The following is a 70,180-nucleotide window of genomic DNA, read 5'->3' as shown; positions in this document are numbered from 1 at the left end:
GCGTGCTTATCAGTGTAAGTGTATGTGTGTGCGTGTCCAGAGTTCAGCTGAGACAGTGTCCTTCGCTCTATCAGGCTAAGTAAACAGTCTGCCAGCCAACCCAGGTGGCCTTGCATGGGATGGGAAGAATAGTCATCACACAGTCGTTATCAGGGAGTCGTTGATCGGCTCCAGCCTTGGGCCTGAGCAGCTGGCGCCGTGGTGTCCATATGTTGAATATTGTTGATTTCTCCTTTATGCGAGCAGCTCTGAATTTAGCACTCTGACACTGGTCTCTCGATCTCCTGTTGGAGAGCCGCGAGCCTCCCCATGATGGTATCAAACTTCTGTTCCGTGGTGTTGTCATTCTTTTGGTTCTGAGACCCCACAACTGCAGTGATCCGTTCTGCGATGTGATCCAACTTTCGCTCAAGGGTGTCATTTTGAGCAGGCCCCTCTCTGATGTATCCCATCATACGCTCAATGCTGTTACTTTGAGTTTTCATGGCAGCCGTAAGCGTCTCCAAGGTGTTAACCATGCTGCGTTCGTTGTGAGAGATCGCGCCTCGTTCCATCACTTCAATTCCAGCGGTCAGCCTTGGGAGGGGGGGGGGGTTTGAACAGCTGGTTTCGCTCTCTTATTTCTCCAATAAGTCAGGGCCAAGCCAGCTCCGATCAGCAAGAACCCTGTTATCATGGTTCCGAATAGGTAGATATCTTCGACAGTTCCGCCAGGCACATGACCCTCCAGTTCTGCCACCCGTCCATCGTGTATCCGGCAGGGAAAGTCCCTCCAGGGCACTCAGGCTCTCCCGAGCCCAGACTTCTCGTTGAGAAAAGGGTGTCAATAGCATTCAGAGACCAGTTGATCAAATCCATAATTCTCTTTAGGTTTTAGAGAACGACAGTGAGAGACTGTTCGAGGGAAAGTAATACACACGAGACAAGACAAGGACACAAGAGGCTAAGCAGGGAAGATAAGGGGAAGGAGGAGAGGAGAAAAAGTGCGACCGCCTTCGCATTGCATTAACAATATAACAGATAGCTTTGAGAGGGCCTTAAGATGTTTAAACATGCAGGCACCATATTAACCTTTATTCCAGGTGCAGTTATAACTATTTTTATACACACCTTGCAGTTTGTGCTTTTAAAGAGTTGAAGCTCAGTTAATTGAGGGTCAGAAGCTTCGTCTGGCACTATGTCCAGACGAGCTATTGTAGCGAAGCCGCTGCTCCTGCACTGACTGTTGTGATATTTTGATACCATGGTAGCATTTACAGGATATTGCTTTGTAGTGAAAACTGTTACTCAATAAGGCCCATTTACTAGTTGTTTTTCTCTTTCTCTCTGACCCAAGAATTGATGTGTAAGAATCACAGGCTGGTACCCCAAGGTCGAAAATACCACAGAGACGAGACCACTTCCTTACTCCCATCCTCCCTTTTTCTTTATCTCTTAGAAAAAGGCTCGTTAAAGGCCAGGTGGTTTGTTTCAGAATTCACTAATGAAAGAACTCTGTATTCTATGTCTAGGAGTGTATTTTGCTGGGATGATCATAAATTGTAGCTGAACTGATAAACTACACACAGGATACTTCTTTGCTCACAAGGCAGGAAGACGTTTCCTTATTTGGTCTTTACCGGTTTGAACTGAGAACTTGCTGACACATGAACCTTTTTTTCCTCTATATAAGCTGTTATGTACTAAATAAACCTTTGAGTCGATTGGGAAGGCAACCTAAAGCAGTCTCTGTTTTCTTGTTCTCCCAAGCTGCTCCCGAGCTCGTACTAACACGCTGAATGGCATACCTGAGTGTTACTTTAAATAATTAGGAATCTTAGAAGGAAAGGACAGAACTCTGCTTATCGCTCGTGCCTTGGAGGGAAAACCGGGATGGACATTTTTTTTCCTTCAATTTGGTGTCAGAAGTGGGATTGACTGACAGAAGGTAAATATGCGTCTTTCATATTTATATAAAGACCGTATTATACCTCCCTCAGTGATCGATCCATAAAAAAACGGGATATGCTGACGAAGTTTCACTTAGTGATCCAGAGAGATACACTGACGACTTCCTCAGTCCCCGAATAAAGTAAATTAACCCTTGTGTGGTGTTGGTGGACCCGCTAGAGTTGTGGCTTTCCAAATTAACACTATCAAACAATTTTATGTTAAATTACTATGAATTAATGTGCTTCTCGTTTTTCTTTTATATAAAATGTTATAAATAAATCAGTTATAATCAAGTGGAGTGAGTGGAAAGACACAACACATTTATACGTAAAAAAAAAAAATAATAATAATTAATTGTTTAATTTTTCTTTTGAAAAAAAAAACCAAAAAAAAACACGGGTCTCAAGGGTTAAAAGCAGTAAATTAAAAGCAGAAAGACACAGGAAGTTGCCTGTTGTTTTGCGAGAAGTTGCTCGTTAAGCGAGAAGTTGCTCGTTAAGTGAGAGTTGCTCACCCAAACAAAAAATTGCTAGCAATAAATTTAAAGTGACCTCAGCTGTGCCGCAGCGAAAATACTAACCTAAATCCTCCTAGCGTGTAAACCCCTCTGGAAATCACTGAACATGGGTCAGAATTATTCAAAGACCACAGACAGGTCCGATAAAAAATCTAAAGTACCTGTAAAACCAAAAATTAATAAAATACAAAATGAAGTCTCAAATAACGGCTCAGTACAACTCCCATTTCCGGTTACGTGTAACCTACGTCCGCGAATCGGTGAAGACGTCCATGATCACGTATCCAGAACATGCGGAAGTGCTTACGTGACTGACTTTGTTTACAACTTACGGACTGTAAGTTCAATGCATTCTAATTTATTTCCGGAGCCCTATCCCGAACGATTATCGCCAGAAAACAGGTCAGTAAAACTGAAGGCCAGTGCAGATACTACCACGAAAGCTAAAAGTGTTAAGATAAAGTTGAATTTTGATGTAGAAGGCTCAGAGGAAAGTGAGAAACTAATGTATGCAGGATTACCCGCTCCAGCACAGCAAGGAAGTTTCAGAGGACGGAAGGATAAAAGTAGAGATATGTGTTTTTATTGTGGCTCAGTTTTCCAGCAGCCGCAGACACCCAGAGCAAAAATGAATTTGTGTATTTCATTTAACATAAAGGGTGAAATGTTTGCTGACACTGATAACAGCTTATGTTTTCTCTGCCCTATGTACCGACATGATGGAGAAGGAACATCCTCTGTGTCAGCTGGACCCTCAGCAGAGAATGAACTCAACATCCTTTTTGTCCGGTACTCTATGTCACACACTGTGCCAAAAAAACGTGTACAGACGCCACTACCAGGTAATCCCATGACTGGGAGCCACACTTTTGTTTCTCTAAGGCCAAACAGACATAACTCAGACATAGGTTACGAAATATGTCGACACATAGATGTAACCTACCTTATATTGACTTTATACCTTAAATACAACAAGCCAGTATATGTCAAGCAACATCCCATTTCTGCCGAAAAAGCCGCAGCCCTAGATGTCATGATAGGAGATTTATTGACTACAGGAGTAATAAAGCCCACACTCCTGTCAATCCTGTGCCAAAGCCTAACAAACCTGGCGTATGGCGTTTCATACAAGACTTAAGGCAAATTAATGCAGTCAACATTCCTCTGCCACCTCTCGTTTCAGATGTTCACAGCATATTGACATGCATTGCATACACATTTTACCGTGGTGGATTTATGCTCCGCTCCTTTTTCTCAGTACCTGTGCATGAAGACACACAGCCGTTATTTGCATTCACACATAGAAATAAGCAGTACACTTGGACTCGTTTGCCCCAAGGCATGGTAGACAGCCCTGCTGCTTTCTCAATGGTGGTCCGTGCTACCCTGGACAGCTTCACTCCTCCAGGGCTGTACTGGATGACCTCCTCCTCTGTGCTGAAAGTGAAAAACTATGTCAAACTGCTACACACATGCTTCTCCAGCACCTCCAACAGACTGGCCACAAAGCATCGGCAAAGAAAATGCAGTACTGTCAGACTTCTGTCCAATATTTGGGATTCACACTGTCTCACGGAAAACGTTCCATGACTGCAGACAGGGTCAAAGCTGTGACCTCCGTCCCTCGTCCCACTACACAGAAGGAAATGTTGTCCTTCCTGGGCATGGTGAACTATTGCAGACAGTGGATACCAGACTGTTCTTTTCATGACCACATTCTGCGTGACTGTTGTAAAAAAGAGAAGCCTCCTCGAATACTGTGATCCACAGAAATGACTGCCTCTTTCAATGCATTAAAGGGAGTGCTGACCTCCACCACTCAAAGGTGCTGCCTGAATTGTTCAGGGAATGCCGGCCTGCCTGAGGGCAGTAGCAGCTTGCTCTATCATGATAAGGGACTGCGAGAAGCTCACACTCTCACATGACACTATTCTACACACCAATCACCAGGTCACGACCATTCTAGCAAACATAACTACACAACATATGCAAATCTCACTATAAAAGAGATGCAGCACACCTGATTCGCCAGCACATTTATTGATCCTATGCTGTGTTCTTCTGACCGACAGGATGGCTCAGACAGGCTTGATGATCATGACTGCATGACACGTATACAGGAATCCACAGCACCACGTCCAGATTTAGAGCAAACACCTATCCCAGACTCAGCCACGGTTTATGTGGACGGGTCCTGTTCAAGGCCGAGTGACAACTCATTTCTTTGTGGCTATTCAGTGGTAACAGTGCCTGACATCATACTAGAGGCTCACTCATTACCATTTCACTCAGCACAAAAAGCAGAGCTCATGGCTTTAATACGCGCCTGTGAGCTCCATTTGGATAAGCATGTGACGATTTACACAGACAGCCGCTATGCATTTGGCGTTGTGCATGACTTTGGCACATTGTGGAGACAGAGAGGATTTAGATCTGCTGATGGAAAATAAATTGCTAAATTCTGATCTTGTGCAAAGACTTTTTCAGGCTATACAGCTGCCATCGGCCGTTGCAGTTGTAAAAACGAAAGGACACAGTACAGCTGACACAGACGAAGCAACAGGTAATGCCTTAGCAGACGTGACAGCCAAGGCTGCAGCTCCCACCTCCGCAGGAAGTATTATCTGTGCCCCTACAGCTGCCACTTGTTACACTCCCAGACTATTTAGAAACAAATGTTGATTTAAAATTTATACAAGAGCAAGCCTCTGCATGTGATTACACCTGTTGGGAGAATAATGACTGTACCTTAGATGACAGAGATGGCTTATACAAAATCTTAAGGGTTTGATTGCCCTCCCATATTCCCTGATGCCAGTCCTTGCCCGACATTTTCACTGTGTGAGTCATGTCGGACAAGGAGGGGTAATAGGGGCAATAAAATCAAGATTTGTAATTGAGAAAACATCACATGCAGTAAAAAGCATATTAGCAACCTGTCTAACATGTGCGCGAACTAATGTAGGTAGCTCAAAAGCAAAACATCAGCATTTACCACAACCAGATTTTCCATTTCATACATTATGACTCCATCTGCAGTAACCAAATTATTTCCATTTGAAATAAGACTATTTCCAACACCATGGTCAGCTTCCAGAGGGGCACCGCTAGTAGAAGGTGATGTATATTGCATTGTCCACTGATGTTCACAACCTGGTAGAAAAACTGAATAATAACTATCAGAAAGTTTGTCTCTCTTAGCCTTTCCCCTCCCCAGTTCCACCAGTGGAGACAAGGAGATGCGTGTTGGTGAAGTCGCTAAAACCAAGGATACTTTGGGAGGCCGCGCGTGTTCCAGCCCCAGACTGTACTGGCAGTGACGAAGAACCAGCATCCTCACAGACGGACAACCTCAGTGGATTCATGCCAGCAGGGTTAAGACCAGCCCAATCGGACCATCTCAGGCGTCGGATCAAGCAGATGACATCTCCGGCGGGCCAACGCCCGGAACCAGAGCAAATAAACACACGGGTAGACGACATCTCCGGCGAGCCAGCGCCAGGATCCAATGTACATACACACACACAATCACTGATTAACACACAACGCCTGAAAGAACAACAACAAGGTACTCAAACATCCAGCAGGAACAGAAAGCCAAAAGTACCACATGATGTCTAACCTGATAAAGCTAGACTCATTCCATCCTGATAATGGAGAAAATAAAATGCCCATTGTCATCATACGACGTTTATTCTGTGTCTCTCGAACCTGGGACCAGGCCAGGAGACGACTGAAGAACTGTTTTTCTTATATATTTAGGTTATTTATCATATCTATCGCATTAACCTTAGGATTTTTCTTTGCTATTTTGTATTGTAAACTGCAACCATGTTCACATTTCTGCAGGTCATATTTTGCTGACTATACCTCATGCTCTATTTTGCAAGACACCTACTTAATGCACTCCTTACGTTCCCTAAAATCAGTAAATAGCAACATAGACGCAACTAATAAACCATCTTATGCGCCCTCTAGAGCAGGAGTCAACTCCTGGTATGAAAATGCCAGAACAGCCGCTCGTGATTTAGGAAACAGTAACTGTTATGTCTGTTCAAAGGCTAATCCAGAACAGGTAATAGTAGGATACCCCATATCCGGTTTCCCCCTCACTGAGGGACTAGAGGAAATCGGCGGAGATAATGCTCTCCTTAAAGACGCTTTACAGTTGACTCTGAGCCCTCTCGACTGCTTACTTAGACACACACACACACCAACTAACCCTGAGACTCCATTAGGCGAATTATTGAAGTTATCTAATGACACCGCAGGGACCTGCGCCCCAATGAAACGCCCCAAGAATAGGTTAAAGCCCTCACTGCCCTTAGGACAGATCCCTTTCCATTTTAATACTAGTATGATATGTCTGCGCAGACTAAAGTTAACTGGCCCAGACACACACACAGATTATACAAAGGATAACTATACATTCTTCTCTGACTCCCCAGGTGCACGCTGTAATGAGACATGGCTAGCTGTCTCTGTGGCTGAAGTTGTATCATATCTGGAGGAACACACACACAGTTCAAGTTCGAGCGGAGAATCGATCATTGTTCCCCCAGAGGGTGTATTAAATGATACTGACTGGGGGGAGTTAGTTAAATCACACATGGTCACGCGCCTAACTAGAGCAATCTCTAACGGTTATTGGATGTGCAATAATACTCTTAGATTAGCTCTACCTGTTAATTGGACCGGTACCTGTGGTCTAGTGACCGTTGATGTATGCTGTACTTTCATTCCCAATAATACCGCTCCTAACGGTTCATTCACACAAGCTATGAATAGACTTGAAGCATTGAAGATAGAACTAATTGCCAATACAGGTCACGGTCAGTGGCTAGATAAGTGGCTACAGGACACGTTTGGAAGATGGAAGGAACTAATTGTAGCCTTTGTCACCATTGTAGCATGTATTATTTGTTTTTGATAATTATTGTCTGTTGTGTGATACCATGTATACGCTCTCAGAATTTTTGATATTAAGCTTACTCGAAGGACTAGTTACATTTATGATTTGTTTTAAGTTTATGATTTGTCTTTATATTATGTTACTACATTCTGTCTTTATACTATGTTATCATTTCATGATAAAAGGGGGGAACTGTTGTGATATTTTGATACCATGGTAGCATTTACAGGATATTGCTTTGTAGTGAAAACTGTTACTCAATAAGGCCCATTTACTAGTTGTTTTTCTCTTTCTCTCTGACCCAAGAATTGATGTGTAAGACTCACAGGCTGGTACCCCAAGGTCGAAAATACCACAGAGACGAGACCACTTCCTTACTCCCATCCTCCCTTTTTCTTTATCTCTTAGAAAAAGGCTCGTTAAAGGCCAGGTGGTTTGTTTCAGAATTCACTAATGAAAGAACTCTGTATTCTATGTCTAGGAGTGTATTTTGCTGGGATGATCATAAATTGTAGCTGAACTGATAAACTACACACAGGATACTTCTTTGCTCACAAGGCAGGAAGACGTTTCCTTATTTGGTCTGTACCGGTTTGAACTGAGAACTTGCTGACACACGAACCTTTTTTTCCTCTATATAAGCTGTTATGTACTAAATAAACCTTTGAGTCGATTGGGAAGGCAACCTAAAGCAGTCTCTGTTTTCTTGTTCTCCCAAGCTGCTCCCGAGCTCGTACTAACACGCTGAATGGCATACCTGAGTGTTACTTTAAATAATTAGGAATCTTAGAAGGAAAGGACAGAACTCTGCTTATCGCTCGTGCCTTGGAGGGAAAACCGGGATGGACATTTTTTTCCTTCACTGACTGTAACGCAGTCAGTTCTTCTTTTACTGTTATGCTGTTTTGTGGTTTAGTAGTTTTAAACCTTGTGATCTCGTGGCTCAAGAGTTGGGAGTGCGCCTTGTAATTGGAAGGTGGTTCGAGCCCCGGCTTGGACAGTCTCGGTCGTTGTGTCCTTGGGCAAGACACTTCACCCATTGCCTACTGGTAGTGGTAAGAGGGCCCGGTGGCGCCAGTGTTCGGCACCCTCGCCTCTGTCAGTGCGCCCCATGTACACTCAACAAAAATATAAACGCAACACCTTTGTTACTGCTCCCATTCCCCATGGGATGGACGTAGAGACCTAAAATTCATTCCAGATACACAATATAACCATCCCTCCCAAACAGTGGTCACAAATCAGTCCAAATGTGTGGTAGTGGGCACATCTGCTATATTGAGATAATCCATCCCACCTCACAGGTGTGCCACATCAGGATGCTGATCTGACATCATGAGTAGTGCACAGGTGTACCTCAGACTGCCCACAACAAAAGGCCACCCTGGAATGTGCAGTTTTGTCTCACAGCAAAATGCCACAGATGCCACAAGCAATGAGGGAGCGTGCAATTGGCATGCTGACAGCAGGAATGTCAACCAGATCTGTCGCCCGTGCATTGAATGTTCATTTCTCAACCATAAGCCGTCTCCACAGGCGTTTCAGAGAATATGGCAGCACATCCAACCGGCCTCACAACCGCAGACCTCGTGTAACCACACCAGCCCAGGACCTCCACATCCAGCAGGTTCACCTCCAAGATCGTCTGAGACCAGCCACCCAGACAGCTGCTGGAACAATTGGTTTGCACAACCAAACAATTTCTGCACAAACTGTCAGAAACCGTCTCAGGGACGCTCAACTGCATGCCCGTCGTCCTCATCGGGGTCTTGACCTGACTCCAGCTCGTCGCCGTAACAGACTTGTGTGGGCAAATGCTCACATTCGATGGCGTCTGGCACGTTGGAGAGGTGTGCGCTTCACGGATGAATCATGGTTCACATTGTTCAGGGCAGATGGCAGCTGAGAATGTCCCAGTTCTTGCATGGCCAGCATACTCACCGGACATGTCACCCATTGAGCATGTTCGGGATGTGCTTGACCGGCGTATACGACAGCGTGTACCAGTTCCCACGAATATCCAACAACCTCGCACAGCCATTGAAGTGGAGTGGACCAACATTCCACAGGCCACAATTGACAATCTGATAGACTCCATGCGACGATGTGTTGCACTGCATGAGGCAAATGGTGGTCACACCAGATACTGACCAGTTCTGGGTCCCCAGACCCCCAATAGCGCAAAAAACTGCACATTCCAGGGTGGCCTTTTGTTGTGGGCAGTCTGAGGTACACCTGTGCACTACTCATGATGTCAGATCAGCATCCTGATGTGGCACACCTGTGAGGTGGGATGGATTATCTCAATATAGCAGATGTGCCCACTACCACACATTTGGACTGATTTGTGACCACTGTTTGGGAGGGATGGTTATATTGTGTATCTGGAATGAATTTTAGGTCTCTACGTCCATCCCATGGGGAATGGGAGCAGTAACAAAGGTGTTGCGTTTATATTTTTGTTGAGTGTAGCTTGCCACCACCAGTGTGTGAATGTGTGTGGGAATGGGTGGATGACTGGATGTGTAAAGCGCTTTAGGGTCCTTAGGGACTAGTAAAGCGCTATACAAATATAGGCCATTACTAATAAACACACACACAAAGTAACTCCACCAGAGTGCCTATTTCAGGTCACTTTTGCCAGTGCAAGCCTGGGTAAAGGAGCAGGGTTGGAATTGTGACATTAAAAAACAATAATTGCTAAAAGAAATTTAATTTATAGTTCTAAATAAATTCTAAATGCATTTAAGATGTTTTTTTTTTTTTTTTTACTCACTTTATGTGTCTTCCATGATGTTATTTCTCTCTCCAACAACTTAGGTTACAATTACATTAGCATGACCAATTATGCAAATTAGGCGATGACATCATTTAGCGACTTCTAGCGATTTTTAGGACAGCCAATAGCGATTTTCCTAACTGAGGAGCTGGCAACACTGGAGCACTCAAAGTGCTTTACACAACTTGTGCATTCACACCCAGTCGCACAAGCACATTCAACACACCCGTTCATTCTCAGATGGATGCATCGGAGAGTAATTTGGGGTTAGTATCTTGCCCAAGGATATTTGGCATGCAGACTGGGGGAAGCCAGGAATCAAACCTCTAACCTTCCGATCAGTAGATGACCTGCTCTAACATTGTTGCAACACATTTAAATAACCCCCCTGACTGTACTGCCACAGAGTCAATATTTCTGTTAAGTACAATTACAACACATAAGTAAACAATTGAGCAATACTTCACCTAAACTGGGCTGAGTCTCGAATGTCCAGAACACACTTCAGAGTCTGAAGCCACACTATCAGCAGATGAGCCATGATGGAGTTTGTTCACGTTGCTGTAGCTGTGCTCGGTCTTCTGTCTCTTGGACACTCAGCTCCTGTGACAAGCTGTGAGAATCTAATCCAGCCTCTTGAAATCTACAGAAGTCAGGTCAGACTCTCTCTTACATCATTTCTCACTTGTTTATTTGTTTTTTTATTTTCGATATGAAATGTTTGTTGTCTTATACAACTAATACCATCTGTTTCAGCTGCTGGGCAAATGGGTACTACAAGGAGAGAGCACAAGCATACCTGGATCCAAAATTCTGGTACAGATGGTTATGGAAAATACCTGGGTGAAGATCACCGCTGCCAGTGAAGCCGATACATTTAACAACCTCCAAATTCAAAAAATGTAATAAAAAGGATGTTTTTCCTGAACTGACCCTGTTTTCAAATAATATTAATGTAAAAATCTCAATAATTGTATCTTCTAAAAGGATGGGCAAGTGCTTCACACGGAAAACCAACATGACTTTGGTTAACAACACTCTCACTGTGGGTGAGTATTACTGAGGGAACAAACATTTGATTTAGACTTTGTGCCTAGCATTGCCATAACACTTTCAGTATATATCGATTGGTGTGTATTTGCACACTGCAGCTTTACCCTTACCAATGCTAAAAGAATATGAAGTATGGCCATCATCTGTCATCTGTCCACAGAGCTCCCTTTCCAAAATTCTGCTGTCCTGCTGAATACTGGCTGCCCTGACTGCCTTGTTATCTTTGCAAATAACACCGTTGGAAGAACCACAGTTAAAGATCTCCAGCTCCTGAGTAAGAACAATGACACACCTAAATAATGTAATGTCAAAGTACTTATTTTAAGTATTTTTTATGAGACGCCGGCCACTAATTTCCAAAATAAAACAATGACTAATAATTGAACAGTGGTTTCCACTGTTCTACGGCTTAATAAATCGGAACACTGCCCTTTGAAATACCAGTTACAAATAACACTTGCCAGTTAAAGGCATATTTAGAAATATTTCTTTAAAAAAAAAAAAAAAAAAAAAAAGAATAAAACATCTAAAAACATGCAGTGCTGTGAGAATGTATTTGCACCCTTCCTGGTTTCTCTCTATTTTACATATTAGTCACACTTAGATATTTCAGATCATCAAATACAATTTTAGATTAGACAAAAATAACCCAAGCAAATAGAAAACACAGTTCTTAAAGGAATATTTCCTTTACATGGCACTGTGTGAAAAGGAAATTGTCCCTAAACCTAATAATTGGTTATCAAGAACTGAAATCAAGCATTTGCAATCATTAGCAATGAGTCTTTCACATCGCTGTGGAAGAATTTTTCAAAACTCTACTATGTAGAGTCCGTTCAATTCAGCCGCACTGGATTGGATTTTCAAGCATGAACAGATTTTGAAAGCCATTCAGAGGTGGCCTTGCTCATGTGCTCATGGCCACAAATTCTCCTTCAATATCATGGTTCCTTCAATTGCAGCAAGTGGTCCAGGTCCTGAAATAGCAGCAGCAGTTGTTTCTTTGTGTTTTAATCTCTTTACTTACTTGGTGCCGTGCTAACACTTTTTCTGTTTCTCAGGTAGGAGAACTAAAGTGTCTGCTGCTGAGCTGGAAGAGTTTACAAAGCAGGCAGAGTGTCTGAACCTACAACCACCTGCTATCATGGACTTAGAAAAGGGTATGAACTTCTACTTAATATGAAAGTCTTAAAGCCACGTCTGTATGTGCCCTGAAAAATAAACAAAACGCAATAGACAGTAGCAGATTACAATTTTTCAAATGAGTTCAGTTACACAAAGAAACTGCAGCTGAACTAAATGTTACACCTTCAGTTTAATGTTGTCATTATTTGTATACCACCATGGTTTGAACAACTGTAGATTCAATTAATTTCTCCTCTCATAAATTAAAGGCATTCACAAATGTCATCTTCACAGGTTTGTGCCCAGATCCATCTCTTACCCCAGAAACAAATTTCACTGATGTAACCACACACACCATAAGCTCTGATGAGCTCAGCCTTCTAGAAGAACTTCTCAGTAGTGAAGATGGAGTGAAGACCCTTTTCGATATGATCCAAAGAAGTATGGCTTCAGTCAAGCAAGACTGACGGCTATGCCTGTGAAGAATATTGCCACTTAAAATAAAGATGCGTGACTGTTTTTTCCTCTGTGGCAATTTGTTCTGTGTCATCAGTGTAATTTAGATTTAGTTTCATTGAACTGACATAAAAATGACAATGTGAACCTGCTTTAAGAAGAAAAGATTACTTAGTTTTGTCACTTTAATGCACCATGTACTAAAAACAATCAACAAACCATGATAAAGTTTGTTCATGTTGCTCCGGTTGGGCTCAGTCTGCTGATGGTTGGACAAAGCATTATGGACACTGTAAAACTATAAAGTCCAGCTCTTGTGACTACTAATCATCTTGTTTGATCCTTTTTACACTCAACAAAAATATAAACGCAACACCTTTGTTACTGCTCCCATTCCCCATGGGATGGACGTAGAGACCTAAAATTCATTCCAGATACACAATATAACCATCCCTCCCAAACAGTGGTCACAAATCAGTCCAATTGTGTGGTAGTGGGCACATCTGCTATATTGAGATAATCCATCCCACCTCACAGGTGTGCCACATCAGGATGCTGATCTGACATCATGAGTAGTGCACAGGTGTACCTCAGACTGCCCACAACAAAAGGCCACCCTGGAATGTGCAGTTTTTTGCACTATTGGGGGTCTGGGGACCCAGAACCGGTCAGTATCTGGTGTGACCACCATTTGCCTCATGCAGTGCAACACATCGTCGCATGGAGTCTATCAGATTGTCAATTGTGGCCTGTGGAATGTTGGTCCACTCCACTTCAATGGCTGTGCGAGGTTGTTGGATATTCGTGGGAACTGGTACACGCTGTTGTATACGCCGGTCAAGCACATCCCGAACATGCTCAATGGGTGACATGTCCGGTGAGTATGCTGGCCATGCAAGAACTGGGACATTCTCAGCTGCCATCTGCCCTGAACAATGTGAACCATGATTCATCCGTGAAGCGCACACCTCTCCAACGTGCCAGACGCCATCGAATGTGAGCATTTGCCCACACAAGTCTGTCACGGCGACGAGCTGGAGTCAGGTCAAGACCCCGATGAGGACGACGGGCATGCAGTTGAGCGTCCCTGAGACGGTTTCTGACAGTTTGTGCAGAAATTGTTTGGTTGTGCAAACCAATTGTTCCAGCAGCTGTCTGGGTGGCTGGTCTCAGACGATCTTGGAGGTGAACCTGCTGGATGTGGAGGTCCTGGGCCTCACAACGAGGTCTGCGGTTGTGAGGCCGGTTGGATGTGCTGCCATATTCTCTGAAACGCCTGTGGAGACGGCTTATGGTTGAGAAATGAACATTCAATGCACGGGCGACAGATCTGGTTGACATTCCTGCTGTCAGCATGCCAATTGCACGCTCCCTCATTGCTTGTGGCATCTGTGGCATTTTGCTGTGAGACAAAACTGCACATTCCAGGGTGGCCTTTTGTTGTGGGCAGTCTGAGGTACACCTGTGCACTACTCATGATGTCAGATCAGCATCCTGATGTGGCACACCTGTGAGGTGGGATGGATTATCTCAATATAGCAGATGTGCCCACTACCACACATTTGGACTGATTTGTGACCACTGTTTGGGAGGGATGGTTATATTGTGTATCTGGAATGAATTTTAGGTCTCTACGTCCATCCCATGGGGAATGGGAGCAGTAACAAAGGTGTTGCGTTTATATTTTTGTTGAGTGTAGTTGCTGGATTTGACTACAGAAGATCGAGCCAGTGGCAGTGTGGCCTTTCTGGTTGTGGCCCTGCTTTTTCACACTTCTTTTATTGACCAGCACTCTGGGTTTGAAGTGACTTATTGTGTCTGTATTTCTTTTCATTCCCTTTTGTTTGAGCCTCTAGCTACCAAGTCCATCCCAACATCTATTATTTTTCTTCATTGGTACTCCCAAAAGGTAGAGTCTGTTCATCTGGATTTAGCGCTTTCAGTGGGAGAAACGTTTCGTCACTCATCCAAGTGACTTCTTCAGTCTCAGCTGACTGCAGGTTTGCATGAAACTAGCCCACTGAATGAACAGTAGGCTGTGAGGTCAGTTCCTTGATCATTAAAAATGCTACGTCCAGATGAACAGGATCAACCTTGGTGGCACTTGGTGTTCGCTCGCTCTGTGGTAGAGTATCACTTCCTGTTCCTGCTCAAACACAGTGGTGTTTCTGAGTAGCTTATTTGCTTAGCAATTTAATTAACAACTTTTAAATACATTCTTTTTCATAGTATAATCTTCACGTGCTTCATCCGAAGCACACTTTCTGTGTACTCACTACCTAATTTATAGCCAAAGTATTCACTCACTGTCTCTGTACTGTCTCGCTAGCTTAGCTTAGCTCGTAGCCGACTCGTTAGCACCATGGCTACTTCACCTGTTCCTCCTGCACTTTCTTGCTCATTGTGTCAGATGTTTAGTTACTCCTCGGCCACCTTTAGCAGTAATGATATCTGTAACAAATGTAGCATATTTGCAGCGCTGGAGGCCAGGATTACTGAATTGGAGACTCTGCTTCGCACCCTTCATTCACCCGTAGCTAGCCAGGCCCCTGTAGCTGGTGCAGCCGAAGATAGCGTAGGCCCCGCTAGCTGTTCCCCGGCAGACCCCAAGCAGCTGGGGAAAGAGGGCGGCTGGGTCACGGTGAGGAGGAAGCATAGTCCTAAACAGAAGCCCCAGGTACACCATCAACCCGTTCATGTGTCTAACCGTTTTTCCCCACTCGGCGACACACCCGCCGGGGGTCAAACTCTGGTAATTGGCGATTCTGTTCTCAGACATGTGAAGCTAGAGACACCGGCAACCATAGTCAATTGTCTCCCAGGGGCCAGAGCAGGCGACATTGAAGGAAATTTAAAACTGCTGGCTAAGGGTAAACGTAAATTCAGTAAAATCATAATTCACGTTGGCAGTAATGACACCCGGTTACGCCAATCGGAGGTCACTAAAATCAATATTGAATCGGTGTGCAACTTTGCTAAAACAATGTCGGACTCTGTAGTTTTCTCTGGTCCCCTCCCCAATCAGACCAGGAGTGACATGTTTAGCCGCATGTTCTCCTTAAATTGCTGGCTGTCTGAGTGGCGTCCCAGAAACGATGTGGGCTTCATAGATAATTGGCAAACCTTCTGGAGGAAACCTGGTCTTGTTAGGAGAGACGGCATCCATCCCACTTTGGATGGAGCAGCTCTCATTTCTAGAAATATGGACAAATTTATTAAACCCCCCAAAATATGACTATCCAGAGTTGGGACCAGGAAGCAGAGTTGCAGTCTTACACGCCTCTCTGCAGCTTCTCTCCTCCTGCTACCCCCCCAAAAACCCATCTCCATAGAGACTGTGTCAGCTTCCAAAAAGACAAAACAAACTAAAAACCAGCAACAAACAACTTAAACATAAACAATCACAAAGAAAGAACAATACAGTATCCACATCTGAACCAAAGAGTAAAACAGTGAAATGTGGATTATTAAATATTAGGTCTCTCTCCTCCAAGTCTCTGTTAGTACATGACTTAATAATTGATCAACAAATCGATTTACTCTGCCTTACAGAAACCTGGTTGCAGCAGGATGATTATGTTAGTTTAAATGAATCAACACCCCCGAGTCATTCTAACTACCAGAAATCTCGAAGCACAGGCCGAGGGGGCGGTGTGGCAGCAATTTTTCACACCAGCCTATTAATTAATGAAAGACTAAGACAGACTTTTAATTCATTTGAAAGCCTGATGCTTAACATTGTCCACCCCAGCTGTGAAACTCAGAAACCAGTCTTACTTGTTATCATCTATCGTCCACCTGGGCCTTACACAGAGTTTCTGTCTGATTTCTCAGACTTTATATCTAATTTAGTTCTGAGCTCAGATAAAATAATTATTGTGGGTGATTTTAACATCCATGTAGATGCTAAAAATGACAGCCTCAACATGGCATTTAATCTGTTATTAGACTCAATTGGTTTCTCTCAAAATGTAAAAGAACCCACCCACCACTTTAATCACACTAGATCTTGTTTTAACATATGGCATAGAAACTGAACATTTAACAGTGTTTCCTGAAAACTCTCTCCTGTCTGATCATTTCCTGATAACATTTACATTTACAATAATTGATTACACAGCGGTGGAGAGTAGACTTTATCAAAGTAGATGTCTTTCTGAAAGTGCTGTAACTAAGTTTAAGAATATAATCCACCCACTGTTATCATCTCCAATGCCCTGTACCAACACAGAGCAGAGCAGCTATCTGAACGCTACCCCAACAGAGGTCGATTATCTTGTTAATAATTTCACCTCCTCACTACGTACGACTCTGGATACTGTAGCTCCAGTGAAAACTAAGGTCTCTAATCAGAAGTACCTGACTCCGTGGTATAATTCTCAAACATGTACCCTAAAGCAGATGACTCGTAATCTGGAGAGGAAATGGCGTGTCACAAATCTAGAGGATCATCATTTAGCCTGGAGAAATAGTTTGCTGCTTTATAAGAAAGCCCTCCGCAAAGCCAGAACATCTTACTATTCATCACTGATTGAAGAAAATAAGAACAACCCCAGGTTTCTCTTCAGCACTGTAGCCAGGCTGACAAAAAGTCAGAGCTCTTTTGAGCCAACCATCCCTTTAACGTTAACTAGTAATGACTTCATGAACTTCTTCACAAATAAAATTTTTATCATTAGAGAAAAAATTACCAATAATCATCCCACAGATGTAATATTATCTACAGCTACTCTTAGTACCATTGATGTTAAGTTAGACTCTTTTTCTCCAATTGATCTTTCTGAGTTAACTTCAATAATTACTTCCTCCAAACCATTAACGTGTCTTTTAGACCCCATTCCTACAAAACTGCTCAAAGAAGTCCTGCCATTAATTAATTCTTCGATCTTAAATATGATCAACCTATCTCTAATAATCGGCTATGTACCACAGGCCTTCAAGCTGGCTGTAGTTAAACCTTTACTCAAAAAGCCATCTCTAGACCCAGCAGTCTTAGCTAATTACAGGCCAATCTCCAACCTTCCTTTCATATCAAAAATCCTTGAAAGAGTAGTTGTCAAACAGCTAACAGATCATCTGCAGAGGAATGGTTTATTTGAAGAGTTTCAGTCAGGTTTCAGAGCTCATCACAGCACAGAAACAGCTTTAGTGAAGGTTACAAATGATCTTCTTATGGCCTCTGACAGTGGACTCATCTCTGTGCTTGTCCTGCTAGACCTTAGCGCAGCATTCGATACTGTTGACCATAATATCCTATTAGAGCGATTAGAACATGCTGTAGGTATTACAGGTACTGCACTGCAGTGGTTTGTATCATATCTATCTAATAGACTCCAATTTGTGCATGTAAATGGAGAGTCCTCTTCACACACTGAGGTTAATTATGGAGTTCCACAGGGTTCAGTGCTAGGACCAATTCTGTTTACATTATACATGCTTCCCTTAGGCAGTATCATTAGAAGACATAGCATACATTTTCACTGCTATGCTGATGACACCCAGCTCTATCTGTCCATGAAGCCAGATAACACACACCAATTAGTTAAACTGCAGGAATGTCTTAAAGACATAAAGACCTGGATGGCCGCTAACTTTCTGCTTCTTAATTCAGATAAAACTGAGGTTATTGTACTCTGCCCTGAAAATCTTAGAAATATGGTATCTAACCAGATTCTTACCCTGGATGGCATTACCTTGGCCTCCAGTAACGCTGTGAGGAACCTTGGAGTCATTTTTGACCAGGACATGTCCTTCAACGCACATATTAAACAAATATGTAAGACTGCTTTCTTCCATTTGCGCAACATCTCTAAAATTAGAAATATCCTGTCTCAGAGTGACGCTGAAAAACTAGTTCATGCATTTATTACTTCCAGGCTGGACGACTGTAACTCATTATTATCAGGATGTCCAAAAAACTCGCTGAAAAGCCTTCAACTAATCCAAAATGCTGCAGCCAGAGTCCTGACAGGGACTAGAAAGAGAGAGCATATTTCTCCTGTTTTGGCTTCCCTTCATTGGCTTCCTGTTAAGTCCAGAATTGAATTCAAAATCCTGCTCCTCACATACAAGGTCTTAAATAATCAGGCCCCATCTTATCTTAATGACCTTGTAGTACCATATCACCCTATTAGAGCACTTCGCTCTCGCTCTGCAGGCCTACTTGTTGTTCCTAGAGTATTTAAAAGTAGAATGGGAGGGAGAGCCTTCAGTTTTCAGGCCCCTCTTCTGTGGAACCAGCTTCCAGTTTGGATTTGGGAGACAGACACTATCTCTACTTTTAAGATTAGGCTTAAAACTTTCCTTTTTGCTAAAGCATATAGTTAGGGCTGGACCAGGTGACCCTGAATCCTCCCTTAGTTATGCTGCAATAGATGTAGGCTGCCGGGGGATTCCCATGATGCATTGAGTTTTTCCTTTCCAGTCACCTTTCTCACTCACTATGTATTAATAGACCTCTCTGCATTGAATCATATCTGTTATTAACCTCTGTCTCTCTTCCACAGCATGTCTTTTATCCTGTCTTCCTTCTCTCACCCCAAATGGTCGCAGCAGATGGCCGCCCCTCCCTGAGCCTGGTTCTGCCGGAGGTTTCTTCCTGTTAAAAGGGAGTTTTTCCTTCCCACTGTCGCCAAAGTGCTTGCTCATAGGGGGGTCATATGATTGTTGGGTTTTTCTCTGTATCTATGAAGCGCCTTGAGGCGACTTTTGTTGTGATTTGGCGCTATATAAATAAAATTGAATTGAATTGAATCTTTTGGGATTTACTTACCTGGATGACTGAGCATGCATCAAGACATTTATTGGTACTGATATGAGGACACTATTAGGCTTATTCTATTATTTTTATTCCATTTATGTTTTTATTGTATAACTTTCAATAAAGTGTTGTTTTTTGTCATTGAAACCATCTCTTGCTTGCTCCTCCCCTTTGTGAGTGTGGACGCTTCATCTCTTTGCTCTTGAATGCTTTGCTTCTTATATTGATTTTTATTGATTTTTATGCTGATTTTTTCCCTTTTTTCCGTGTGAGCTTACCTGCGATAACTTCTGGACACTTGTAGATCATTAGGACTAGAGTGTTCTTAACAGAAACAGCAACATTTTATGGTTACCTTATCCTCAGCGCTCCGTGTGTCTGTGGCCTAGACACAGCTGAAGCCTGATTACAGCGTCTGGGCACCGAGCAGCCTCAATAACCTGGAAAGGTGCTAACCGCTAGGCTAACTAGCAACAAGATGCCTTCCCTCTCCACAGATGACTACCACAGCCTCCTGCAGAAGATTGCAGTACTGGAGACAAAAATTCATCGCTTAGAATTAAACGTGGAGGTAAATGGACTGTGTGGAAATGAAACAACCTTGCCTTTGATTCAAAACAATGGCGATGAGCAAGCTAGTACACAGCTAAGGAGCACAGATAACATGACCAAGAAAGTAGACTCTGTGCATTATTATAAATCCTCAAGTGATAATCCCCCCTTAGACTGTCTTGGTGCAAAACCAAGACATAAATCATGTCTCCTGGAAGGGGGAGGACGTATCACAGGCAGGGCACAGCGAGCTGAAATCTCTGAAACCGACTGGCCTTCACTTCCTACGAGACAGAGAAGCTCTTCTACCCCTGTATACGGGAGGAAACAGGACTGGACAACCGTGAATAGGAAGGTTAACAACAAACCTCCAAAACAACTGAATGTGAAACTGCAGAACAGATTTGCTCCACTATCAAAGGACCCTGGATCTATATCGGACAACCATCCATCTAAAAGCAGCGAAATAAGGTCTGAAAATCTGTTGAAAAGTGAAAGGCCACAGGGAAAGCTAAAGGCTAGGCCTGAAACTCTGATTGTGGGTGACTCTGCCATAAAGGATGTACAAAGGATGTGCGGTAAGAACACTAAAGTCCTCTGCTTTCCTAACGATATGGTCAACAACCTGAAGGAGAGAATTCTTCAAATTGCAGATGAATATCCAACTGTGACAAACATTGTTCTGCATACAGGGTCAAACGATGTGTCCAAACAACAGTCGGAGGTTCTGAAACGGGACTTTACTGGATTATTAAATACTGTAAACTCTCTGAATGCAGCTGTATTCATCAGTGGACCTGTACCGCCGGTCAGAGGAGGAGACGAGAGATTCAGCAGGTTGTTTACACTGAATAAATGGCTTATATCAGCATGTGCTGACCACTCAGTGCACTTTATCGACAACTTTAATATTTTTTGGGAACGCAGGCATCTGTTCAAAGCAAATGGATTTAATTTTAACAAGTCAGGGGTGAAACTGTTCACCTCCAACTTGTTTTATTCCATATGTCATCCATCCATGCTTGGTGCCAAGGCTGAGATAAACGAGGAGTTATCTCATAAAGAGGAACAAACAGTACTCCAAGAACAGACAAAGCCCAGCAGAAACCTTGAGGAGGAGCTCCATTTCCCCCCACCCGGGAAGAGCCTCAGAAAGGAGAGACATCCATGGCATCTGAGGAAGAGCCTCAGAAAGGAGAGACATCTAAGGCAAGAAGAGGGGTCCCAACTCTCTCAACAACACCAACGACCAGGACAAGGGACCACGACCTTCCCCAGTCCCCCAAACCCCTGACAGTCCATCACCCTCCTCCCCCTCCCTTTCTCCCTCCTCCCCACACCTGAAATTCACTGAGGAGATGATGGAGCGGGTCAATGCTGGGCTCAGATCTACCCCCCGTCCCAATCCCTTTTTGTCCCCCATAAACCCCCCACCAGAGCGGCCAAAGGTTCGCCATCGAGCCCCACCCTCAACAGAGCAATCAAAGTCACATTGCCCAGCCTCGCCCCCCTTAGTTCCTCTTCATGCCCTGTCTCCGCAGTCTGATGCGTGATGTGTGAAGGGTCCGGGCTGTGAGGATTATGGCAGTGATGACTTTTCCCAGGAGAAGCTGGGACCCTGTTTACTAGAAGGTTTTAAAATTTCTGTACTTTTAGGTGACAGGAGACATGTGGCCTGGTCAAAACACAGAGAGCTGCACTCTAAAAGATCTTTAAACATAGTAAACATACCTTGTGTGCCACAGACTGCTCCCAAACACGAGGGGACAAGTAATACCTCTAAAACACTTAAGTTGGCTTTATTAAACATTAGATCTCTAGCTGGGAAAACATTTTTAATTAATGATTTAATCACTGAGCACAGCCTTGATTTTATGTTTTTAACTGAAACTTGGTTGGACCAAAGTAACAGTGGAGCTGTTCTCATCGAGACAACCCCTCCTAACTACAGTTTTATCAGTAAGGTCAGGGCGAGCAGGAGAGGAGGAGGGGTTGCTGTCTTATTTAATGAATCATTTCAATGTAAGCAGCTATCTCCTGGAAGTTTTCAGTCTTTTGAATATGTGGCTTTACAGCTGAAGGCCCCATCCAAAGTTGTGTTTCTTAATGTTTACTGGCCTCCCAAATACTGCACAGACGTTTTTAATGACCTCAGTGAACTGCTGTCTGTGATCTGTGTTGATTTCGACTGTGTAATTATTGCTGGGGATTTTAACATTCATGTGGACGACCCTCAGGACAAAGGGACTAAAGACCTGAGTAACACTCTGGGCAACTTTGGGCTGACTCAGCATATAACAGAGGCCACACATAATAGAGGACACACTCTTGACCTACTGATCTCCAAAGGCCTGAGCATTTCAAAGGTTACTGTGTCTGATGTGGGCCTGTCTGATCATTACTGTGTTTTCTTTGAAAGTAAAATCTCAGCCCACACAAATATATCAACAACAGTGATCACAAAACGGTGTATAACTGAACACAGTAGTGCAATTTTTAACCAGGTCTTCCCATTAACACCTGACCTGCCCAGAGGGTCAGTCAATGAGCTCGTCAATAGCTTCAATGCTAACATGTTAAATGTAATGGACACTATTGCTCCCATTAAGGTGAAGGTTATCTCTGGAAGGAAAAAGTCTCCATGGAGAAACTCCACACTGGTGAAAAATGAAAAAAGAGAGTGTAGGAAAGCTGAGCGCAGATGGAGAAAAACAAACCTCCAGGTTCATTATGACATTTATAAAGAGAAACTTCACAATTATAATTTACAACTGAGGAATGCAAGGAGGTCCTACTTCTCTGACATCATCACTAAAAACAGCCATAATGCTCGGGTCTTATTTTCTACAGTTGACAGGCTAACAAACCCTCCTGTGTCAGTGGCAGCTGAACTTCATTCGACCATGGCCTGCAATGACTTTGCCAAATTCTTCACTGAAAAAATCCAAAAAATTAGACAAGCAATTGGTACATCAACAGCAGATCCAGGATATGTACTGTGTCCACCAAAAAACTGTTTAAACACCATGAAACAGTTTCAACCTATTAACAGCAAAGACCTGGAGGACATCTTAGGTCAACTGAACTCCTCCTCCTGCTGTTTAGATGTCCTGCCAACAAGTTTTTTCAAAAAGGTCTCAAAGACTTTAGAGTCAGACCTGTTACAGATCGTCAACTTTTCTTTATTATCAGGTGTGTTTCCAGAACCACTAAAAACTGCTGTAATCAAACCTATACTGAAAAAGGACAATCTTGACAAGACACAAATGAACAACTACAGGCCGATCTCAAATCTCCCGTTTTTAAGTAAGATCATTGAAAAAGCAGTTTCTCAACAGCTCAGTTACTTCTTAAAACAGAATAATTGCTACGATGCCTTCCAGTCAGGTTTTAGACAGAACCACAGCACTGAAACCGCTCTGACCAAAGTGTTTAATGACATATGTCTGAATACAGACAGTGGAAAAATGTCAGTCCTAGTTTTACTGGATCTCAGTGCAGCATTTGATACAGTTGACCACAACATATTACTCAAATGACTGGAGAACTGGACAGGTCTTTCAGGAACTGTACTAAACTGGTTCAAAACATACGTAGAAAACAGGAAATACTTTGTATCAATAGGTAACTTCACATCTGAGCAGACAAGTATCACATGTGGAGTTCCCCAAGGTTCCATCTTGGGACCCCTTCTGTTTAACATCTACATGCTCCCACTGGCACAGATTATAAAGAACAACAAAATAAACTATCACAGCTATGCAGATGACACACAAATATATATCACAATGTCACCAGGAGACCGAGGCCCTGTACAGGCTCTTGGTAAATGCATTGAGGAAATCAATGACTGGTTGTGCCACAATTTTCTCCAGCTAAACAAAAACAAAACTGAGGTAATAGTCTTTGGCGCCAAAGAAAAACGATTACAGGTCACCAGAGAACTTCAATCTATACATCTAAAAACCACAAACCAGGCGAGAAATTTGGGTGTAGTGATGGATGCAGACCTAAACTTAGAAAAACACATTAAGACAATAACAAAGTCAGCTTACTATCACCTCAAGAATATATCAAGGATAAAAGATCTGATGTCTCAACAGGACCTGGAAAAACTAGTCCATGCATTCATCTTTAGTAGGCTTGATTACTGTAACAGCATCTTTACAGGTCTACCTAAAAAAATCAGTCAGACAACTACAGCTCATTCAGAACTCTGCTGCTCGAGTCCTCACTAAGACCAAAAAAGTGGACCACATCAGTCCAGCTCTGAGGTCCTTACACTGGCTGCCTGTCCGTCAGAGGATAGACTTTAAAGTTCTGATGCTGGCCTATAAAGCTCTGAATGGTTTAGGACCAAAATACATCAGTGACCTCCTGACCCAGTATGAACCATCCAGATCCCTCAGGTCATCTGGATCCGGTCTTTTATCAGTTCCCAGAGTCAGAACCAGACACGGAGAAGCTGCATTCAGCTTTTATGCTCCTTATATCTGGAACAAACTCCCAGAAAGCCTCAGATCAGCTGAAACACTCAGTTTATTTAAATCCAGGTTGAAGACTCACCTGTTCTCAGCTGCATTTGAATAAAGCACCAAATCCACACTTTAAGCTTAAATTTCAAAACTTACATTTAACTACTGATTTTATCTATTGTTCTGATTTTATCTGTTTTGATTTTATATACTGTTGTTTGTTTGTTAATTAGTTAGTTAGTTTATTTGCTTGTTTTATTCAATTTTAAATCATGCTTTTTATTTGTTCTTGTTTCTAATGTCTCTGTAAAGCACTTTGAATCACCTTGTTGTTGAATTGTGCTATACAAATAAACTTGCCTTGCCTTGCCTCTCTTGCCGGGATGTGTTTTCAAACCCAGGTAGCTTTTAATTTAATTTGTTACATTTACATGTCAATCTTTTTATTTCCCAGAGGGTGAAATTCCCTTAGGTGGGATTGGTAAATGGACTGGTTCTTATATAGCGCTTTTCTAATCTTCTGAGCACTCAAAGCGCTTTACACAACTTGTGCATTCATACCCATTCGCACAAGCACATTTTCTTGGTGCTTTCTAACTAACATTCACACACCCGTTCATTCTCAGATGGATGCATCGGAGAGTAATTTGGGGTTAGTATCTTGCCCAAGGATATTTGGCATGCAGACTGGGGGAAGCCAGGAATCGAACCTCCAACCTTCCGATCAGTAGATGACCTGCTCTACCATTGTCGCAACACATTTAAATAACCCCCTGACTGTACTGCCACAGAGTCAATATTTCTGTTAAGTACAATTACAACACATAAGTAAACAATTGAGCAATACTTCACCTAAACTGGGCTGAGTCTCGAATGTCCAGAACACACTTCAGAGTCTGAAGCCACACTATCAGCAGATGAGCCATGATGGAGTTTGTTCACGTTGCTGTAGCTGTGCTCGGTCTTCTGTCTCTTGGACACTCAGCTCCTGTGACAAGCTGTGAGAATCTAATCCAGCCTCTTGAAATCCACGGCAATCAGGTCAGACTCTCTCTTATCTCACCTTTCACTTATGACTTTCTGCACATATACGCTGAGTAAAATAAGTTTTGAACATGCCACCAAATTTACATGAAATTCACACCCGATGTGGATAACCACCCATCCAGTCCACACATACAAAGAAATCAAACCATTGATATCCATAAATTAAGCTGTGTTATAATAAGAGGAAAAGTATTGAATATATAGAAAGGAAGGTGCAAAAAGGCATGGAAAGTCATGACACCAGCTGAAATCTATCAGCAATTACAAAGCAACCCTGCCCCCTAGTGCAAATTAATGTTAGCTGGTTCTGTTGTTGTCTCATTACCAATGTGTCACACAAGAAACATCTCATGATGGATAAAACCAATCCATCAGAATTACTAAACTAGTAAGTAGCAAGTAAATAAATTTTAATTTATATAGTGAAACAGTGAAAAATTTAATTAAGAGCTCGTTTGTATAAAAATGTCTTCAGCTGCTTTTTAAAGGAGTCAGTGGAGTCTAGAGAGCGTAAAGACAACAGCAGGGACTTCCACAGCCTCTGTGCCAGTGCCTGAAAAGCCCGATCCCCATGTGTTTTAAACCTAGTACTTTTCAGATCCAACATAACCAGAACGGTTGTGTTGGATCTGAAGGTTCCAGTGAGCACTGTTGGGGCAGGAGAGAACATCATTTCACCATAAACTGGCCAGGACCAGCTGCTCCCCACCAGTTTTCAGACAGGGGAGTGAAAAGAATTATCAGAAGAGTTGTCAAAAGCAAAGGAGCACTTGCGAAGAGCTACAAAAAGACTTGGAATCAGCTCAACTGCTGTGGCCTGTATGCACGCTCACCATACAAGACTCCATTGCTGAAGAAAAAGCATGCTAAAGCACGTTTAAAGTTTGCTGAACAAAATTTAGACAAGAGATACTAGCAGAATATACTCTGGTCAGTAGAGATGTGATGGCTGCACTTACAGCCACACAGTGGTAATACCCACCATGTTAGTGTAGAGGCTTATAAGTAACATTGCAGTCACATTTCTTTCTTTAAATATAGGAATTTGTTTACAGGACAATAAATAACTGGTTTTGGTTTAGAGTTAATTTACATATCCACATAACACTGCATTCTAAAATAAGTGCACACATTTTAGTTTACACTGTTATGTATGATTAATTTTTTGTTTTCTGAGTTACCTTAGTTGCAGCTGTTCCAGTCCCTTGATTAAGGAGCCAAGAGGTGGAAAAGGGGCAGAGCGAGCTTTAAAGGAAGACTACAAATTGGTTCATGCCATAACTCAGGACCATGGGGGGGAATTGAAGTTCATTATGTTTGGTTTAGTTAGGTTTTGTGTGTTTTACCCCTTCTCCTGTTTTTGTGGGCTGATCAGCCACTATTTAAGTTTCCCCTTTGTCTCATTAAGTTAGGTCAGTTTGTTTGAGTTATCGGTTGTGTTGTCGACTTTGAGTAGAGTTTTGTTATTTTGACCTCTTTTATGGGCCCAAGATTTTGATTCTTTTTGCATGAGTTAACCAAATATGTTTTTTGGGTTAAATAAAAAATCATTTTTTTGGACTTTAACCTGTGCCTAAGTTTCCTTCACTGCTCGGTCCGTCACAAGAGACCAAAACTGAACTGATGCTATAATACATGCCATGTCTGGAGGTCAAAAGGCACTGCATATCACCCCAAAAACACTATACCAGCAGTGAAGTTTGGAGTTGGGAACATCAAAGTATGGGGCTGTTTTTCGTCATGTGGCACTGGAATGTTTCATATAAATGGAGGAAGATGAATAGAAAAGTGTTCTGCTAGCATCTACCAGGATGTTGAAGATGAAATGAGGACGGACCTTTCAGCAAGACGATGATCCCAAACACAAAGCCAAAGAAGCTGCTAGAATGACCTGTCAATCTATAGATATAATAGAGTTTAGAGTTCATAGCAGGGCTCACAGAACGTTCAGAATCTGAAGACTGTTTGTGTAGAAGAATGAACCAAAATCACACCTGAGCGATGCCTGCGGCTAGGAGGCGTCTTGAAGTTGTCATTACCAACAAAAGCTTTTGCATGAAGTATTAAATACAATTTCAGTAAGCGTGTTCAATACTTTTTCCTTCTTTCATTTCTCATTCTTACACATAACATCTATGGTTTGATTTCTTTGCATGTGTGGACTGGCTGGATTGTTACTGACATTTGGTGAGAATTTTATGTCAATAGCACCTTTAGAAATGTATGTACTGAGAAATCTGGTGATGTTTTCAATATTTATTTTACCCCCTGTATATTATACACCATCTGTTTCAGCTGGTGGGAAAATGGACACAAATAGCAGAGAGCACAGGCATACCTGGATTCAAAATGCTGATGAAGATGCTTGTGGTGTCCGCCTGGATGAACATCACTGCTGCCACTGAGGCTAATACGTTCAATAATCTCTACATTAATAAAATGTAATAAAAATGATAAAGCCTTGCCTGAACTGATACTGTTTTCAAGTAATGTGAATTTAGAAATCTCTTTAATTTTATCTTCTAAAAGGATGGGCAAGTGTTTCACACTGAAAACCACCATGACTTTGGTTAACAACAGTTTGGGTGAGTATTAGTGAGGGAACAAACATTCGATGACCAGATTTAGACTTTGATTTAGACTTTGGACCTAGCATTGCCACAACACTTTCATTATATCGATTGGTGTGTATTTGCACACTGCACCCTTACCAATGCTAAAAGAATATGAAGCGTGGCCATCATCTGTCATCTGTCCACAGTGCACAATAACCAATCTTCTGCTGTCCTGCTGAATACTGGCTGCCCTGACTGCCTTGTTATCTTCGCAAATGACACCGTTGGAAGAACCACAAGCAAACTCAATCTCCTGAGTAAGAACAATGACACACTAAATAATGTAATGTCAAAGTACTTAAGTATTTTTTATGAGACGCCGGCCACTAATTTCCAAAATAAAACAATGACTAATAATTGAACAGTGGTTTCCACTGTTCTACGGCTTAATAAACTGGAACACTGCCTTTAGAAATACCAGTTACAAATAACACTTGCCAGTTAAAGGCATATTTAGAAATGTTTCTTCTTTTTTTAAAAAAGAAAAGAAAAGAATAAAACATCTAAAAACATGCAGTGCTGTGAGAATGTATTTGCACCCTTCCTGGTTTCTCTCTATTTTACATATTAGTCACACTTAGATATTTCAGATCATCAAATACAATTTTAGATTAGACAAAAATAACCCAAGCAAATAGAAAACACAGTTCTTAAAGGAATATTTCCTTTACATGGCACTGTGTGAAAAGGAAATTGTCCCTAAACCTAATAACTGGTTATCAAGAACTGAAATCAAGCATTTGCAATCATTAGCAATGAGTCTTTCACATCGCTGTGGAAGAATTTTTCAAAACTCTACTATGTAGAGTCCATTCAATACACCAGCACTGGATTGGATTTTCAAGCATGAACAGATTTTGAAAGCCATTCAGAGGTGGCCTTGCTCATGTGCTCATGGCCACAAATTCTCCTTCAATATCATGGTTCCTTCAATTGCAGCAAGTGGTCCAGGTCCTGAAATAGCAGCAGCAGTTGTTTCTTTGTGTTTTAATCTCTTTACTAACTTGGTGCCGTGCTAACACTTTTTCTGTCTCTCAGGTAGGAGAACTAAAGTGTCTGCTGCTGAGCTGGAAGAGTTTACAAAGCAGGCAGAGTGTCTGAACCTACAACCACCTGCTATCATGGATTCAGAAAAAGGTATAAACCTTTATATAATATGAAAACCTAGAAACTGCAGTTGAACTGAATGTTACTTCTTCAATCTAATATTATCTTTATACTCTTTATATTTTTGTAACCACCATGTTTGATAAGGTCATAGATTAATCAAATTTATGAATGAACTTTATTTACAAATGTCTTCTTGCAGGGTTTTGCCCAGATCCAGCGCTCAGCCCAGGAACAAAGACTATTGATCTGACCTTGAGCAGCACAACGCCCGATGATCTCAACCTATTTGAGAAGCTTTTCACTGAGAGTGGAATGAAGACCATTTTGGACATGGTCCAAACTAGTGTGGATCTATTCAAGGAAGACTGACATGGTCATAAATGTCACTAAGTGTTGATGAAGAAGCCATGTCTGTCAAGAGCATTACCACGAAAATTAAACATGCTAAAAACATATGAGTGGCTGTCATCTCTCTTCAAAGCAATTTAGATTTAGCTTCACTGAACTGACATAAAAATGAAAATATTCATTTGCTTTCTGAATAAATGGCACCAAGACCATTTTAGACATGGTCCAAAGTAGTCTGGATCTATTCAAGGAAGACTGAAGTAGTCATAAATGTCACTAAGCCATTCTTCTCTGACCTCTGGTGTTAACACATTTTCTAAATCTAAAGCCTACTTGATCTCTTTGTCCGACCACTCTCTGTAAACCCTAGATCCATGCTATGTTAAATGTTACTCAAATCAACTGTCTTACCCATTCTGATGTTCCGATTTGAGCTTCAGCAGGTTATCTTGCGTCTTCATGCTTAAATAAACGGAGTTGCTGTCATTTGATTGGCTGATTAGAATGAAAGAGCAGGTGGACAGGTGTACCTTACAAAGATGCCTGTCAGCGCTTATTATCTAGCAAATAATGCAGCCAAGGAAGCAGTTAATAAAAAAATGAGTTGAAGAGAAGAATGTCCATACCTTTGTTTAATTAAGTTTATTCCTTTACATACATCTGCTCATGAGTCATGTATATACATTTTCTGTCTCTCAGACACACACGCACACATACGACCACTCAAGATTATATAAAAAGGACTCATTTTTTGTGCAGGATTTCATCACAGTCAGATCTACATCGGAACATTTGCTTCTGCAAACATCATGCACACACACCACAAATATGCATACGGCCCTATGCCTCGCTTTACACAGAACAGTTCAAAGTATAGAAAAGTGACAGATGATCCGACAGGCAAACCAGCAGTAATCAAGTGAATTTGGGTCTTTTAACATAAAACGGCTAAATCTGTTTTTTGTTGGTGCATGTGCTTCCTTCACTTTCTAAATAGAAAGACCACAGAAATGTTATAAAGGTTATTCTTTTTTTTCTCAGGGATATTTCCAAATCTTCAACTGCATCGTTTAGCAATTACTCAAAGTAACGTGTGACGCGTGTACTATATGCGACACCCTGGTGTAACAGTGAGATTTTGCTACATTTTGGGGCTTTTCAAAATCTAGTGCAATCCCCTGAGTGTGATCCATGCAATCACCAGACCTCAGTGAACAAAAACTAAGTGGCTTAGCTCAAATTCTTGACATACATAACCTCATAGTCTTCTTATGCTTTCACAAAGGTGTGTGGAGCAGGGAAAGACAATTATACAATCTACTCAAAAAGGCCTTCTTTCAGATTTCCATCTGTTCCTCTCTTTGTCAATGTCAAACATATGCAAGATATGTGATGTGCTTCACGTTGTGATCTGTGACATGGAAACATTTGTTGAAGTAACCATCATGAAGTAGGATTACAGGCTAAATAACTCACTCAGAAACAAGGCTTCATAATCAACATTTTATAACAAAGTGGACTTCTCTGGAGCTGAAAAATCCTGCTAACATCGAACTGCCACCGGCTGCAGCTCCTCATGTGACCACCTGAGGCAGGCTCCAAAAGACCTTTTAACCATGTTTGCGGCACTCAAACCTTTTTAGGTTGCTTTTAATGGATTTACGCGAAAAATAATAACTGCCTATTATTTAGCAGTTCTTTCTGCTAAATATGGCCTATAAATGCCCCTTGCTTGTCAGGCTAGCTGATAACTATAGATGATATAAAAAATGGACATGGCTCCAAGACCTGAAAAAAAAATGAAGCCAATGTGGAAGAGCCAATACTTGCACTCAGTTGTGATAAAAAAAAACCCAAAAAACAAACAAAAAAAGAGTTCAGGTTCTATAGAAGTCTTTGGAAAAACTGCAATCAAATTAGACACACTTTACTACTATACGGAGTGCATTTTGTTACTTCCCTTTGAGGTCTGTTACTGGTGTTCACTAACTTCTGCTGGAAAGAGCGGCATGTTTACATATTAGCAGACTGTGGAGAGTCTGAGCTTTTTTTCTGAAAACAACTGGTTCAAACTGGAAGACAAAAACGCCTCATAGAACAGAGTAGGGCTGAAAACTTCTTTACACATATTAGACTTGCTTCATTTCCTTGTTGATTGTTTGAGTTTCCCCATACTATATTGAACGCCCAAATCCTGCTTCATGACACAGATCACTTGTACCACATAACACCTCACAAGGTGAACTCTTATTCTTTATGCTCATCTCGAGTAAGTTTACATCTAAAACAGAATATCTGCCTTGTACACATCCACATCCTCTAGACACGAGTAAGCCAAGGTCAGCAGATAATCAACACCTTTACTTGGCCTCTCTTATGTACAAAGCGATTGTGTGCTTTAGTCACGACACAAGACCCCAGAGAGAAATAAAACAACCAAGGCATTCCTTTGCAGTTACACAAAAGATGCTTATTTCATCAATGCACGCTCACATTTATAAATTACTTAAACTAAAAGATTGAAGTATTTTTTTTTCATTACCAAAGAAGAGTATCCTCTGTTTGATTTGTCCAATTTCGGTTATTTTTTTGCTTATGTTTGACACACATAAAAGTTTTGCAAGCATTGTCCGTCTTTTCTTTCAACAAAACAGAAAACAAACCTTCAAATAATAAAAACAAAGAAGAAGAAGAAGAAGAAGAAAAAAAAAAAAAAAAAAAAAAGCTTTTCTTTAACACCAGTGGCTGTCTCTTCAAGAGTCAGCCCACCACCTGGACACATGTTTAAAACAAACTGCTCCACGTAGCCTGTGTAGCATAAAGACCCATTCATACAGTACAGTCAAAGTGTGTGATTGTCACTGGGTTAGGTTGATGCACAGTGAAGTGACGTGAAAAGAGGCCAGAGGATGCCTGGTATTTGAATAGTGACATTGAGTTCAGCTGTTTTTGCCACTGGCCCAACATGTTCCCGCAGGACCCCCACGTTCCGCTACAGCGTCGATTTGGATGAAGGCTCTTTTGAAGTTCAGTGTTGCGTTGCTTCCTCTGCCTTTAACAAATCGAAAGCACCAAACCAACTATTACAAATGCACTGGCGTGTACTTTTTGCAGGTGAAGTTGGTGGTGTAACATATGAAAGTGTTTTATTGATTGATATATTTTTTAATCATGGTCTGTCTGTGCCATGTGCTTCGGTTAGGAAACATAAAAATGACAAATTTCCAGTCGTGGCTCCCAGAACTCAATTTGAGAGTCTAGTCTCCAGGTATAGTTCCAAAGATCAAGAAAATTGTCCACGGCTGGTTCTCCCCTCACATCCCATAGGCTGATATAGGTTTGCCCAGCTGGCCAAGGTTCAATGGTGATGTCACCCCCCCCCCCAAAAAAAAAAAAAAGTATGGGGCTGCTGGATTTGTAAACAAGGCTGTAGATATGTTATAGGGAATGGATCCAAGAGAAAACAGGGAGAATAAATGTCAACATAAATGCTGGAGTATTTAAGGAACTGTAATAATTTGGGAACTTTACAGCCATCATGATTCTGTGACAGCGGCAGGCAGCAGAAGAAGTTTCAGATCAGCTGTAGTCAGGCTAGTCCGGTCTGAAGATCGGGACCTTAGGTAGGAATTCTATTAGGATTACCTGCAGGGAATAGAACAAAAGGCTCTCAGTAGTGAGTCAGGGATGTTTCAACAAGATTTAAGTCTTAAGATTTAGGCTGTGCTGAGCCGACCCGAGTAGGTATTGATGGAAAAAAAACTCACTTCACTTGGAGAGGTTTGGCCACAGCGTTTATATCAAAACAGCCACCATCTCACATCTAACTGGGTCACAGATGCAAACCTGTGCAAGCCTATTTGTTTACTTCTGAGTGCCAACTTAACTAAGCAGATCGTGCTAAAGTTACTTTTTCTGAAATACAAAAAAAACCCCAAAAAACAAGCAGGCTGCCCGTGGCTATACGCAAAACTAGGGCTGCTCAATTAATCAAATTTTAATCACGATTACGATCTGGGCTTTCAACGATCATTAAAAATGACGGAGCCGATTATTAGCCCCTCCCTCATTTATCCGCGACACCTTAAAGGCCGGTCCGTGAAAATATTGTCGGCATAAACCGGTCCGTGGCGCAAAAAAGGTTGGAGACCGCTGATTATTTATAAGTGACTTATGTATGTATGTATGTATATATATGTATATATTGTACTATTCTTAGTTAGCGTATTGTCTGTCTTGTCTTAATGTTGGTTTAAAATGGAGCACTGTAACAAAAAATAATTTCCCCCAGGGATCAATAAAGTATTCTGATTCTGATTCTGATTCTGATTAAGAGGACCCGAGGGAAGCTCGGAAAGCTAAGCAGAAGTTATTTGGAGAGGAGAGTGACTGCCGTTGGTTGAAAAGAGAGGTTAAAAACAACTTCAGTGGTGTTGCACACTATTTTATATTATTTTTTAAAGTCATTGTTAACCCTTTAAAGCCGGTCAGAGCAGCACGCTCCGTTTTGTGTAACTATTTTTAAATCCCTGTAGAACCGGAACCGTGTAAGCTAGCGCAATAACCCGGAGGAGTTGTACTTACATCTGATGCCATCAGCTTGTCCTCGGTCACGGTTTCCTTCCACATTAAGCTTTGCAAAAACTGCATAAAAAGCGGTTGCAGGAACAAAAACATAATATTCCAGAAACAGCTTTGCCAATCCGATCAGCTGTTCGTAACACTTCCCACAGTGAAACAGACGCGAACTATCACATGTCCGCCATTTCCTGCCCGAAACCGGAAGTGATGTCATTTTCGCGGAAATTGTAGTTTTTTACTTGTAGGCCTTAAAAGCCTATACTGGTCATGTTTGACTTTTCTGAATAGTTTCTGAGATGCTTAGAACTCGAATTGCAGTGCTGGAAATAGTTTATTTTGATGCACCTGCTGTTTTCTTTGCAAATTTGCATCATAGGATTGTTTTTTCGTTTTTCCTGCAGTATATAAAAATTGGTGTATCTCCAAAATAAAACTATGAAGACACTCAAAATAAATTTCCTGTGGTGGGAAACTATTTTTTGCAACTTTTTTGTATTTAAAGTTTTGAGGGATAAACCTCTTGAATTTCTCCAAGTAGAAATATATGTAAACAAAACAAAAACGATTTTCAATTTTTTTTGTAGTTTATTGCACTTTTTTGCAATTAATGTAGTTACTATGGACTTAATGCATACATATTATTAAAATATGGGCTATAATAGTTGTATAGCAACTTGAAATGCTCCCACAAATGGCACTACAACATGTAAAAAAATAATATAAGCTCTGGCGGACTTGGTTCTATAGTAGGTCTTAAAGGGTTAAATAAATATCGTCAAATAATCGTGATCTCAATTTCAGTGAAAATAATCGTGATTATCATTTTTGCCATAATCGAGCAGCCCTACGCAAAGCTATGAAAAAGAGGAACTGGCTGATGGATAAATGGCTATTGTGTTACCATTATGAGGAAGCCAGATATATTAACAGATAACAACCACAGAATATTACATTTTGTGTATCTTTACAAGAATCAATATGCTGCGTTTATATTTAGAGGAGCATGTCAGCCTCTTCTAAACACAATTAAACTGGCACAGAATCAGGTGAAGTAGCTGAAAGCTGGCTGGATAAACAACATCTGTATATAAAAGCCCAGACACCATGACACAAAATTGCTAATGTTAGTAATAAGAAACGCTAATACTAGTAGGTTAAACTAATTTGTAATATTTTGTTAATGCACAACAAAAGACAAGGTGGTACACAACCACTAGCCAGGGCTGTGGATTGCAGGAGCCCCATTTACTCGACAACTAAATATACTCAATTAAAAAGTTGTTTTTTTTCTACCCCTTTCTTTTGGACTGAGCAACAATGCGCTACACTAATCGATCAAAGACACGCAAGCATACACTGCAGATACAATAACTGCCTAACATCTGCGCTCAAAAAGGTTGGAGATATGATACTTTTCCATGGTGCAGCGATAAACCTGTAACTACATGAACAACCACAAACCAACCCTCGGCACAATTTATCATCTGAAATAGTACCTCTTGAGTTAAAATCAGCAGCTTTTTAACGCAATCTGGTAGTGGGTGTAACACCTAGTATACTTTCTTTAACTGTACTGGGATAATTGCACCACTGAAAAGAGCTAATACTTACATATTCCATCATGTTGTTGGTTTCACACTTCCTTTTGCTTAGTCTCCAATGCAAACACAACTACACAGAAACAGTGATTATAGAAGATTAGATAAGTTTCATCAACCCACACATTTCAAATGATGCCTTCATTGCTTACCTTGTGGTAAAGTCTGCTGTTTTCCCACTCCAAAAGTTTCTCTATAGATCTTCTTGTCTGGAAAAAGATATTAGATGATACTGTTGTGAAAAAACGGCCTCATATCAACTTAGGGCACAACATTTTTTGTTGTGTTCACTGTGATGCTGCAACAAATGCGTAACATTTTCAAACTGTGGGACGAAGTGAATGGGCATCTCACCCTTTTGCTGAGGCAGATGACGGGCCACAAACTGAAGCCCAGTGTGCAACAGCAGCAAAGACAACCACACAGAAGCCACCGCACATTCACCGGGAGCGTCTTTCTTAGGCAGCTGTTCACACGATTGATACTGGCTTTGAATTCCTCTGGTGCCACCTAAGGGAAGCACACAGTATTACTTTTATTATTAAAAGTATGTATATTCACACTTTTAGCACCATTAAATGTGGATCAAATATCTGTATTTCGTACAGAAAAAAAAAAAAAAAAAAAAAAAAAAGAGGAAAGAAATTAATTTAAATGACGCACTACATGTTGATTCTGATCTAAATCCCACGGTCATGGTTTGCTTTCAATAAAAACAACACACTCACCTTTCCTGTAAGTGCTGAAGGAAATTCTGACTCGAATTTGTTACTGAGTCCAAACCTGAAAGTAGGTAAAAAATTACATTTTTACTTACAACATTAAAGATGAAACTGTATCAGACATGAACCACTATTAGAGATTTAATATACTTTTAGTGCAGAAATTAAAAATCACATCACAACATCTTTCTGAGACCCACAGCAAAGAGAAGCTATTTACTTTATCAGAACAAAAATAATTATTTTATAATTCATCTAAAACATTCAAAGATAATGTATAATACACAGTTCAAACATCCCATACATCTGTGTACTATCACACAGACCTGCTTATTTAGCTTCTGTCACTGTTAATTTTGAATTACACAAACAAATCTAATGTTCAACGCAAAGAGCAGCGTAGTGTAAAACACTGTGAGAATGAATGTGAGGCACTGTTAAATTAAAGAAACAGTACCAGTAGGTTAAACTCCCCAAAACAGTAAGGACACAGATTTATGTTTGGAGGTAACTCAACTGTAAGCTCATTTCCACCCAACTAAACTGGACATTTAAAAAAAAAAAACCCAACTTTTAAATCCACAAATGTAAATTGGCTGAAATACGGAGGTATATTTATCCATTCAAGGCACAAAACTTTAACAAACTGCAACCTTTATCCCTTTCCCGTCTTTATTCTTAGTATTTGTACGCTTGATACTCTTCCTTTTTTTTTTTTTGAAGAGACAAGGTAAGATAAGCGGAAAAAACAAGTTAAGCGTATACTTGTTTGGAAAAAAGCTCTACTCTCAGTACAGTCAACTACTTAAGAATACAATTTCTTTACTCAAGATATGGTAGGTTATTACTAGCTTTAATTGTGAGAATACCTATTTACGGACACAGTACTGTCTTGTGTTGTAATGATCGGTATAAATAGCTCTGAAAGTCTGTACTTAACTTCAGAAAAATGAAACCAGTGATGGGAACACGTTGTCACAACTTGACAATAGCTACAATAAAAAAATCCCAAGAAAGGTCAAATTTATCTGAAGCTAGACCCGATCATTCACTTCTCGGTTAGTTAGCTTGACGCTAAGTTAGAAGCTAACTAGCTAGGCTAAGCCAGACAGCGGCAGCTAACGCAGCTAGCCACCGGTTACCCACGGAAAGCTGTGTTAGCCGCCGCATTTTACAGTAACGTTAAACTGTTTTGTAGACCCCCGTGAGCTCTGTCAGTTCCTTACACAGTTACGTGACCGGACCCTCGCACCACTACCGGGTCCGGAGCGTACTTAAGGAGCTGTTCTTCCGCGGCCCTGTCCTCGTCCTCCTCTTCCTCCTCCTCCTCTTCGTAGATCTCATCAAAGTCCTCCATCATCGCACGACTCGGCCTCGCGCTTCCCGGGACAGACACCGGGAGAGACACGATGCCGACAAACAACGAAACCTTAAAGAGAAATAGGACAAAAAGTATCGGGGAAGACGGCCACAAAAATATCGAGCAGTCCCGGAGACGATACAGTTTCACATCGTTCTGAGATCTCTGAAACAAAACATCAACATCCGCCGCAGTAACCGTACGACACCGGAAGAGGGACAGACTTCTTTTCAGACTTTTTTTTTAACAAGCCGATTCACAAAACAAGGCTTTGGTGTCGCGTGTAATTCTTATATGTACTGTTTGTTAAATAAAATAAAATAAAATAAAATATGATAGCAATCCATTTTGTTTGGATGCACTTTTCATAGAGGTGTAATTGAGGAATGGACAGATGTACAGAAAAACACCAAGAACAGCACAATTCACAGTTAAACAACGAAGGCCACTATATGAAATAACAATATATAAAATATGTAAAACTAATTCGAGAAATATTTGTAAACAAGTATTCAATTACAGCTCTCTGCAATGTACTAACCCAGGAAGATGGATATCTGTAAAAATCCCAGGTCATTCCACAGATAGATGTTTTTGAAGGCATCTATCTGTGGAATGACATTCACTGCTCTCTAGTGATACTGATATTCCACAGCACATTTTATTTAAAAAATCAGAGTTATCACAATTTGACGCACTGATGCGTGTGAGAGGTTCAAATGGCAAAAAATATTTGTCTCATTTGCTCAGTAAAACAAAGGGAGAACTGAAGTATTGCATTAAGTTTCCTTCATGCTCTTTGAGCTGAGTTATTATTATTTATAGTTTTCATAATTATTGACTGTAGCATTTAATCACTGGCAGTTTTATGTCATTTTAAAAACCTTTATAAACTATTGAGCTTTTCAGTCGGTGTTTCACAGTCTAATATGGTGTCTTGATGCATACTCAATCTCCCAACTATTTAGGAGTCTTGCATGTTGTTATATGAAGATTATTCAAGTATCTTAAACTTGTACAAATACTTGTGGGAAAGAAAAAAGTGCATCTCTTCACTTTGAGCAGAAGGCGCAGAGGTGTGAATGATAGCTAGAGGATGGGCAGTTAAAACCGGAAGCTGAGCAAAGTCTTTTTCAAAATATGACTTGAATGTCGTTGGTTAAATCTTAGAACATACATGTTTTTACTAAAATAAATTAGAGGGAAACTTATTTTGAAAGTTTTACCGAGAAGTTTTCTTATTACCCATGCTAGCCGCCCTGATTCATACCTAGCTAGATGTTTGTACAGTAAGTTAATTTGGTGTGCTTTCTATCGATATATTGCATCACAGACTGCACGCCATTTCTATCCATCAAAAAGGAAACATCCTGAGAAAGTCACAGAAGCCTTCGGCTCGAAACATCCCGGAAATGGCACTTCTTCCTCTTTAGGAAGTGAAGACATCGATGAAGCAGTTCGGCAAGTCTTGCTCAACTTCTATTTAGCTCATTAATCGTGGATATCCTGAGTTGGATGATAAAATGGCTCTCACTGAGCATATTAAGATGATCTGCAAAATTATCAAAGATATTGTTCCAGCTTTCACCAGCGGGGTTGTCACAGTGAGCATCATATCGTGTGTTTTATTTGCAATCCAAACATGTTTGAGCTTAAAACAAGGCATCTTCAGCATCGGCGCAAGTGTTTTTCAAAACGGACACCTATACTGCATCCTGATGTTTCCCTTTTACCACCGAACCTTTGCTCAGCTTCTTCTGAACATCACAACTTTGGTGTTTCTCAGCGGGAGCTTGGAGAAAGGTGTGGGGACGGTCCGTTTCCTCTTTCTGTTCCTCCTGCTGTCCTCGATCATAGGCTTGTTTTACAGCTTCATGGATCTCCTGCAGGAGGACGGCTTCCAGGGTCACACTGAGGGGTTGGTTCCCGTCACTCTTGCCTCTGTGGCTATAACTACCATGCACACAAAGATGACTAAAGCCTTTCTATGTGGAGTGAGTTTTCCCACTATGGCCCTTCCTTGGGTGTTCCTTGTCATCACCACTGCTCTGGTCCCTCACTGTGTGCTGCCCTGTAATGTGATTGCCATCCTGGTTGGGGTGATGTACGGTAAAGGATGGGTCTCTTTTCTGGACATGTCTGAGGCAAAGGCTGGAGTTCTGGAGAAGTTGTTGCCTTTCAGGCTGTTCAGGACCGTCAGCGGTGATATGTTCATCCCAGCTTCCTCCGAGGACAGGAAGAAGACCTTGCTTCCACAGATCAATCCCACACCTGGGTCTTACCCAGTGCAAGCTTATGCTCCATTACCCACTGCCAACACTGCTGCCATGACTTATGAAGGCTGGCCACACCAGGCGAGTCCCACACCACCTCTTAGTCTTCATGGACATGTTGCAGGACACAGCTCTGGACACTTTTCACCACAGAGTTTCGACCACAGCTGCAACCACAGTCACAGCCATGGCCACGGTCACAGTCATGGTCATAGCCATAGCCATGGCCATAAGAGCGGAGGATCACTGTTACAAGAGTAGATATTTTCAGATGAGTTTGCCTTGGCAAGGATCCACTTATGAAGGCTTATCCTATATAAAAGCTACTCAGTTTTTATCATCTATAAGATCCTGCAGCATCTCAGCACTGATTGTTTCTGCCTGCTTGTATAATTAATTGTAGTTTTTTTTTTTTTTTTGAAAGTTCAAATATTTCTGGTGACTTGTCATTTTTAAAAATTCCAATTTTCTATATTTTTATTCCTACTAATTAAAAATTAAATAAAAACCTAATCTCTTTCTTACAAATTGGAAACCAGAATTGATGCACAGAAGTAACAATACAGACCATGCAGTTAATACAGACCCTAATAGGGCTGTATTAACTGCATGGTCAACCCATAAGAAAAATGACAATCAAGTATAACTAATAACCAGTGTGCAGTGTTGTTGGAGCAGTCATGTTTTCCCAGTATTTCTTAAAATATTCCAATCTTTTTATGATAGTATTAAAAAACTTATTTTATTAGACCACCAAATTCAACTATTTATGTTCCTGGTAAGAAATGCATGTAAATAATTGCAACTTGGCATCAAGAAAGCAATAATGTGCTTTACCAGTTTTTGTAAAAGTACATCTGAAAATTCATGGATAACTATATTTTAGCATTAAATATATTTTGATTAAAAGTGTTTGCACATACTGGTGGAATAACCAAATAACACCAAATATGATTTTTATGCCAGTGCTATTAATTTATGGGAGCTGCTGCGTAATCCTTACGCTAGTTGGTGATCTAGTAAAATTGCTAAGCACTGTATCTTTCTATTTTTCTTTTTTTGTCTGATTATCTGAATTTGGTGTCAGCAGGATGTACTCCACTTTCTGTGTTGCATCTAGACAAACAGTCCAAACAAATTTCACTGATTAGGTTTAGAGAGTGGTTTCCTTGGTGGTTTTGGTCCATTTCTCTGCAAGTTAAATTGTCATATTTACGCCTAAATTAAAGGCCTCTGTGATGAGTAAAACAGAAGTTTCTCTTTCACTATTAAACTCCCTGTTGTACTTGCACCATGGTATTAAACATGATGCAATTACAACAGTGCTTAAATCATTGTAACAACTGCAGGTTAGGAAAGCGTCTTAAACTCTGGATGCAAGTTCAAACAAGTCAAATGCACCTCCAGGGTTTTTTGTTTTGAACCTTTGCCTTTATCCTAGTTAATAGAAAATTTTTTGATAAAGTCACATTAGTGTGAAAACACAGAGCACCAAGACCTGAAACTGTTTGGTTTTATTAATACTTAAAAGACAAAATTATCATAATCTTGTACATCATGAAAAGTGACCACTGAAAAGCCCGTGTCCTGTACAATAAGTGACACTCGAATACTGATCACATCTTATTTTCACCAAAGGACTCATTCCTCCCAAGCGTCTCCATAGATGTTCTTCTTCACTGTACAGAGACAGAAGGAGAAATGCAAATTATTTTACAAATTACTTAAAAGACAGGCTGTACTTGCAAATCGACCTCTATCTATCCACCACCATTTTTTAAGGAAATTATCCTAGTCCTCCTGTAAGGTGCAATCCACACTGCATCTTGAATTATAATAAAAGGCAGTAATGAGGTCAAATTTCTCCCTCCCTACTATTTGTTTCCATGCCAGTTGCTCCTCTGCTTGTTCACGATATAGATGCAGGCGCATCACAAGAATAGGATTCTGCTGCCACGACTAAATAAGGTTTTCTTCTTTGATGGACTTCCAGACATTTGGTTTTGTACATTTTACTTCCTTGAATTCTATAAGATTTTTTTTTCTCTCAGCTGTTGCTATAATTTAATTATTGTGTCATTTAATGCTAACTTACAGACATTGTCAGAATTATAGACTATGAAGCAACTCCTTTAACAGCTAACTTTGAACCTCTGTAAGACACCACTTTAGAGACACAAATATACAGTTCTATAATGTTGGTTATCTTCCATCTAGTTTGGCCAAGGAAGGAAAAAAAAAAGTATATATCAAGTTCTATATATGCCTTAGCAGTAACCACCTACCATCTTTCTTGGGTCTTTCTGGCTCTTTTGCAGGTGGTGTTTTGAGCAATGCGTCAGCTTTCTGAGTGAGTGTGACCTCATAGTTCTCTCTGTTTTTGAGCCTCAGGTCCTCATAGAGGATAGACTTCCTCTTGGGCTCCTCCTCTTCCACATATGACTGGACTGAAATTTACAGGGCAAAAGATGGGATTTAAAAAAAAAAAAAGTTCATTTCTACTGGAAAGTTTTGTTGAAATGTTTGGATGATTAAATTAACTCAGTCTGTGAATTCAGTGGACACCTTTTGCAACTTACATGTTTAATCTCAGTAAGAATACAAGTTACAATATAACATTTGCAAAAAAGTAGTTTGATGCTTTATACACTGATTACTTTTTAGAATGAGAGGATTAAAAATTAAAAATAGTATTTTGCAAAGAGGTATGTTTGGAGGTGTGAAGGGGAGACTTTTAAACCCAAGAACACTGTATCATCAAGCATGGGGGTGGTAGTTTATGATCTGCAGCTGTTTTGGTGCCAGTGGTACATTATACAAAGTGGAAAGAATAATGAAGAAGGGCCACGTCTTAATGCATGCTCAATAATCCACGTAAGGAAATCTGAAATCTCAAAAAAGTTGATTTTGTTCATCTGGACGCAGCTACTTCCTAATTCTTCAAATTCACCTAAAATCAGCAGACGAACGATTGAAACTTGGACACAACTGAGTGTTCCAACAGGACAATGATCTCAGTACTTTAAAACTGACTTTGCAATAGATAAAGCAGGTTGCCATTAAGCTGGAGTTGCCTTCAGAAAGCTTAGACCTTAAAGTCTATTAAAAAATTTTGGAGTATGCTCAAAAAGTCAGACCTGTACCACAAAATCAACAGATTTAAATTAACCAAGAAATCCAGCCAGCACTTGTTGATGACTACCAGAAGCATATGGCTAAGGTGCAACTTGCTAAGGGACATATAACAAAATATCAAGGGAGATATGTGTATCTATTTTTGAGCCTGTGTGGATTAGAGAACATCCAAAGTAAATTCAAATTTGTGCAACCAACTCTTGTTTTGTTTTGTTTTTAAAAAAAAGTAATTTCAGATGTATGCCGAACAAGAAAAACTAGTAAATGCTGGACTTTGATGACCACCTAACTGTAACAAGTGAAAAGGATAGAAAAGGTCTTTCCTTTTCACTGGTAGCTCTTTTCTATTCTTGCTGCAAGCAAAATTCAGAGAGCACTTTATCAATACAATATTAACACTCGTGGAAAATTAACTGAAGACGGCTAGTGGGAGCCGCAAACTCCTTGCAAAAAAAGAGAACAGGAAGCTTTGGCCCCAGGACTTTCTTTTGGTGAGCTACTGTGGAGAACTCAATTGTGAATAACCCACATATTGCCCGTTTGGAATACCTGGAGCAGTAAAGTCATCTCCTCTGTCCATCTGTGCTGGTGGGTCTGGACTGTAGCCATATCCATAATCTTTGCTGTAGGTGTGGCTCGAGGCTTCTGCAGGCTGGAATATGGGTTCAAAAGACTGAGAGTCTGGGTCACCCAACTCTGACTGAGGACCCTGGGATCTGTAAAGAAGGGGACAAAATGCTAAAGGCAATGCTGCTGACAGTTAATCTCAACAGGCCAGCATTTAATTAAGTGTATGTGATACTCACTTCAGTGGAGGCAGGCCTGACTTCTGTCTGATAATCTCGCCAAGAGGAGAGTTCTCCAGCCTCTTGAATTTTTCCTGACATGTTTTCATATATGACAGTTTTCCAGCCAGGTAGCCACAGAAACCAGCAACTGTAGGGTCAAACACAGTCAAAAAAAAAAGAAACGAGAAAACAACACAAACTGAGTTTAACAGAGAGGTTTTTCTTATTCTACTCAGTAAATACAGGGCAAGTGTGTGTATGTGTGTATCCCACATATTTAACACTTATAAACTTACAGGCAACTTTGGGTAAAGATCCAAATCTTGGAGATGCAGACAGAGCCCCTGCAAATTTAACACATTCATGTCAACTTGAGTATCAACATGTGACAATGTTCATTTAACTGATATTGTGCCGATTCCAGTACAGCAGGGATGTTAAACACATGGCCCTGGGGCCAGAATGATCTCGTCCCTCTGGATGCTTTAGAAAATGTGAAAATTACAAAGGAGAGCATAAATTTCAACATTTCACTGTGCTTTCTGTCAGTTTTAGAGCCATCTTACAAACAGAAATATCAGCAACCCATCAACAGCTCTGTCCTTGCCAGTCCCCAAGACTCCATAGAGGAAGTGGGTGAGAGCAGGATGTTAACCATGCTAATGTTCATTATGGACATTAGCATGGTCCACATCCACAGTCTCTTACCCCCTGCATGAGACTGTGGATGCCCTGAGCAGGTCCTTCAGCAGTAGACTGTTACAGACACTGTGTAGGAACGAGCACTATCGCAAGTCCTTCATCCCAACAGCAGTCAGAGTGTACAATGTAGACACAGAAAAAACACCATCTAAAAATACTTGTGTATAAATATAATGTCTAATTTACTTTTTCTTTCTGACCCTTGTAACAAGGGAATTTCCACAGTGTGGAATTAGTAAAGTATCTATAATTATAGATTTTTTTTAAAAATTATTGTTAATACTCCATTAATTAGCAGAAGTTCAAGTTTTTCACTATGTTCTTTAGAAATCAATGTTTTGTGGTAAAATTCGATCAAATTTATCTGTAAAATAAAAAACAAAGCTACATTTCTTTCTAAACATTTAAGACCAAAGTGACACGCCAATTCACTCCCACATATTTTCTTTATAAATTGTTTTCATAAGACTTCTCTTACGTCTTCAGAGTGAAAGAAAGAGGAACACTTTATAATACGTATGACTGATCTGTCCTATTGAAAACCAGATTGGACTGCTCTGAATGTGGCCCACTGTGTAAAATGAGTTTGACACCCCTGCTCCACAGTATGAACAACATTACCTCTGGCCACTAGGGCTTGGGTAATAGCCATGCTGATCACAGAGAAGGGCACCGCTGTGGAGAAATCATAATGATGTCAGTGTAAACACGACGGAGTCACAACAAACAACATTTTCACATCCTAAACCATCAAGCTGGCGTGCACGGGAAACTTACACCTGTAAAAAAAGCTCTCCTGGTTGCACTCTCTCAACACTCTCCTCTCTTCTTCTGTGGGGATGTAGTCAATGTTCAGCGGCGTCTGCAGGTTAACGCAAACACCTTACTGTTAGTTAACAGCCGCTAGAAGTCATAGAAATCCATGCAAACGTATCCATCTTCAAATTACTGAAATTAAAACGGAGGGCAACAAAGCACACACCCCTCTCCATAAAACTGCGCGTGCAGTTCATCCAAAGTCACTGCCAGCTACCGTAAGCTAACGTGTTAGCATCTAAATTAGTGCGTGTTTATCTCCATGTTTTACCTGCGCCGGTTGGTGCTGCCGCTCGCCCGGGAAACCTGTAGTGGAGGACGACATACTGACGATAATGTCCAAGCTTCCTGACACCTCAAAGCATGTGAACTAACATAGTATAAGCAACTCGGCGTACTGACTTGTCTAGAGTTTGGTACAATGTCATTGCTACAGATTGGTTGACATTAACCCGGAAGTTAAAGGAAAGTTGCATTTGTTTAGCTAACAAAAAAGGAGAAAAGAAAGCCTGTTAATCTCAGTTTTACTGCTGGAATGTAATCTCCCATGAACATGATTCCAAATAATAAAAAATAAACATCGTTGCAATTGTATTACTTTAAAACATCAGAAAGCGCTCTCAACTGGGTCTTTTATTTTGGAAAAAAAAGGCTGTTAGAGCGGTACTAATGTTGTCAACCCGCTCCCTCTAGTGGAGGTGAACTATTTTCTGTCACTTTCCGGTTCACATCTTCATATTATGCAAACTATTTAATTGTTTTCATAATCATAACTGCCTTATTGTGTGGCTATTGGTTTGCTGGTAAGAAGAATACATTTTTTTAGAGCCACACGCCCAAAGAGATCCGATACTAATGAGAATTATTAGAACAATAGTTTCTTGCCTGTCAAATAGTGTAATCTTGGACATTTGTCATAGAGTCGGTTAAAGACGGCTAAAGACTCTATGACTCTACTTTATTACTAGTAGTCTGATTACTAGTAATAAAGTAGTAATCAGACTACTAGTAATAAAGTAGCTGAAGATACAATTTAAAAAGGGTTCTTTGCTAAGTTGTCTGTTATGTGTAGACACAACACTGTTCCATCTCTTAAATTGCACAGCCTTTTCATGAACAAATCATTCATAGGTCAGTATTAAGTGACTTAAGAAACAAAAAGCATTCCTGTGAAAATAGCCAGGTGCAAGTACTTTGATTTAATATAAACAAAAAAGCAGCCATTGTCTTTTAAAAGACCTTGATAAAACTGAAGAAGCATTTCTCAAGAACATTTTAAAAACATGACAGGAAAGTCTGGCTGCTAGAAAGCAAAATGAGGGGTGACTCAAGATGTTTGCACAGTTTGTCACATAATCATATATGTCTCATCATATTACATTTTACAATACTGCAACTTTTATAATATACATTATGCATGCTACGTAATATTTCAATTGAATAACACATTACATTTTACTATAATTTTGTCCATGTTGTGCTGATTATTTAGACTTTACAGACAGCAAAATACTTTCCAGAGTTGCACAACTAATTTTTCTGTACTTCGTTAGTGATGTATCAGTTTAGGAACCATTAATGGCAACTTGATTTTCATTAAAAATAATATACAGGGCCACAAATGGGTGATAAGAGCCAAATTGTGCAGTGCTGTAATATCATGGTATAGTGCCTAGATGATGCTGTTGCACTTGTAAACTGAAAAAGACTTTGCCTCACATCCTCCTGAGAACCAGCCTATTAATTTATGTCCTCTTTAATGGACAATTGTTTTTGTTCTATGTCTTTGGACATATTTGAGCTACCATAATAAGCCCCGTTGTGTTCAAAAGAGAACATCCTGGCTTTTCCAATGATATCTCATGTGTTTGGGTGGCCTCTTTCATCTCCAAATAGGCGGGACATCACAAAAGAAGTTCAACTAAAACATAATTGTTTACTTGGTTTTCAGAAGGACATGCCATGTAGAGGCACATATATGCATCAAAGGTCTTTTAATGCTTCTATTAAGGAGAAGATCAAGCCTGTGAATCTTTTTATCCTAAGCATGTTCAAAATAAGTACAGCAGAAGAGAGACCACAATCAATAAAAGTAAAAGAAAACTAAAAGACAATGTCAGTTGTATCCTTTGTCACCTTAGTTATCTTCCATTTGGTTTTACTGCATGGCAGGAGATGCAAGGCTAAAGGGTATATGTGCCTTAACTGTGTTGGTGTGCGATGGAGGTGCTCCTGTTTAGGGGTAAGGCCAAACTGGAATGCTAAGGCATAATCAGCCAATTAGAACTGTAGCTGGGGAGTTGTAATTTGTGGGCTTTTGGGACAACCAGACGGGCACCTCAGTGCACTGGGTTGCAGAGGGGCACAGCGTGGCTTCTGGGACAATCAATACTGGCAACGGTTTCATTAGGTCACTGCAGAGTTACTTGAGCTAACCACACTGTTACATAACTGGGCCACCCAAGTAGCTCTAAGCTGTGGTATAGGTACAAATTACTTGCTGAGTTAACTGTGGCACTTTGGTTTGTTTTTTGGATTCATATTAACTACCCCCATTTCACGCCCCCCCCCCCCCCCCCCCCCAAAAAAAAAGCAAAAAAACAAAACAAAAAAAAAACAGTTACACATTTGCTTGGTTAATCTATCTAAAATCAATTATGTCTACTAAAGCAGTCCTCTTACACAGAATTCCTTTATGAAAGTTAAGGTGTTCAGTATTTGTTGAAAGTGCTTCAAAAAAATCAAATTAGCACTTCTTTAAAATGGAAAATTATGAGTTCATATTTATTTCATGTACATCCACATTGACAAGCTGAACCTAATAAATTAGCAACAGAGCATTTGGGAAGGATACATGGAAATGTCCCACAGGGGCTTGTTGTGCACTAGAGCAGTGGATTCTGGGTTCCCATGCTGGCGCAGCTACCATGGAGATTCAGTGCATCACTCTGGCGCAGATTGACTTTTTTTGTTTGTTATGAAGAGTTTTATGGAGCTAAACTTAATTCACTGGCAGTTTGAAATATTGACCAATGGGTAGCTGGATTAGGAAAATCAATAATTTCTATCCAAAAATGCTCCAAAAATACACTCAAGTTGGACTTGTATGACATTATAGACCCACCCCATCCCCAATACAGTCAATGATCACACCCCACTGCCCTGTGTGGTATAAATAAATCTTTGTCAGGGCATCCATTGTGTCTGTCACCTCTTTCCCATGTTAATCTCAGGGTCCACCAGCTGGAGATATCCTCACTCTGAGAGCTGTGCATGAGACATGCAACGAAGAATTATTTTTTTTAACAGCTAAATTAAGCACAGAGTTTTTGCTTTAAGAGTTCATGTTTTAAATGGATGATCATATTTCCAAACGGGACACGCAAACAGAACTGATTATGAGTTTTGCGTGCAAAATGTACAAAGTACATCGGTAGGGTAAGTTTAGCAGCAGGTGTGGAGGTGCAGTTGAAAGCTGACGCCACCAGCCTGAGACTTATCAGGTACAATGTGAGTTGGATTGCAACACCACTGACAAAAAGATTAAAGCCGAGTCAGGTAAGAATAATCAAAGTTTGGAAGGTGTGTTTATCTTATCATCGTGACGGAAGTGTTCCCAGTGATGTGAACACTGCACATCACATTTTTTTATCTGCACAAAGGCAGCATTTTTAAACCGGAGGCTGAAGTAAAAAGTGCATGGGAAGGATGGACACACTACACCCGCCACAGGTGAGGACAGACATGTCTCAGTCAATCTTCTAATTATTTTTGCTGCTGTTAACTGAAAACTGAATGCAAAACTGGAGTATTTAAGTTAATAAAATTATATGATGGATTGGGAGAATCAGTATGGGTCAAGAGTTCATGAACTGCAACATTTGTATGGTAACACGAGGATGTGTGGAGATTTTTAAATTATATTTATTTATAAATTCTTAAAATATGTTTTAACATACATACTGCTGTGTATGCATGTGGCTCTTAATTCATGTGGAAAAAAAACACGTTTATTGTTACTGAGCTGGAATTCAGAACAGAAAACACTGAAATTAAGTCTGAAAATGATTGGATGTGGTCCACTGAAGCCCAGCATGTGAAAACTAAAACTGACGTTCAATATTAGCTGTGCAGTAATCCTCTTATGAACAAGTAATGATAGAAAACAGGGCACAGCTTAGATAAATGTGACACAAAGATCAATACATGTATCAATACATGGCATGAGACAAGATGTGTGTGTGTGTGTGTTATTCCTGAAGCCAATACCTGCTAGAGAAAATTAGTTTAAAAGCGAGGAGCCGATACAGCTGAATGAGGTTTTCTGTATCTATGCTTAGTTTGCTGCATTGTTAGTTAACGGCAATCATCACTCTAACAAATTGCAGCAAAAATAGAGGAAATTTTACATAGCAATGCATCATTCTGTGTAAAAGCTTGCTGCATTTAGGGATAACAGCAAGCTACTTTACAGTTTATGTATAATATGGAGTTTTTTCTTTGTGTTATCTAAATATTACAATAGCGTTGATATAATTTAAGTATTATTTATGCTAAAGAATAGTTTGAGAATGACTAAAGCTAAATGAGTGAAAATGAATCTGATTTTTTTTCAGCAAATGGCTACAAAAAGCAAATGTAAGGAAGACAACGATGAGAAAAATGGATATAAAAGTAAAGGTGTGTAAGGAAAAGCTACTGATTGATTTAATCAGAATTACATGTGTGTGTGCAGCAGGACAAAAATGGTCTTTTTTCTCATGTTTATAGAAATCAAAGCGAGCCCTGCACATTCCACTGCGGCTCTGATCGTGGATGAGCCGGAGGAGACAGATCCATGGGACCTGCCAGAACTGAAGGACGCGGGTGTCCCGTGGTCAGGTGTAGACTCGTTGTTTCTAATAGTACAAGCAATGTCTCATCAAGGACTGTGATAAGACAGTCCTGATAAGATGAGCACATTGTTAATAACTATTGCATTTACAAATCAGGCCTAGTGATTAAGAACATTACCTGTACATCACACCATAAAGAGCTGCAGTAAAACACAAAGTCCTGCAGCTAAAGAGTTACTGTTTGTTACAGTGATAATTAAAATAGTCACTGAGAAGCTTTTATATTTGATTTTTAAACAAAGTGAACCCCCCACCCCCCCCACCCCCCAATAAGTTTATGTGTTTAGGAGTTTTTCCTCATGTACACCATATTAATTTTCAGTGTGTTAATATTCAGTGTGTCCTATTAAAGGTGTAAATGCTTTTGCAAACACTTGTTTCATATTTCGAGTTTGTCTGTAAGTTTGATGATTTTGTAAATATTTATTTAAAAACAGCTTTAAGTGTTGATCTGTATAAAACTAAAAGAATAAGACATAAAAGGTTTTCATGTTTTAAAACATTAATACAAACTGTAGTTTGCTTCTGGATCATCATTACCTTATTTTAAGAAGTTCAAACATTGATCTGATTACTTGAACAGTGTACCAGTAATAAATGGTAGTGTTAGTGATAGCAGTGAACAAACGTCCTGTTCAGATAAGATAAATTAGGTAAATTTGCTTTGACTGCAATAGAGGTTAAGATGAACTCTAAAATTATAGAACATAATACTACTAGTATATAAAATTATTAGTGCTGTCAGCGCTAGTCTTGTTAAAATGATGTTAACGCCATAACCGCATTAACGTGGCAAATCTCCGTTAGCGAGTTACTGCGTGGGGCTGCACGGCGTCAATGTGTTAGCGTGGTTAGGTCGTTAACGCATTAACGCCGTGCAGCCCCACGAGATTAACGCTGACAGCACTAAAAAATATACATGAATTACTATATTCACTTAGTTGTTACCCTCCTCTTTGAATCCAGCGCCACTGGACTATAGAGTTTACAATAAAGAAGAAGAAAGGGGGGGAGTAAGGTGTATTTTTGTGTAATAGTGCTTTTTTTCAGTCAGTTATTTCAGACATGTTGATCTTGTATATTTTGCTTTGTCTCTTTCTCTTTGTTTCAGCTCTGGATACCAAAGGGAAGGTCCTCAGAGTGCTGATATCAGTGGGGAAGCTGATTCTGCTTTTAGGTTTCCTCTATATGTTCGTCTGTTCTCTTGACATCCTGAGCTCAGCTTTCCAGCTTGTGGGAGGTACTCACTCTTAAACTTATCAGAAGCTGTGAGTTAATGTAATATTGAGCAATAAACTTGCAAGCTATAGTCCTTTTACCACAGCAGACATCTTGTTTTTAAGACACTGTGCAAGTCACCTTTAGCAGTACTCAGTTCTACTACTGTTTAAAATGTACCCGATCACCAATCCCAAGCATAATATATAATATTTTTATATTCAAAAATAAAATATGGTATGAATGTGAAAATGTTCACTCTCTACTTTTCACCTGGTCCAGGTAAAACGGCAGGTGACATCTTTCAGGACAACGAAATTTTGTCCAACCCTCTGGCTGGTTTAGTCATTGGTGTTCTGGTCACCCTGCTGGTCCAGAGCTCATCCACTTCCTCCTCCATAGTTGTCAGCATGGTCTCGTCTGGTTGTGAGTATGAACTTCTCCCCTCTACCAGCACATACAGAGACACATCCATGCATAGAAAACTCATCATGAGTGAGGATGATATTGAAGGAGGTCTTTGTGTCTCCACAGTGTTAACAGTTCAGGTAGCCGTTCCTATCATCATGGGCACCAACATCGGCACCTCGGTCACAAACACTCTAGTCGCCATGACGCAGGCTGGTGAACGCAACACTTTTCGGAGGTAATGAATTTGTGCATCATGGAAGCTTCCTTTCCTTCTGCTAAACAGAAAAAAGTAACCCAGGAGAAAATATGTGTGTGTTCTTCATTATATTGTAGTAATATACAGAAATATATACCTTGCGAATCTTGTGGGCATTCTCCCACGGTATCTAGAGGAACACCCTGATGAATTATAGCTCTGTTCAGACGTTTACATGCACTCATCATGGGCATCGATGTATGGTTATTCGGGGATTTCCATGTTTTCTTTTAACTGCTCTTTTTCCAGAGTGAACTTATTGTACAGAATACATCTTTACTGACTTAAAAAAAGGATTGAGTGCATAAATTTGAATTTTCTGTAATCTACACATGGTCAAAACTATATACGCAGGATCAAATATATACTTTATCCACTCCAAAACTAGTTTTGATGTGTGAACGTCCAACTGTTTCCAAGTTTCAACCATCTAGCTGTTGCTTTGAGATGAAGTTAGAGAATGTGTAGGACCTTTAGCTTCTCCTTTGCTTCACCATATGGGGGTGGTGTTGAAGGTCTCAGTCCATGGCGACATAATACTCACTTCACTGATCGTTATGTGGTATTTCAGAAGTTTCTAGTTCATGGCAGGCTTTTTCCAGAATATCTTAAGCAATGTCTTCTCATCCCGGGTAACAGTTTGGGACTTCCTCCAGAACTCTACAGTTCTTCTTCTTTGCTGGCAAAGAGAAATTATCAGCCGTAGTCTCTCATGATCAAAAAATTCTTGCTTTTATTTTTTTTTTAACATTTAAAGTCAGTAAAATGTATTCTGTACAATCATTCCACCCTGAAAGAAGAACAGTTCAATGAAGTCATTAAAGCCAAAAATTACCATGGCATTCATGCCAATGATAAATACATGTAATAATAATAATAATAATAATATAATAATAATAATAAATTTTATATATAGGCACCTTTCAGACCCTCAAGGTCACCTTACAGTAACACGTAAACAATACCATAAAAAAAGATAAGAAAAATGTATATATAGCAAACATGGTAGATAAAATTTAGACATAAACAGTCATAAAAGTATAAAGGCAAATATAAAAACTGGGCAAGGTAAAAATGGACTCAGACAGATCAGGTGTATGCAATTCTAAATAGATGAGTCTTGAGACGTGATTGAAAAGTGGTGAGACAGTGTGTGGTCCGGAGAGCAAGTGGAAGTGCATTCCAAAGTCTCGGGGCAGAACAACTAAAGGCTCTGAGTCTAATGGTAGTCAGGCGAGCAGGTGGAACTGACAGAAGGGAAGCTGAAGAAGAGCGGAGTGTACGGAGGGGTGAGTATGTATGGAGAAGATCGGATAGATATGGAGGAGCAAAGTTATGAAGCGCTTTGAAAGTGAGAAGCAGGATCTTGAAATTGACACGGAGGTGAATTGGAAGCCAATAGAGCTGTTTAAGAACAGGTGTTATATGTTCAGTGGATCTAGTTCTGGAAATAATACGAGCAGCTGTATTTTGAACCAACTGCAGTTTATGGAGGGATTTATGAGGTAAACCATAGAGAAGAGAATTACAGTAATCCAGACGAGATGTGACAAGAGCATTGACAAGTATGGCGGTACTGATATTATTTATATGTGCTGTGAAGGACAGAGTGCTATCGAGGATGACACCAAGACTTTTAACCTGAGGGGAGGGTGTGACAACAGAGTTATCAATGGATAACGAAAGACTGGTTGGAACTGTTTTGATCTGGTGCCTATTAAAATTAATTCTGTTTTATTGCCATTAAGTTTAGGAAAGTTGTGAGTAAACCAGACCTTGATTTCACTTAAACCGTCAGAAATGGATGTGGGTGGGAGAGTAGCTGTGGGTTTGGAGGACAGGTAGAGCTGGGTGTCATCTGCGTAGCAGTGAAACTGGATGTTATGCTTCCTAAAAATATTACCTAGGGGTAGGAGATAGATGATAAAAAAGTAAAGGACCCAGGACAGAGCCTTGGGGTACACCGGAATTAACTGGAGTAGATACTGAACTGTAATTGAACAAACTGTGAGCGGCCAGAGAGATAAGAAGTAAACCAGGTGAGTACTGTACCATTGATGCCAATAGATGCTAATCTGTGAAGGAGGATGCGGTGGGACAAAAGCTGCTGTAAGGTCAAGGAGAATGAGAATGGATATAAGTCCAGAATCAGCTACAAGCAAAAGATCATTGGTGATTTTTACTAGGGCTGTTTCTGTACTGTGACATGAACGGAAGCCGGACTGAAACTGTTCATACAAGTTATTTCCAATGAGATGATGATGAACCTGTGCAGCCACTATCTTTTCAAGAATTTTTGCTAGGAAAGGGAGATTTGAACTTGGCCTGAAATTTTTTAGATTGGAGAGATCTGAACCATTCTTTTTCAGTATTGGAGTTATTATTGCAGTTTTAAGAGAAGAAGGAACAGAACCAGATATAAGAGAGGAGTGTGCGATATTAGCAATCAGTGGGGCAAGAGACGGGAATGAGAGTTTAACAAGATTTGTTGGCAGTGGATCAAGTTTACATGATGATGACTTTAAGTTAGTAATTATGGAAGATAGCTGAGTTATTGTGGGAAGTTCAAAATTGGATAGAGAGGATGACAGCTGAGAAGGACAAAAAATGCAGATAGAACAATTGACCATTTCACAGGACGAGGGCAATTGCTAATGAATAGTCTCAATCTTGGTGTAAAAAAAGTCCATAAATTTGTTGCAAACTGTGGCAGAGTGTGTATGTATGGCAAAGGTATCTGGGGTTTAACATGCAATGTAGAAAACAAAGTGCGAGTGTTTCCTTCAGCGGATTCAATAACAGAGGTGTAGTAAGCAGATTTAGCATGATGAATAGCTTCTTTATAGTGTTGTATATGACTGAGATACATGTCTTTGTGAATAGTAAGTCCTGTTTTCCTGGATAGACGTTCCAGGCAGCGTCCAGTAGCTTTAAGTTGGCGAAGTTCAGATGAGTATCAGAAAGAAACAGTCCAAGTTTTTTGGGGAGCCAAGGTATCTAAGAGGTTGATAAGTTCATTGTTATAGTGTTATAGTCTATGGAAGCTGAGGCATCAATGGTAGGTAAGTTGTTAATGCCATGGGAAAGAGCTGATAGATCAATGCTCCTAATATTTCTAAAAGTAATTGAGCGGTTTTGTTTATTTTTTACGGAGCCCCGCAGGGGACATGGGAGAAAAAAAAATTAAGACAGACTTTTGCGAGATCTCGCAAAACTATCTCGGGATCTCGCAAAAGTTTTGCGAGATCTCGCAAAACAAACTCGGGATCTCGCAAAACTTTTGCGAGATCTCGCAAAAGTTTTAGCCGCATTCTTCCCGTTAGCTTCGAGCTAACGGGAGGTCGAGACCCACTACAGCTGGGAGGAACACCGCTTTCCCGGCACATCGTGCCTCGACCTCCCCGTCGGCTTCGAGCCGGCGTCCAAAGAATGCGGCTAAAAGTTTTGCGAGATCTCGCAAAACTTTTGCGAGATCCCGAGTTTTTTTTGCGAGATCTCGCAAAACTTTTGCAAGATGTGATGATCTGTCCTAAAAAGATGAACATAGATAAATTAAAAGTGTGATGAACTTACTGTGAAGTTATACATATTTCCGCCAGAATTACTTTATTCAATTTTAGATAACTAATCCTGTGAATTTTATTTCATTTTATGATGTTTTGTTCTTTTCTTGACTTGTTTACTTAGCTGTAAATGAATATTAATCGGTCTGTTTTATTACTCTCTTATTATCTGTATTATTATCTTACCTCTGAAGCTCTTTGAACTCCAATAACCTGCTACTATGTAACTGACAAACAGCCTTCTTTTCAACCTGAGATTCTTAGGCCTCCGGGAAATAAAATAAATACAAAATTAACCATGTAATATTTAATAAAAAATAAATAAATCAACAAACAAAATAGTTAATTAATTTTTATTTTATGACTCTCAGGTTCAGAGAAAAGATAAATGGTACACATTTCCTAGAATTCTTTACCTGGAAAGCAGTGATATCACGCTTTCATCAAAAAGATCAAAGGTCATTGTTGTCTTGCTTTTGTGTTTCATTATACACTTAGAGCTTTCGCAGGGGCCACAGTGCACGACTTCTTTAACTGGCTCTCAGTGTTGGTGCTGCTGCCTCTGGAGGTAGCCAGTGGTTACTTGTTTGTGGTCACCAAGCTCATCACTGATTCATTCGAAATCCAGAGTGGAGAGGCCCCAGATCTGTTAAATGTGATCACTGACCCCCTCACTGAATCAATCATAGAGGTAAGATGTCATTATTATCTTAATTTTCCAAATAACAAACAAACATGCAGCTGCCTTATTCAGTTTTTGGTCATCAATAAGGTGAAAAAACATGCTTGACAGGCCTGGATGATACAGTAAGAGTGGCCATGCATAACATCTATATATAACAGCAGAATTTCACCTCTATCTAAAATGACATTGAGAACACAAAGTATTAAGTAGCACGATTCATTTCCTGAAAGATGAATGCTGACATGAATGTCTGTAGTCTATTGCTTTTTTTCACACTCTTAACATTATCAGACAGATAAGATGCTCATATATAAGACTGTTATCTCTCATGGTTTATAGTTCACAGTTTATGTCCTCCTCCCTTTTTCCTTCTGACTCAGCTGGATGCATCTGTGATTAGTGGGATTGCCACCGACGATCCAGAAGCTAAAAACAAGAGCCTCATAAAGAGATGGTGCCAAACCTTCACCAACACAGTAAGACCAAAGCATGTCAAATATATCCAAATATACTCCAAAGAACTAAGAATTAAATGCTGAATATATGTTTTCCACCCTGTTTCAGACCTTAATGAATGTCACAGTTCCTGGTCCAGAGAACTGTACCTCTCCTTCTCTGTGCTGGGTTGATGGCAATTATACCTTCACGCTAAAGAACATTTCTCAGATATACAATATAAAGAAATGTAAGACCACTATTTACTTTAATTTAATTATGTAAATAAAGGAATAATGTTTCCATCACAATATGATAGACAGTCTCCTTGTAGAGACATTTGGATTGAACTGTGTACTTTTCATTGTCCTTGTGGGACAGTAGTCTGCCCAGATTAAGCATCTCATATACATATATATACATTAGATATACATCAGATGTCATCATAATAATAGTGCAATTTACTAATAGCGCTGTGAGTCTATCAGTAAATTGCATACAAAAGTTACTACAACATTATATGAACAAAAGTAGTGGGACACCTACACATTATACCTACAGGAGCTGCTTCAGCTTGGAGACTCATGCCATGAAGCTTCCAGCACACAGTTTTTGTGCTGATGTTAATGCCAGAGGTAATGAGCTGTTCAGTTATTGCATCAGTAGAGCACCGGTGACTTTTATGCACCACGCTCCTCAGCACTCAGTTTATCAGGTCTACCTCTTTAAGGCTGAGTTGCTGTGTTTCCCGAATGCTTCCACTTTGCAACAAAACTACTTCGACTTGATCGTGGGAAAAAAAAATGTTACAAACTGACTTGTTGCATTGCATTGCAGTACCTTACTCAAATTCAGTGGGCCCATTCTTTTACAAATGTTTATAATGGTAGACCTATAAACATTTTTACACTCCTGTGGCAATGAGGCTGAATGAAACACTTGAATTCAAAGACATGTTAAGACATGTAGGCCAGTAGTTTTGTCCACATTGTGTATTTCTTTCTTGTAATTATGTGCGTGTTTCTGTGTGTTGCCAGGTACACACCTCTTTGTGGATGTGAATCTGTCTGATATGGCGGTGGGTCTGATTCTGCTGGCTCTCTCTCTGCTCGTGCTCTGCTCCTGCCTGATCCTCATAGTCAAGCTGCTCAACTCTATGCTGAAGGGACAGGTGGCTGTTGTCATCAAGAAAGTCCTCAACACCAGTGAGCATCACTGCACTCTATAAATTCTGTAAAAAAAAACTGGATGTGATGTGTAGAATAATACATGAATGTTCTTGTATCTGCACAGATTTCCCATTTCCCTTCGGTTGGGTCACGGGCTACATCGCCATTTTAGTCGGTGCTGGAATGACCTTCATCGTGCAGAGTAGCTCAGTGTTCACTTCTGCCATTACGCCACTAGTTGGTGAGGTTAATTATGCATTCATCCATTACTTCTATCACCTCCATGTATTTATTATTAAAAACAGCATTGATGCACGATTGAAAATATTTGTTTCCTTCTGAATATTTTTTTCTAAAGATTTCTATATCTTGTTTGTCTTCTTTATGTGACTTTTTAGGCAGTAAAGGACAGAATCTGTCTGAAAGGAGTATTGTTCTTTTCTTGATATTTTTGTTTATCCATAATGACCAGGACCTAAATCTAATGACTGTAATATCATGGTGAAGCAGATAGTGATGGTTGTCAGACACATGGTGAAAATATGTATTCCAACCATGTCGTTTTTAATTCAATAGGCATTGGTGTCATCAGTATAGAGAGAGCGTACCCACTGTGTCTTGGTTCAAATATCGGCACAACCACCACAGCCATTCTGGCAGCCATGGCTAGTCCCGGAGAAACTCTGGCTGACGCTCTACAGGTCAGTCATTCCCACAAAAACACTCTCCTGTCCTGGTTAACATTAAATGTGTCAGTAATTGTATTTAGAACCACTACAAGCCTTTCTAAGGTTTTATACTGTACTAAAAAATCATTTTCTTAATTTATAATAATTTAAATATCATTGCAGGTACATCTTCTCATGAGAAATTATGTCATATTTGCTATTTAACATATTTCCTATGGTTACCTACATATTAAGGTCTGCAAAAATCCAAATGACTAATTTTACCCTAATAATAATAATATTTTATCCAACTAATTTAATTTTTATTCAACTGTGACATTTAGCTGAACTTTAAATTTGTGGTTTGAGGGAGAAATTGGGTGCCTCCATGAAAATTTGGGACAAATCGTTGTGGAAACAGCTGTTGGAAATATAAACTTACTGGACACTTCATTAGGTACACCTTATCAACTACTTGTTAATACTATCCAGAAAAGGCCGTTCTTTAAATTTGAACAAAATGAAAACTAAAAGACTTTCAAATCACATGAGCCAGTATTTTATTCACAACTCCAAGCATAGATAAGATAACAAATGTTAAAACTGAGAAATCTTATAATTGATTAACAAAATGAGCTCATTTCAATTATGGGTGATTTCAGTAATCTCGACTTGTTGGTGCCAGATGAGCTGGTCTGCATATTTGAGAAACTACTGGGATTTTCCCAACAACTACATAAAAAATAGGTCAGAGGAGAATAGCCATACTGCTTCAAGCTGATAGGTACAATTTAAATAACCACCAATTAACGACTCTCAATGCACACCACATCGAACCTTGAAGCAGATTGGCTACAGCAGCAGAGGACCACACCAGATGCCCCTCCTGTCCGCCAAGAACAGGAAACTGAGATTACAGTTCACACAGGTTCTGCGACATTCAGATGGTTGGGACAGAATTAGCTGTAAACAACATACATGGCTCCATTGTGCTTTACATCAAAGAGTAAGGCTGGTCGTAGTGTTGAAATGGGGTGGGAGATATTTGGCACATTTTGACCCCCTAGTACCAACTGAGCATCTTCTGCTGGCTGCATCCAGCAGGATAACACACCATGTCATAAAGCTCAAACTATGTCAAACTGGTTTCTTGAACGTGACAATGAGTTCACTGTACTCATCCCAGCCTCCTCAGTTACCTGATATCAATCAAATAGAGCACCTTTAGGATGTGGCAGAATGAGAAATTCATATCATGGATGTGGAGCTGACCTATCTGCAGAGGTTGTACGATGCTTTCGTCAATATAGACCAAAATCTCTGAATCTTGTTGAATCCATGTCAGGAAGAATTGAAGTCCAAGCAAGGTGTACCTAATAAAGTGACCAGTATCTTTGTGGCTCTGACATCTCGTGCCAAATCATTTATTTTCAATAAAAAAGAAACTTATCAGGAAATTATCAACCTGTAAAAGATTACATTTTTTACTCTGAATTTGTAGCAAGCTACCTCTTTGCACTTACACTGATGCTTGTTGTTTGTTAACAATTCAGATTGCCCTCGTGCACTTCCTGTTCAACATCTCTGGCATCATTCTGTGGTATCCCATTCCATTTACCCGCGTCCCTATCCGGTTGGCTAAAGGTCTGGGCAACATCACGGGCAAGTACCGCTGGTTTGCTGTAGTCTACATCATCTGCTGCTTCTTCGTTTTACCGCTTCTCATTTTCGCCCTGTCGCTGGCTGGCTGGAAGGTACTGGTGGGCGTGGGTGTTCCTCTACTCATCATGTTGATCATAATCATTGTGATCAACATACTACAAAAGCGGAAACCTGGGTGGCTGCCTGCAGTCCTGCGATCCTGGGACTTCCTCCCACTATGGGCACACTCCCTGGCTCCCTGCGACAAAGCAGTTGGGGTTTTAATCGCAAAATGCTGTTGCTGCTGCAAATGCTGCCAAGCTGCATCCGACGACCAAGAAGACAGAGCAGAACAATTGGAAAATAACAAGACAACACACACAGCAGTATATGACAATCATGCAATGAGTGTAGAGAATGAAGCGGAAGATGGGATGAAAATAGAGTTAAATATCCTGAAAATGACCACGCTTTGAGATTTGATATTTTAAGTGCAGTTGTGGTCAGAAGTTTACATGCACTCGTCATGGCCATGAACGTAACTGTGATGTTGGAGTTCTAATGATTTCTTTAACTGTTGTTTTTCCAGGGGGGAATTAAGCCAACTTACAGGACTTTAAAAAGCAAGAACTGGGTGCAAGTTTGAATGTATTTTGAATTTTCTCTAATCCACACATGATCGAAATTATACATAAACTCATTTAGGTTGTGCTGATAGTTGTACAATGTTATTAAAATGCCTTTTTTCAGTTCTTCAATTCAAACAATTCTCTGTAAGTACAAGTTATTTGTCACCACTTTGCCAACTTCTCGAAGAAGACCCCAACTCTCACCCCTTAGATGACAGGGAATTGTTCAGGAACATGTTGAGAAACCACAAAGGCTCAAGCCTGCCATGAACTGGAAACTGCTGGAAAACCAGCAGTAGGAACTGAACAATTGAAGCATGTTTTACATTGCCATGGACTGAGACGGCGCTGACCAAGACAGAAGTCCTTGCTCCAAAATCGACACCTTAAACAACTGATCTACAATTTTCAGCTGCCCACGTGGACAAGCCAAATGCCAAATTTTATGGTCAGGTGACACAAAGATTGAGCTGTTTGATCACAATGACAAGAGGTATGTTTGGATGGTTAAAGGTGAGGCTTTCAAACCTAAGAACACAAATTTATGGATTATGCTTAAAAGCCAGGTTTTTGCCAGGAGACCAGCCAATTTAAACCAAACTCTGCCAAGACTGATGGATGCCAAAAGTATCTGGTCGGACTGCAACTTGATAAGGGACATTTAATCAAATATGTCATTTTGACGCTTTGTGGATGAAGAAATTCCAAAATAAATTCAAACATGTGCACCCTATTGATATTTTTTACTGTCATTAAAGATGTATGCTGTCATTCCACCATGGAAAAAGCAGTTCCAAGAAATCATTAAAAATCCAAAAATCTCCACGATGTATTTAAAGTTCCTACCACAACTGTATGTGTGTGACTGTGTGTGATGCAAAGAAACATACTAATGGACATATTGTAGTGTAACATAGGAAATGACTGCGTAGACGAATGCACTAAAACGTTACATCGTTAACTGAAGTGACCTTGAAATACTAGTGGAAATCTATAATTATATTAATGTCAGCAAATCCTATGAAAGGATGAAAACCAACCACTTTAGTTTCTCAGAGTCATCATATCGCGGCCCCAAACCTAACCCTAACACTAAGGCTAGCCAATCAGAATGTGTGTATGTGTGTTTTTTTCACAGAATATGTAATATTTGTTTTGGGTCTTTTTTAAATTTTTTTCTCCTGAAAGATCCTCCTTTACTTTTTCCACAGCATACTATTAGAGTGGGGTTAGGGTTATTAACTATGATGACTTAGATCTCGGAGTACTAATACTTCATAATTTAGCAAGTTTATGATTTTAACATCAAATCCGTTTGGCCTTGCTGAAGACATAAATGCAGCAAACATCAGTGCAATTCTATTAACCTTATAAAGGACATCATCATTTCTTAAAGCAGCTTGCTACTTTAATTGTTTTTACCTTCATTATTTAAATGAAGGGAAATTTTTATTTGACTATTTTTCTGCTGTAAATCAGGGCACAAGACAGGGAACTGTGACAGTGCCAGTCAAATACTTTCACCCAGACATGTTGATTTTCGCTGTTTGAAATTTTGCTATAAAAATGCTTATTTTATTTATGAGTCCTGCTGAGTTGGTGAATTTAAATTTTAATAGTTCCCTGGTTCATGATTAAACACTTGAAAAACCCAAAGGCTTCAACTAAACTTTGTGTTGTGTCATTGTGTCAGTATGCCATCATGATTTTCTGCCTGCTCATTGTTTGCTGATGAACATTTAGCTCATGTGTATAGCCTCAGAACTGGTAGCATCGCTATAAAGTGGTGCATGATGTGACAATTTTTAGCTACACAGACAAAGCTAGACTCAATCATGTTGACTTTGGTCTTTTAAATCAATTTGTGTGTGGATATAAAAATGCAGAATATCACCAGTCTTATCCTTTTGACATTTGAGTAACTGTATTGTCATGAACTAACATAACATAACATTTAACGTGCTAACTGTGGAGTCTGAGATGTAGTGCTTGTTTTTTTGTTTTTTGTTGTTGTTGTTGTTTGTTTGTTTTTTTGCAGTTTCATTGACACACCAACCTGTCATGTTTACCTAGTTTCATCATTTTCCCATTTTTGTATTTTTATACAGAGACAAAAAAAATCACTGTGTATAAAAGACACATTCAGATCTTTAAAACATCGTTTTAAGGTGTAGTATAACTTTGTAATTGAAGAGGTAATTGTATTCAAGGAATATATAGTCCGGAATTAGATGAATGCACATCTAACAATTTGTTTTTGTTTGTTTAATTGTGAGTTGTCCCTCCCAAAAAAAACTGTGTTAAAAAGGAAAAAGAATAAAATAATGCTAGATTCATCAATTGGTATGGTTTCCTGACCCGTTTATATGCTGATCATTTCTATATAGCCCTGTTATCTGTGTTATTTGTTTCTGAGCTAACCAAAGTATAAGGAGGGTGTTCAAAGTGTTAAGAGAGATAAAGACAGAGCCCTGCAGTGGTAAGAGTCACATCAGCAGGGGTCCAGAATACAAGGTCATCACGTGGTTCATGTAGGCTTTAGCTAGTTCCAGGAAGTGCATAATAAGTGAATACAGAGAGACAGAGCACTGTTTCTCCAGAACTAGCAGTCAATAAATGCATCTATCCACACACACACACACACACACACACACACACACACACACACACACACACACACACACACACACACACACACACACACACACACACACACACACACATACATATGTATAGAGTCTAAAAATATCATAAACTTTGTTAGTATTATTGAATTATTCTTTCATACTTTTTAAAATGACTGTCCAACGGTCCTCTCATTGTACGTTCACTGTATTGTTAGATCTGTGAAGTTTTAATTATTGATGTTTTGTTATTTATTTTTTTTCTAGACATCATCTACATCTACAAGATTGTATGTGTTTAGTTATTTCTTACCTATTTCCTTGATTATTTTCTTTACATTCTACGTTTTGCACAGAATTTAGGTCAACAGTAATTTTTCTCCTAAATGTGCTTTTTAAAAAAATTAGAGTAGAGTTGTACCATCACACCCGGTATCTGGGAAACCTTCACTGTCACGTGTCAGTGAGCCATGTGCAGGGAACATGAGATGCACCATCAATATATCAATAAAGAGGGTGTGCAACTGTGTCAAAGCACAACACGGGAATCACGACAGTTTCCACATGGTCAACTGACATTACAGTTTTTTACAGCTGCTAGGACACATTTCACAATACTTAGGTCACTTTTGCAAAACTCTTCACACAATCCTCCTAACTGACCGTCAGCTTGGCAAAGCAGTTCATTTCACATTCAAAATGCACTACAACTACCAAAACACTTTATCCAGGTCTCAAATAAACTCATTCTTCCAGAACACTAGCAAAGGTTGACAGCCGACAAACACACTTTGTCACCCACAAAACAATGACCTAAAAAACACTAACAACATGTAGCATTACAGTGTTTTCTTGTGTAAAACAAGGACACATCTGTTTATAATTTCAATGTATGTCACTGGAATGAATCAGACATCATGCAGAATTCGTTAATATTTGTTTATGTATTATTTTTTTGCACCAAGTAATCCCAAAATACAAGAATTTGTATACACACCATCCACTGATGCACATACAATAGTAATGCTAATCTACTCTGTCTTCTCCATTTGGCCACAGGTTCTCATCCACATCACATCTTGTGTCATCTAGAGCAATACACCTAGGCATCCCTGGCAATCTTCTGCTGATATGTCCAGGCATCCAGCATTCATTGCATCCAGGAGGGACATTTGATCATGTGGATGATGGTCGTAAACCTTCCACCGCCATGAGGAAAAGAATTCCTCTATGGGGTTGAGGAATGAGAGTAAGGTGGAAGGAAAAGAGACTCCATTCTGGGATGGGCTGCAAACCACTCTGACTGCACGGGAGTGATGAAATGCCACATTGTCCCATACAATCATAAATGTTGGCTGATTCCTTCTCTCCGCATCCCTTTCCTCACCTAGCACAACCCTTCCATAGAGATCATGCAGGAACGCAAGGAGCCGTTCAGTGTTGTATGGCCCAATCAGTGGTCTGTGTAGCAGCAGTCCATCAGTGGATATTGCTCCGCACATTGTGATGTTGGCACCCCTCTGGCCCGGGACATTCACTGTGGCTCTCTTCCCAATCACATTCCTCCCTCGTCGCCGTGCTTTGGCCAAGTTGAAACCTGCCTCATCCACAAAGATGAAAATGTGGTGTGTTTGCCTGCCTGCAATCTCCATGACTTTCTAACATAAATCCACATGGCAACATAAGCTGTTACAGTAGTAAATTTGTATAATTGTCTTTGTGTGTTTGGTTTTGTTCAAAAACAGATCTGTATTTTATTCTGATCTTACTTGGACATACTGGTTCCTGAGTTGCTTGACATGTTCAGAGTTCCTCTCAAAAGGCACAGTGTACAACTGTTTCATCCTGACCTGATGTTTTTTCAGGACTCTAGAAATTGTTGTTACGCTTACACTGTGAATATTTGCAAAAGTAACGTTGTCTGCCAAGACTCTGTCTAATTTCAGTGAGTTTTATCCCATTGTTTCTGATGACCATATCAACAATGGCAGTTTCCTGCACATCAGTGAACATCCGTCCTCTCCCTCCTGTGTGAGGTGACTGTTGAGTCCTAAGCAGAAATGCAACAACAATTACACAAAAGCTTATTTACTTCTGAAATGTGCAAATGCCCCTGCAGAATACAAGTTACCTGTTGGTTTGCTCTAGCAATAGATGCCACTGTAGAGCATTGCAGATTTGGCTGCACTCTCTGACCAGCCTCTCTCATTGAGTGACCATGATTTACTACATGATCAATTACAGTAGCTCTGATCTCATCTGAGACTACAGCTCTTGATCTTCCTCTTATTCTTCTTCCACCACGCATACGTATTCCTCGCCCCCTCCCAGCCACTCTTCTTCCTCTTTCAGCCACTTCTCCATTTCTGGCTGGGTCCATGTTTACGTCACAAAACAAACCTATTCAGCAGTTGTCTCCTTTTGTAATGAAATTGAAGGAGTAACACCTGTGTAGAGGTTCATCTACAATGGGAATCAGCTGTGGCTGGTTAAACTGCATTTTTAGATTTAAAATATGTTTCAATAAAATATTGCTGTTGAATTTTGCTGTCTTTTCAAGTTTTGCATTGTGTTATTGTTTTGGCCATAAGTTTAACAGTTTTGAAAACAGTATGTAAGCACATGCAAAATGTCCTGTACAAAGATTTTTGGCAGTTGTTGTATCTGAGTGAGAAAATAATTCATGAAATTTGAGAGATGTAGTCATTGAATGCATTTTGTGCCAAAACAATGATAACTGATTCTCAGTTTAGCCCACATAGACTTCTGTTGTGCTCACTGTGTGAGGAGTTTTGCAAAAGTGACCTAAGTATTGAGAAATGTGTCCTAGCGTCTGTAAAAAACTGTAATGCCATGGAAATGTCTCTCTCTCTCTCTCTCTCTCTCTCTCTCTCTCTCTCTCTCACACACACACACACACACACACACACACTGCTGGCACCCATTTCATTGGGTGACAGCAGATCAGATTAATTTTGATAGACATACTAATATTATGACATCTGTGTGACGGCGTGTGTTTGTTGTATTTTTAGTCCATCAGAAGAAAAATAGTTTAGATGTCTTGAACATAATTAATCCCAAATTCAGAATAACATATCTTGTATCTTTGGAAACTCTTAAATCACCTATAAAACTAGTACAGAATTACACTCAGCAGCCACTTTATTAGGTACACTGTGCTAGTACTGTTTTGACCCCCATTTTGCCTTCATACCTGCCTTTATTCTTTGTTGTACATATTGAACACGCTATTATAGAAAATCCACATTGACATGATAGTATCACACAGTCGCTGCAGATGTGTCAGCTGCACATCTATGATGTGAGCCTTTACAATAAATCCCAGAGGTGTTCCACTGTTATCTGGTGACTCTGTGCAGTGAACTCACTGTCATGTTGAAGAAACAAGTTTGAGATGATTTGAGCTTTGTGACATGATGCACTATCCTTTCCAAAAACCATCTCAACATCAAAGGAAGGACATAATCAGCAGTCGTATTCAGATAGACTACCCTGCACACCTTGGTTGTAGCAAGCCTTTACAGGTGTTACTGTCAAGTCTTGACCAACTCTACCTGCTTAAATGCCCTGGCTGGTTAAATATTTGCACTAATGAGGTTTTGAACAGGTCGACCTAAACAAGTGGCCGGTGAGTATAAAAGTCCTGACTTCTACAGGCTAAGGTGACTGATTGACCAACACTGCCATCTAATGGTAATCAGAGGAAGCACAAGGCATTTGAGGAAAAGCAGAAGAGGAAGAGGATACTGAAGACACAACGCATGTCTATGTGTAATAGTTCAGCGCAAATCCATCTGAATCACCTCAATTGTTCAGTTCCAATTATTTGTCTACTGTATGTACTATTTGTGTATTTGTATGTATGTTGTAATGCGGTCTGTTTTAAGGTGAGAACTAGCATACAGAATTACATTATGTGACTGCATAATGACAATAGAGAATCTGTCTCATAAGGTTTCCTAACTACCTCTGACAACTGACGGCTCTGGCTGCTCATCTTCAAGCTGCAGCTGGGATCTCACAGTGCTTTATCTGACTAGAACCACTGCTGTTAGCTCACAAGTTAGCATATTAAACAATCTGACATATATCAGTGTGGAGCATGTGTTCAGTGCCCTTTAGTGCCAAACCTTGAGTATCCCCCCAAACATTCTGTTTTCTTAGATCAGGAACTAAAATTAAAAATTCATAAGGACAATGCAACAATTTGACAAAAACCAAAATAATTTATTATTTTCAAACCCAGAGGCAATTTGTGGTTACAGTCATAACAGATAACTGATGTGCATTTTACACATAGTGTACACTACCACTATCAACACAATGCTAACACTACACTACCTCTACGACTACATCCATTACTCACTTGAACTACCACTTAAAGTAAGACTATCCATAATATCAAAACATCAGTACATCAAAAGAAAAAAAAAGAAAAACGAAACAATACATTTGCACTTGTAGCACCATTCACTGCATTACACTACAGATGAAAAGAATAATTTAAAACTTGTGTGGGCTACTATAACATACTTCACAGGCTTGTGTTTCCATGTGCCTCTCTCTGAAAGCCTGGAAGAGGCAGTTTCTTTCAGGACCACTATAGCTGGCCACTTGTGCAATAATTTGTGCCTAAAGAAATTCTCTGTGTAGCATCATAGCATGGTTCTGAACCATGGTTTTTGTGTTCTGCTTCTGATTTAGGGGAGTTGTTGCACTGTTGCATAAGAAAATGACAGAAAAACAGTACACATATGAATGACAGAGATCTTTTTTAACTTAGAAAGGGACGGGACCATAGTAGGCGGTGTACGCGGCCACAATGCCGGAAGTGTCGGCCATCTCGTCGCAGGCAACGTTCAGCTCACACACCTCTCTGAGGCTGAAGGGTGGTGGAGAGAAATGGTTTTAGATGGTGCATGTATGTACCGCATTTTACTTATGAATATTGACTTTTGTAGCAAGAAACTGCAAAGTGAAAGAAAACGGCTGTACCTTTCCAGCTGCAGAGGGGAGAGGTTACCAGCTGGAGCGGCTCTTCGGCTTCTCAGAAGAACAGCGGCCAGATCTCTCTTCATCACCACTGGATTGGCTGAAGAGTCAAACATTGCAACTTTAGACTTTTACTTTTTTCACGTTTAAATTCTAAAACTATGCAAAGCTTCTATCAAACAAATCTGCTACCCACCCTCAGAACTGGCTGACTCTGAGGAAGATGAGGATGACGATGATGATGAAGAAGAGTCAGAGCCAGAGTCTGATGCAGAGGAGTCGGACTCAGAGGACTCGGAAGATTCAGAGGACTCTGAAGACTGTGAGGACTCAGAGGATTCAGAGGACTCTGAGGATGATGAATCGGATGCTGAAGAGTCTGAGGAAGAGTCAGATGAGGCGGAATCGGACTCAGAGGAGGAAGAGGAGTCGGAAGCGGAGGAGGAATCAGAAGCGGCAGGGTCAGCAGGTGCAACATCAGCAGCTGTGTCGGCATCGGGGTCCACGACAACCTCGGGTTCCACCGCTGATGAAAACAAACAATGGCATACGTTAATCGTACTGTAGGTGCTCACATCGCCCCTAAAAAGGTCGAGAACGATTCTCAGCTTCACAGCATTAACAAGAGTTTGTCCTTACCTCCCATGGACCAGCACACTGAGAGAAGAGAGCAGATGGAGAGGAGAGTTAGAGCCTTCATGATGTCTTGTAGTTAGTGTCTCCTTGTAGACAACTCGATTCTTTTACAGCTTCTTCTTCTTCTTCTTTGCTTTCCTCTGACGGCTTGTTCTGTTTCTTTCTCCCAAGTCGAGGTCAATATATACTGTAGTCCACCTCTCTTGTCAGACCAGACCCACACAATGAGATAATCCTCTGATTGGCTGGGGAATCAAATGTCACCGTTTCCGCTTCCACTTATCATGAAAACTCACATAAACATCCAAACAGCTCCTGGCACAGAGTCCAAAAACTCATCCAACAGCCACAGCCACAAACATTTCTGGCATTTGACATTACATACAGTACATGGCAACACATGTAAACCTGTGAGTACGAGCATATGTTGACAGAATGATGGATGAATTATTCCCTACACTCTTTGTGGAAGTGCTGTTTTCTCCACAACGTGCGCGTGTGCAAATATGCATTTTTCACATACAAAGAAAAAAACTCATCAGAAATAGTTAAAGATAACTTTTGAAGAACTTGAACGACCTGTAGATCAATTTTGAGTTAAATGTCTGAATAGAGATCTCAAAATACTTCCTTTCTCTTGCTTTTGGATAAACTCCACAATATATATATATATATATA

The 70,180-nt window shown here is 40.2% G+C and overlaps 7 protein-coding genes across 8 annotated transcripts; 4 read left to right on the top strand and 3 right to left on the bottom strand.

The window, feature by feature from the left end:
* Positions 1-10,626: 10,626 nt before the first annotated feature.
* LOC113023275 (uncharacterized) lies at positions 10,627-12,842 on the top strand. Its single transcript, XM_026169301.1, has 6 exons — positions 10,627-10,796; positions 10,897-11,042; positions 11,128-11,189; positions 11,354-11,467; positions 12,255-12,353; positions 12,613-12,842. Exons 1-6 carry the CDS (start codon positions 10,680-10,682, stop codon positions 12,783-12,785), a joined length of 711 nt encoding a protein of 236 aa, XP_026025086.1. The 5' UTR covers positions 10,627-10,679; the 3' UTR covers positions 12,786-12,842.
* Positions 12,843-25,436: 12,594 nt separating this feature from the next.
* On the top strand, positions 25,437-29,788 carry LOC113024093 (uncharacterized). Its single transcript, XM_026170746.1, has 6 exons — positions 25,437-25,602; positions 27,904-28,049; positions 28,138-28,193; positions 28,370-28,480; positions 29,262-29,360; positions 29,533-29,788. Exons 1-6 carry the CDS (start codon positions 25,486-25,488, stop codon positions 29,700-29,702), a joined length of 699 nt encoding a protein of 232 aa, XP_026026531.1. The 5' UTR covers positions 25,437-25,485; the 3' UTR covers positions 29,703-29,788.
* A 3,037-nt stretch (positions 29,789-32,825) lies between these two features.
* Positions 32,826-38,162, bottom strand: chic2 (cysteine-rich hydrophobic domain 2). Of its 2 annotated transcripts, none has more exons than XM_026170748.1 (6): positions 37,857-38,162; positions 36,589-36,643; positions 36,215-36,370; positions 36,013-36,069; positions 35,874-35,933; positions 32,826-33,326 (listed from the first exon to the last, which is right to left on the bottom strand). In XM_026170748.1, exons 1-6 carry the CDS (start codon positions 37,940-37,942, stop codon positions 33,276-33,278), a joined length of 465 nt encoding a protein of 154 aa, XP_026026533.1. In that variant the 5' UTR covers positions 37,943-38,162; the 3' UTR covers positions 32,826-33,275. The 2 variants fall into 2 exon arrangements, with proteins under 2 accessions (XP_026026533.1, XP_026026532.1); XM_026170747.1 differs by having other exon boundaries at positions 37,809-38,161.
* Positions 38,163-39,125: 963 nt separating this feature from the next.
* rhbdd2 (rhomboid domain containing 2) lies at positions 39,126-40,627 on the top strand. The gene has a single exon (XM_026169299.1). The coding sequence runs from the start codon at positions 39,466-39,468 to the stop codon at positions 40,474-40,476; it is 1,011 nt and encodes a 336-aa protein (XP_026025084.1). The 5' UTR covers positions 39,126-39,465; the 3' UTR covers positions 40,477-40,627.
* A 1,083-nt stretch (positions 40,628-41,710) lies between these two features.
* Positions 41,711-46,123, bottom strand: LOC113024092 (OCIA domain-containing protein 1). Its single transcript, XM_026170745.1, has 8 exons — positions 45,928-46,123; positions 45,618-45,702; positions 45,462-45,515; positions 44,435-44,482; positions 44,157-44,286; positions 43,900-44,066; positions 42,501-42,662; positions 41,711-41,894 (listed from the first exon to the last, which is right to left on the bottom strand). The coding sequence occupies exons 1-8, from the start codon at positions 45,979-45,981 to the stop codon at positions 41,857-41,859; spliced, it is 738 nt and encodes a 245-aa protein (XP_026026530.1). The 5' UTR covers positions 45,982-46,123; the 3' UTR covers positions 41,711-41,856.
* A 2,743-nt stretch (positions 46,124-48,866) lies between these two features.
* On the top strand, positions 48,867-62,387 carry slc34a2a (solute carrier family 34 member 2a). Its single transcript, XM_026170743.1, has 14 exons — positions 48,867-49,214; positions 49,319-49,388; positions 50,273-50,336; positions 50,427-50,537; positions 51,663-51,791; positions 52,052-52,195; positions 52,304-52,415; positions 56,498-56,690; positions 57,065-57,160; positions 57,249-57,369; positions 58,157-58,324; positions 58,413-58,529; positions 58,865-58,989; positions 60,510-62,387. Exons 2-14 carry the CDS (start codon positions 49,356-49,358, stop codon positions 61,071-61,073), a joined length of 1,977 nt encoding a protein of 658 aa, XP_026026528.1. The 5' UTR covers positions 48,867-49,214; positions 49,319-49,355; the 3' UTR covers positions 61,074-62,387.
* A 5,693-nt stretch (positions 62,388-68,080) lies between these two features.
* Positions 68,081-69,667, bottom strand: bglapl (bone gamma-carboxyglutamate (gla) protein, like). Its single transcript, XM_026169298.1, has 4 exons — positions 69,506-69,667; positions 69,063-69,392; positions 68,870-68,966; positions 68,081-68,756 (listed from the first exon to the last, which is right to left on the bottom strand). The coding sequence occupies exons 1-4, from the start codon at positions 69,564-69,566 to the stop codon at positions 68,654-68,656; spliced, it is 591 nt and encodes a 196-aa protein (XP_026025083.1). The 5' UTR covers positions 69,567-69,667; the 3' UTR covers positions 68,081-68,653.
* Positions 69,668-70,180: the final 513 nt, after the last annotated feature.

The sequence above is a fragment of the Astatotilapia calliptera genome, chromosome 6 (genome assembly GCF_900246225.1).
Source record: "Astatotilapia calliptera chromosome 6, fAstCal1.2, whole genome shotgun sequence".
Classification (NCBI taxonomy): Eukaryota; Metazoa; Chordata; class Actinopteri; order Cichliformes; family Cichlidae; genus Astatotilapia; species Astatotilapia calliptera.
Note: the sequence above shows the minus strand (reverse complement) of the source record. Positions and strands in the feature narration are given on the sequence as shown.

What these genes read in the sequence shown, in the direction of transcription:
- LOC113023275 (XM_026169301.1), top strand. Translation starts at nt 10,680, where the DNA reads ATGATGGAGTTTGTTCACGTTGCTGTAGCTGTGCTCGGTCTTCTGTCT. An exon ending in TAACAACACTCTCACTGTGG is followed by an intron (nt 11,190 to 11,353) that starts GTGAGTATTACT and finishes ATCTGTCCACAG; the next exon opens with AGCTCCCTTTCCAAAATTCT. An exon ending in TAAAGATCTCCAGCTCCTGA is followed by an intron (nt 11,468 to 12,254) that starts GTAAGAACAATG and finishes TCTGTTTCTCAG; the next exon opens with GTAGGAGAACTAAAGTGTCT.
- LOC113024093 (XM_026170746.1), top strand. Translation starts at nt 25,486, where the DNA reads ATGATGGAGTTTGTTCACGTTGCTGTAGCTGTGCTCGGTCTTCTGTCT. An exon ending in AATCTCTACATTAATAAAAT is followed by an intron (nt 28,050 to 28,137) that starts GTAATAAAAATG and finishes ATCTTCTAAAAG; the next exon opens with GATGGGCAAGTGTTTCACAC. An exon ending in TATCATGGATTCAGAAAAAG is followed by an intron (nt 29,361 to 29,532) that starts GTATAAACCTTT and finishes GTCTTCTTGCAG; the next exon opens with GGTTTTGCCCAGATCCAGCG.
- chic2 (XM_026170747.1), bottom strand. Translation starts at nt 37,942, where the DNA reads ATGATGGAGGACTTTGATGAGATCTACGAAGAGGAGGAGGAGGAAGAG. An exon ending in CTTCAGCACTTACAGGAAAG is followed by an intron (nt 36,371 to 36,588) that starts GTGAGTGTGTTG and finishes TGCTTCCCTTAG; the next exon opens with GTGGCACCAGAGGAATTCAA. An exon ending in ACAGCAGACTTTACCACAAG is followed by an intron (nt 35,934 to 36,012) that starts GTAAGCAATGAA and finishes GTTTCTGTGTAG; the next exon opens with TTGTGTTTGCATTGGAGACT.
- rhbdd2 (XM_026169299.1), top strand. Translation starts at nt 39,466, where the DNA reads ATGGCTCTCACTGAGCATATTAAGATGATCTGCAAAATTATCAAAGAT.
- LOC113024092 (XM_026170745.1), bottom strand. Translation starts at nt 45,981, where the DNA reads ATGTCGTCCTCCACTACAGGTTTCCCGGGCGAGCGGCAGCACCAACCG. An exon ending in CCAAGCCCTAGTGGCCAGAG is followed by an intron (nt 44,483 to 45,461) that starts GTAATGTTGTTC and finishes TTAAATTTGCAG; the next exon opens with GGGCTCTGTCTGCATCTCCA. An exon ending in AGATGACTTTACTGCTCCAG is followed by an intron (nt 42,663 to 43,899) that starts GTATTCCAAACG and finishes TGTAAATTTCAG; the next exon opens with TCCAGTCATATGTGGAAGAG.
- slc34a2a (XM_026170743.1), top strand. Translation starts at nt 49,356, where the DNA reads ATGGGAAGGATGGACACACTACACCCGCCACAG. An exon ending in AAATGGATATAAAAGTAAAG is followed by an intron (nt 50,337 to 50,426) that starts GTGTGTAAGGAA and finishes TCATGTTTATAG; the next exon opens with AAATCAAAGCGAGCCCTGCA. An exon ending in TCACTGAATCAATCATAGAG is followed by an intron (nt 56,691 to 57,064) that starts GTAAGATGTCAT and finishes CTTCTGACTCAG; the next exon opens with CTGGATGCATCTGTGATTAG.
- bglapl (XM_026169298.1), bottom strand. Translation starts at nt 69,566, where the DNA reads ATGAAGGCTCTAACTCTCCTCTCCATCTGCTCTCTTCTCTCAGTGTGC. An exon ending in AGTGTGCTGGTCCATGGGAG is followed by an intron (nt 69,393 to 69,505) that starts GTAAGGACAAAC and finishes TGTTTTCATCAG; the next exon opens with CGGTGGAACCCGAGGTTGTC. An exon ending in TCCCCTCTGCAGCTGGAAAG is followed by an intron (nt 68,757 to 68,869) that starts GTACAGCCGTTT and finishes ACCACCCTTCAG; the next exon opens with CCTCAGAGAGGTGTGTGAGC.